Source organism: Candoia aspera, chromosome 5 (assembly GCF_035149785.1).
Source record: "Candoia aspera isolate rCanAsp1 chromosome 5, rCanAsp1.hap2, whole genome shotgun sequence".
In the NCBI taxonomy this organism is placed as follows: Eukaryota; Metazoa; Chordata; class Lepidosauria; order Squamata; family Boidae; genus Candoia; species Candoia aspera.
The window spans coordinates 59211912-59284000 of NC_086157.1; the positions used below are offsets into that span (position 1 = coordinate 59211912).

Below are 72089 nucleotides of genomic sequence, written 5' to 3' on the forward strand. Positions count from 1 at the left end.
CCCCTCCAGACACTGCTACCACCAATCCTATGGATAGTCACATTTAAATATTTAAGCATACTATGATGTCATGAAAGCTTCTTAACTAGGTGTGGGAATAGGATGGTAAAGTGGTAAGTTATTTTTTAAAAAACTAGCTTCATTCTTGATTTGATTGTTGATTGCTAAATTGGAGAAATGTCCTCTAAATGCACCTTAAAGATATTTCACTATTATTAAAGGTTATTTATTATTTATCACCCCTTACGATCCAGACTTTGTCTCATCCTTACCCCATCACTGAGGCCTCCTAGCTTCATATTCATCTGATCTGATGTTACAATGTTTTCCATCTTCTCCCAACACAAGCCTTGCTACAACCATGACTGCGGCACTTCAGCAGCAACCATGACATTGACACAGTCAGGCCTGGGATTTATCCCATTCCTACAAGCTGCTTGCTGCTGCAGTGTGCAAATCCATACTTTTCTGCCCTGGCAACTGCCTCTGAGATTTAATTTTCCAAAGAGAAAGTGGGGGCTCCCTCTGCAAAAGTTGGTAAATGATTCCTTCAAAATAATTGCTGTTTACTTGAATGTAGAGTAATGCAAATCCCATCACCGCTGTGATGTAAGCTCGACGCATTCTATACATGCACACCACGTCACAGTGCACATCAAAAGGGCAGAGCTTGCATTGCAATGGCACAATGCTGCTTTCATGATTTCCTCCCTTTGAGCTCCCCCCCACAGGTGCTTCTGCTGCTTCTGATGGAGCGCCAGAGAGACGAAGCATGAGAGAAACAGGGTGACTGAAAATGGAGAGAAAGAACAAGGCAGGAAGAAAGACGAGTGGGTGAGGGACTGCGTGCACACCGGGAAGAAAACCAGGACAGCAAAGAGTCTAAGGAACAGAGCAAGAGAGAGAAAGACAACTTGTGGGGCAGGGGTGGGGGGTGGGCGGTTCACTGCCTTATCGATGAAGCTAATAGTGGGTTTTGGGTAAATCAGGAAAGGCAGAAAGCCTCCACTTATCCCGCAGACCAGGTCCTGGCAGATGGCTAAACCCAGTGGCCCAACCATCTGTCAACACTCACCTCCTCTCCCAGACCCTGCTTGTGTTGGGAGAGCCGCTGGTGGACATTTTTCCCACCATCAGGAAATCCACTAATAACCTTCCTTAACTTGTCCCACAGGAAAGTTGTCAATTCCTGGTTTTGTTTCAAGGTAAAATAGAGATCCGGTATTTGGGACTGAGCAAATTACATCAGCGTACTTTTGTGCCATCCCACAGACTGGAGGCATATTAAACTGGGTGCATGGATGTGCCCCTTTCAGCTCTATTGAGCATTCTGGCACACACACGTACACACACACAAACACACACACACAAAGCAACTTTACAAACACACACTTGTCAGGCACTTCCTTGCTTCCAATATGTGATTCTTTTCTAAGTGACAGCATAAAACATCAAAGATGTTTTTCTGATTCACCTTTCCCAAGCCTGACCTATGTCAGATGTCTGAGACCATAATTTTCAAAATCCCAAACCAATTTGATTTATGGTGGCTGGAAATGATAGGTGTTACAGCCCAATACCCTGAAAGGAGAAAATGAAGCAGGTGCAGGGAGGCTTCTCCAATTATTTACTATTCATGATGAAAACCAATTCTGCAACTGAATCCAGCATTTCAAATTGATTTTATGTAGAGTATTATATTTGTCCACAGCTTTAGGCAGCCCATTTTAGGGCAGATAGTTCCGTATAAGGTAAGACGCAGTATACCACTTTGCCAATAGTTTTAGAATTCAGCTTGTTAGGTTTCTTGGAATACAGCCTTCAATCTGGATTTCAGCTGGCCAGCCATTGTATCGATTCTTACTATTGTCAGAATGAATTATCTGTTTGAAAAGATACATACAAATTGTAATTCAATGTATGACTTCGTAATACATTAAGAATGGAAATATTCTGTGATTTGCTAAACAAAGGATACAGAATGGCTTTAAAACACATCAGAAAATATATCTTTATGACAAATATATTAAATAAAACTCCCATACTGAGTGTTTCTGGGGAGACAGAGTTCCAGCACAGAACAGGGTTTTCCACACAGATTTTTAATTATTGATTTGTACAAAACAAAACAAAACAAAACAGCACGCCTGCTCTTCTAAGGAATATCATTGTTAATCCCAGCCACAGAGGAAAAAGGAGAATACTTTGGATGGGGAAATCTGGCCCTCATTGCTGGTGTGAGTTTGTCATTCTGTCTTAAAGCCTGATCTAAGTAAAACTCAATGGCAGTTAAGGGAACAGAAACAGATTATTTAAAAATCCTACTTTAATATTATTACCTCATCTATCACATGCTAAAATCACAGAATTACACTCTTTTGGAGTGATTAATTTAAATAATTCTTACCTTTTCCTTTTGTATGTTTTCTGGTAGTTTAAAACCTTTTGCAGCTAAAAAGACCCAGCCTGACCTAAACCTCAAATTCCATATTTCCTTACTTCCCAATTCTGCTATTGCCTTTTTCCCATCGTTCTGTAACCTGCAAGAGATAAGAGAATAACTTGATTGTGATCCCTCTGGGATTCAGACAGCACAAATCAGCAGCTACTGTGGACTATTCCTGTTTATATGCAATGGCAGAGCTGTCTTCTGATTATCTAGGGCCAGAAGCAAGTTTAGGCCAGCTTTCCCAAAACTGGCTCCCTCCGGACATGGCCATTATAGTTGAGAATTGTTAGAGTTGTGGTATCAACATGTATGCAGCGCGCCCAGCTTGGGAACATTGCTAAAATCAGTTCCAAATATTAGGATCTATAGTCCAGCATCAGATCTCAAGCGGACCTTCAGATTCAAGAAGGATGAATTCATGAAGGTCAAGAGCTTCACTCACCCTTAAAATTGTGCAAATGAGAAGAATTGCAAAGAATGCAACAAAAATATACAAGTTAAGAAATAATTTTTAATATTAAAACTTTTTACATAATGGAGTAGCAATATTAATAACACTGCCCAATTAAAATACTACAGTTGGTAAGCCTGTAGTGAATTGAGATGTAGTAGATGTATTAGTAAGTATCCATGTGGAATTTACTGATTATCAGTATTATTCAAAAATGGGAAGCCTTAGATATCCACTAATGCAATGGCTTTTGTCCTAACAACCAGGAAACACACTGAGACAAGGAACTGGTCTCTAATATTTATTGCTAGTACTTAACAGGAATCCTAACAAACTGAAGAAGCGTGGGGAAAACCCAGACATATAACCCCCAAGGGTTAAGGCGGTCCCGATCTGTGTCTCTTTGAATGGCTGAACAATTCATCAGTGCTACGCATGCGCTTGACAGTCTGGATGGGAGCCCCCTGCTCGCCATCCTTACTCATGACAGCTTTGTGGGAAAAAGGCAGTGTTCGAAGGATAAATTGTGACACATAAACAAGCTTCTAATTATGACAAAATATCCACAGCAATGCGTATTTGGCAAAACTGGTAAATTGAACTGATCATAAATTTATAATTTTTGTTATATGTATTTGTAAGTTTGTAAAGGCTGAGTAGAAGCCTAGATTTGCTTGCTTACTTTGTACTTCCATCATCAAGGGTGGCCATAAAGAGTAGAGATCCCAGGGGAGCCTTTTGAATAAAATCAGTCATTGGTCTAGAGAATTCTGTAGATGGAAATAAAGTTCCTTAAGGAAATCCCTTATAAATGAAGCATTTCCCACCAAAGCCTCGACTGTATTTCTTTCTGGGAAGAGGTGAGATCCAAGACATCTTGGATCAGCTTCCACAGATGGGAGGGCAATCTCCCCTTTCTCTTATACCCCCTCTAGTGCTCCAGATAATTTGGGGACTCTCTAAATTAGGGATGGGCGGGAGGCCTTGTTTTCATAGATTTTCAGTACAAACAGCAGTGACAAAAAAAGACAAAAGATGTGTGGCAATGTCTTAATGCAATCCCCAGCCTTTGGTACTTACTATACATCCCAAAGTAGGACCTAAGTCCATAACTCATAGGTTTGTGATATCACAATCCATGTTTTGTCATTTGCTTCTCCCTTTCCTCCCCCACAGATGCTTATGCTCATTTTATTATTTATTTATTTATTTATAAATCATATTTACATGGCTGCCCATCTCCCAGAACAAGACTCTGGGTGGTGTGCAATAAAACCATAAAATAAAAATATTAAAACACGATACTGTTAAAACCATTGAGGTTATAATTTAAAAAGGCTAGGTGAGGTCATTAGGTATTATGAACAGTGGAGCTACTTCAGCAGATCACCATTGAGACCCCCAGGCCTGTTGACCCAGCCAAGTTTTGTTGACCTTGGAGCCTTTTCTAGCTAGGATTACTTAAAAGTAGAGTTTCCTGCCACTGTGAGCTGATAAAAACATGAACACTGTACTGTAAGCTTTAAAACAGGCAGATCAGAGTTTTAAAAAATGCTGCTTCACTCACTTTGACATCTTCAGCCAACCCAGAATGTTAAATGTAATTTTACAGGGAGTAAAAATTCAAGATGATGGGCAGAATTGAAGCCTTGCTCTTTTTATCATGTTTGCACACATAAATGTCAAAGAGGGCAAACGTTTTGATCATGGGGTCATAGCCACCACCTTGACTTTTTTTTATCTCCCCCACCACCCATGGATACCCCAGCTTGGCCACCAAAATGTTGTGTGCTCCTGTTCTAAACAGTGGAAAGCTATGGGTAATTTAAAACAGCAACAACAACTTTATATTGATAGAGAAATCCCCTTCCATGAAGAAATAGGAACATTTTAGTCCAAGTCTTTTCCACTGAAGGTAAAGGAGCAATACAGAGGACATACTTTTTAAACACAGAATTTCAGTTGATTATCCAAACAACTGCCAGTTAAACTTAGAATGGTTTAAACTGTCTACTCAGAATCACTGCAATATTCTGTCCTTCCTCACTTTTGTCTCTTCCAACATTTTGAGACTGATATCTATCAGGGTAGAAAATAATGGTTATGCACTCCACTAAAAATGACATTTTTTTAATGACTAGTTGTGCTATACTATCATAAAATAGTTCTCACGTCTTTTTCACAAATAGACAGGCCAAACAACACAGGGCAAGTGGACAGTAGCTAGCATATTTACTGCAGACATGGTTACAAATTGGGCTGTCAAATCAATTTATTTCCACTGAGCATACCTGAACTCTGGCCAGTTTTACATCTGTATTGTAGGAGAGAATCCTATTTGGTCACTTTTATAATCTCATCTACTCATTTTTATAGTATGTAAAGAAAACTTGAGTGGGCTTGATTTCCACTGCTTTGTAAGCCCCATACTGGCATTTATTTGAACATGTGAAAAGAGCTCCTATCCAAATGTACAGTTACGAGAAAAGAATGGGCAGTGAATGCCCTTCTCTTTTTCCCCTCAGAGCTCCTCAATGGAGCTGACATTAGCTCTCAAAGTACACCCAGAAAGCTGGTTTAACATGTTTTCTTCTGGTCTGTGAGAAGGCAAAAAAGAATGCCAGGAAAATTTGCTTGGCCCAGTCATCTGTTCTACTTTGCCTCGGTAATGAGGCCAGCGTAGCAATTGGTCAATTTCTGTACGGTAGGCAAAAAAACATCAGCTAATCACTTTCCTATAGGGAAAACACAAACAGTTCACAAGTCAGTGAAGATGATGTCATTTGGATCCCCTGAGAAATCCCGCAGGTTAGTTACATGGTCAGGAAACACTCAGGAAATATCCATGACCGCGACCAAAGTGCATTGTTGCAGAGACAATACATGCTATGTGCGTTATGCGAATGTACTTGATCCAGAGATATTGTACTGATGCTGAACATGAGCTAGCTTCTTACCTCCTTCCCACATGTCAAAATATTGTGTCACAACAACTTTTCCAGTGTTATCTAAACAAAACAAAACAAAATATATATTCAAAACTGGTGAGAAATACATAGAATAGAAAACTATTTTGGTGTTACATTCAAAAAGCTGCCAACCAGATATTTATATGACCTATATGAGCTAGTAGGGAGCCTTAATGAGACGTTGTTCAATTCCTGTGATTGCAAAGTATTGATTTTGCTCATCTTCTCTCATGCCCCGCTTGGCCTCAATAATGAAAAGGTTCCACAGATCTATACAGTATGCCTAGAATGCACTTGGCACTGTTATTATTTATAAAATATAAATCCTGCCTTTGATCAACAGACTTCCAAGGGCAGCTCACAATAGTAGTACAATCACCAGAAAAAAGGTTTAATTTTTTTTATGTCCAATATTCATGCAGCATGATACATAAAACAATTTATAATAACATTTTGAGAATGAGAAAATCTGCTCAAACATCATTCCAATACACAACACAGGCACACATAAATGTATATACATATACATAGAGGAAGAGAAGCACCCGTATAGCTAGCACGATGACGACCCTAAAATGACAAAATATGCATCATGATGTCATAATGACCTATTCACCTTTTCGTACTTGTGTCATGATATCTCCGATAAGTATATAAGGGGTAGACTTTGCATTATGATATATCTTTTGTCACTTGTTCCCTGCCCCTTGTTCTTCCATGGATGCCCATGGATTTATATTATACAGCACAGTTTAGAAAGCTGGATGAGTCTCTATAAAGACAAATGGACACATAATTGCATAAGCAAGGTTTTGACTGGGACATCTTGATTGTTTTCTTGCACTTCTTTTACATTTACAGGTAGTCCCCGGTTAATGATGGTAATTGGAACTGGAATTTCCATCACCAAGTGATGTGGTCGTAAAGCGCAACATCACTTGATCACATCATTTAGCGACAGCAATCTCAGTGGTCCCTGTTACTGTCATTGAGGAAGGATCACAGGTCATTAAGCAAGGACCTCCTTGAAATTTTCTGCTGGCTTCCAACAACCGAAGTAAGTGGGGAAGCTAGCAGGAAGTTGCATGTTCCAGGCAGCTCACAAGCATGCCAGCAGGCAGGTAAGTGGCTGCTGCCAGGTGGGGGAGGTGCGCAAGGGTGCGTGGGTGGCCAGTAAGGTACAGCACAGGTGCGGCAGGGTTGGCTGTTGACAGGTGGGGGAGGGTGCATGAGAATGCATGGGTTGCCAGTGAGGGACAAGCGTGGTGGGGTTGGAGGTGGCTGCTGCCACATGGGAGAGACTTACCTTACCACTTGTGACCTTCCCTGCCAGCTTCCCCATTGACTTTGCTTGTGGGAAGCTGGCAGGGGAAGGTTGCAAATGGTGACCACATGATCATGGGGCGCTGCAAATAGTTGTAAGTGGCAGCTGGTTGCCAAGTACCCAGATCACAATCATGTACCGCGGGGGTGCTGGGACAGCCAGACCTTTGAGGACCGGTCATAAGTACCACTCGTTCAGTGCCATCGTAAATTTGAATGGTCGCTGAATGAGTTTTAACCAAGGACTATCTGTATTTAAAGTAGGGCCTAGCAGATAGATAGATAGATAGATAGATAGATAGATAGATAGATAGATAGATAGACAGACAGACAGACAGACAGACAGACAGACAGACAGACAGAGATAAATATATCTATTTATTTATCTTTCAAATTTTGCTACTGCCCATCGCCCCCAAAAGAGGGACTCTGAGCGGTTTACAATAAAACTAATACTATAATAATAAACAATTAAAATCCTATAAAAATAAGTCAGTTTACAAATATAAAATACAACATAAATAAATATAAAATCCAAGAGGCTATAAACATTCTAATCTGGTAGGAGGGGTTCTAAGGCATAAGCCACCCCCATGAATGGCTACCCACCTTCCCATCCCAAGCAAGACTATGTTGAGTTTTGTAAATACCAATACAGGATCTATTTTCCATGATAAGCTGTTTGTAGGTAAAGGTAAAGCTTTCCCTTGACATTAAGTCCAGTCGTGTCCGACTCTAGGGGGTGGTGCTCATCTCTGTTTCAAAGCCGAAGAGCCGGCGTTTGTCCATAGACACTTCCGTGGTCATGTGGCCGGCGTGACTAAAAGGAACACCATTACCTGCCTGCCGAAGCGGTACCTATTAATCTACTCACATTGGCATGTTTTTGAACTGCTAGGTTGGCAGGAGCTGGGACTAGCAACGGGAGCTCACCCCGTCACGCAGATTCGAGCCGCCGACCTTCCTATCGGCAAGCTCAGCAGCTCAGCGGTTTAACCCGCAGCGCCACCGTGTCCTGTTTGTACTTTATAATTAATTCCAAAATCTTATTCTAAAAGTTTCAATATTCCAATTTCATTTTGACCCTTAGTCCATTTATAACTTTCTAGGATAAAAATCTTATTTAGCTTTTTGCTGTCCATTTCAGGTTCCTTAAATTCTTAAGCTTACAATTAAAGTTTTCTTTCATTCAGGATTAAAGGCAGCCTCACCCAGCTTTTCAAACTTGTCATTCCAAAGGTCTCTAACAGCTTAGAAGTAGTTAATAAGCAATTTCCAAAAGTGATTAGAAAGTGAGGTTTGTGAATTTAGTGTCCTTTAAAGGTCTCTGTGACCAAGATGGCTAAACCCATTGTCTCCCAGTGCTCAAACCCACGGAAAACCACTGTCCTGCGGTCTCCTTGTGGGGAGCAGCTGTCTGGAGCACACGTGGGAATCTCCTGTCCTCTCCTTAGCTGGAGGGCTTCCAAGGAACTGGTCTACTCACTGATTCCTTGGTCTTTTCTGCAGTCATCAGCTCTACTTTCAGCAAGCCGGCTTCAGTTTGCCATACTTCTCTTGGAAGCCTTAGCAGTTTTTCCCCCCCCAAAATTAAAACATATACGTGTTTATTCAATGGTATCTGAGGGAAGGATATCTTTCTTCTTCACGAAATCCCTTTGTACCTCTCACATCTCCTCTAGAAGGCTGCGAGTTTGGGAGACGAAGAAAATGTGTGCTAGAGACAGCTTGCATGAAATTGGTTATACCTACAGGGTTATGGGTTTTTACTTACAGTCTAAAATGGCAATATTTATTCCTCTTCCAGCATTTCCTTGTTGTTGACTTATGAGTCTGAAATTGAAATAAATATAAAGTATCAATATAGGATAAGCCTTTTCCATGAAGTTAATTATTGTGTGCCTTAATATTTTAGGTGATTATTTTAATAGGAAGCTGGAAGCCTCAGAGCCACATGAATTTAAGGAATGGCTTTGTCATGAAGGGCTTGGCTAGATATAATCCTCGTAACTTTTTAAAGCTATGGTTTGATAATCAATGGTGAATTGTGGAATCACATAGTTCTACCTCCTATCTCCTTCTTTCTGGAGAGCTGGGATTTTATCTTCCAGATTTTATAGTGAGCATGGCTACTTTTGTAAGTCTCAGTGATACTGAATGTCAAAATATGCTCAAGTATGTTGAATGCCAACATGGCCTTAAATACTTACAGTTCATCTTCAAAACACATTTTGGGAAATCTCTCTTTCCCACCTCCACTGAGTATGCGATAAGCATAGCTCCCAGGCAAACATGGAGACCAGTGGTCACATTTCTGTCTTTTGGGGGATGGCACTATAATGGACAACAGAGTAGTCGTCTTTGAGACCACACACTGGTAATTAAATCTTAGTATCTATAAACAAGAGATTAATTTCTTTAAGCAATATCTGTTCATTTTATCATCATTATTGTAGATCTTTTTGAAAAGCCTCTTTGGTCAGGATCTTGACAAAATGATGATTATGTTTAATTTTTTATTGGTGAAATGTAACAAACAACTACAACAACAAATATATTGGTGATTGAGCAGTAAAAATCACATATATTATAAACATAAAGAAGAAATGGAAAAAAAAACTTTATTAATAAAAATAAATAGAAATATCATCATCCAAGATATCTGAGAAGATATTCCCTATACTAGGGAACCTCTAGTACGAGAAGATGAAATTAGGTCAGTTCTCCAGACATTGTTGGAAAGCTGTAGGAAATAATGAAATATCTACAGAAATATAGCAGAAATATAGCAAGCAATAGAAGAATCAGTAAGGGTTTGAACCAAACCGTGCCAGAAAATCTGGAAAACAACACAGTTGTCAACAGATTGGAAGAGGTCAGTCTACATACCAATACTAAAGAAAGAAAACTTAACAGAATGTGCAAACTATGACACAGTATTCTTAATTTCACATGCTAGCAAAATAATGCTTAGGATCATCCAACATGTATTAGAGTCCCACATGGAAAAGGAGAATCCAGATGTTCAAGCCAGCTTTAGAAAAGGCTGAGAAACGAGATACATAATTGTTGATGTACACTGGATAACTGAGAAAGCCAAAGAATATCAAAAAGAAGTCAATGTGTGCTTCTTTGATTGTGTCAGCCATGTCAAACCATGGAACATCCTTAGGAAAATGGGAATCCCAGAACCTCTCATTTCTCCTGATGAAAAACCTACACACAAGTCAAGAAGCCACTGTCAGGACAGAATATGGTGGAAAAGACTGGTTCCAGGTTGGCAAACAAATGAGACAAGGTTGTATATTCCCTCTTCCATTATTCAACCAATTTGCTGAATATATATTAAGGGAAGCTAGATTGGAAGTTGAGCATGTTTTTAAAACTGGAGGAAGAAACATCAATAACCTGTGTTATGTTGATGACTCTACTCTGAAAATGCAAATGATCTGGAAACTCTAGTAATTAAAGTCAGGGAGCACAGTGGAAAAAATAGGATTATGATTAAATATAAAAAAGACAAAACTAATAACAACAGGTACAGATGTCACCCTTGAAAAGATAATGAAGATACCTTCAGTGCCTCTTAGGATATACTATAAACATTAAAGGAACCAGTAGTCAAGAAATACACCACAGACTAGCACTGTATTAAGTAGTACTGAAAGTCTTGGAAAAGGTATTGCGATGCCATGGTATGTCTATATCGATAAAGACTGAATAACTTATTGACAAAGAACTGTGCAGGCAATGGTTTTCCCTGTGCTACTCTATGGAAGTGAACGTTGGATTTGAAGAAGCAAGACAGAAAAAGTATTAGTGCTTTGAACTTGGTATTGGAGAAGACTTTAAAGTTAGATAACTTTTATTCTTGTTTCAGACTGTGTTTCAGAGCACATCATTTCTCTGTGAAACTGTCCTGTTAGTCACAGTATTAATTCGGAATACCCAACATTGCCATCTTGTGGTGTGTGCCAAGCCTTTTATTTTTAGACTTTTCTTGTAAAATTTCTAGCTGCTCTTTTCTCATGATCTATCAGTATCTCTTTTGATTCTGAATAGTTGCATTTGTCTATTGACATTCTTAAAAATGATGTTTCAATTTAAACTTTTTGTATATAAATTGATTTATTTCATTTACTGTTATCCTTTTACCTTCCTTAGTAATCAATGTGTTTCAACTGCTATCTACTCTCCATTTCTTATGTATTCATGCTGTATCTCAGCTGCAAAAATCCAGATAGCCACTGGATGATACCGCAGAGATGGAGCTTTAACTGCACTGCTTCAGCTGTCATCTTGATTTTTTTTTTTTACTATACTTGAGGACATCCCTATTTTTTATTTATAAAGACAATATTAGTCAGTGGAATCCCCAGGCAGCCATGATTCAGCTGGTTGCTGGAACAATTGCATCAACTACTTATCTTTCTAAATGTTCTTAATAAATTCACTTGGTGATTCTAGAAATACAAGCTATTGGTGTATAGGTTAGTTTATGTACTTCACCTTTTAACACACTCAGTGTAGAACAAACATACACATAGCCACAGAAGTATCTTTTCTCAGTTTTTTAGACCATGACTACAATTCAGTCCACAGCTCACCGTACTGAAATCACGTAGTAGGGGTGTCCCAGGGGTTGTTAAAAATTCAATATGTACAATCAAAGCCCCATTACTTTTTTACAAATGTTGCACACACAATGCATGTAAAAAATGGGTGGGGCTTTGATTGCGTGGTCACAGTAATCAACTTGACTTTTTTTTACCACCACCACCCATGCCCCACGAATGCTCCTAATACAAAATCCAAACATACTGTATTTCATTCTTTGGATTTGGGTGGATATTTACATTGCAAGCTGTGTTTACTAAGAAGTGTAAGTTTTCCTTATACTCCTTAGTAAACACAGGTGGGTAAAGCTATGCACTATGTCAATAGATCTGCTTGCTTTAACTAAACTTGAACTGGATATGTGGGCAGACAATGGCCAGAGGCTTCAGAAACCAAAGGAGACAAAGTGCACGAGTCTACATTAACCCATAGTCCAGCCATCCACATGTGGGACAGCATACAAGCAGACAGACATTCTTCGGCAGATACAAAAATGAAGACTCCATGCATCTTAAACATACGTGTTGGAAATGCAATCACATACTAAAAATTTTTGGCTTTTCTGGAAAGTTCTGAAGTTGTTCAAATGTTGATGCCAGTGAGTCTTCAGGTATGAAATATGCCAATAATGACCCCAAATACCAAGCACAGAGAGATGCAATGATAAATCCTCCAAATTTCATAAAATCTGAAAAAATAGAACAAAGCACATAAGAAAATATAAATAGGACAAGAAGAAAAAAATGGCAAGTATTTAACTCACTGATGCATGAATGTATCAAATGATATGTAACTTAGATTATTATTGCTATACTGATCTGTAAGCAGAGAGAGCATAAAATAGCTTAAAATATTTAATTTTCTGGGGCCCTTTGGGAAAAAGCATGAGCTGTGCTGAGCCTTGGGGAAGTAGGGTGGGAAGTGTTTCTCCCTGGCTGCACCTGTTTTTCCCAAGCACAGATAGCAACCCGTTTCATTGCCTCACACCCACAGATGTGGAAATAACGGCACCAAGTGTGGGTAGGTCATATATTGGGTACATGTACATCTCAGCATGCCACATCTTTCTCTGATGTGGGTATGCTTGGACCAAATTAAGAGCACCTATGTTAAAACCCAAAGAGGTTATTTAGCAGCTTGAGAATTCAGGGCCGTTTTCTCCTTTGAACATGTCTCCCTAGCTTTCTATCTCCTATTCCTCTGAGGGGCCAAGATTGTTACACTGTCCACACTTCCCCCCCAACTATCCCTTGAAGATGACCCACTAACCATTCTTTAAAGACAGGGCTGTGTGTCACAGCCTTTGCCTCATCCCTAACACACAGCTTGGTCCACCTAACGTTTGCATTTATCTGATCCAATGTTAAAAGTTATTCTCCACCATGTCCCTACAGAAGTCTTGTTATAAGCATGATTTATGATGCTTCAGCCACTATGATATGGTCAGAAACAGATCTCCCCAATTCCTATTGGCTACTTTTGGCTACTATAAGCATCTATACCCCCGCCCCATCTCTGGTTGCTGGCAACTTCTCTGGGCTTGATCAGCAAGACTGATCAGACGAGATATCTGGCCACCTTTAATGCCAGACTGGCAATTCGCAAAGCACCACAACGGAATTACTGCAGGATCCTTATCCACATAAAACTGGGAGTCTCGTGTGGCAGAATGATGCTGGCTGAAGTTGGGGGGGGGGACCTATCTGTTGTTTGGAGACTACACGAGAGAGACTGTGTGTGTAAGAGAGAAAAGCAAAGCAGAAAAGAACAGGCTCAGTTGAGGCAGAAAGACAAGCAACTGAGAAAGGGGAGTGAACAATGAAGAGATAAGGATGAGTGTGAGAAACAACCAACAAGAGTGAACAAGAGAGGAACAGAGAAGGAAAGTGAGAAGACAGTGGGGAAGAGAGACAGGTGAACACAAGGCAGAGACTAGCAGGTGAGAGCCAGAGAGACCAATATGGGGAGTCAGAGACAAAAAGCCAGAGTAAGATCAAGGGAGAGACAGATGAGCCAGTGAAAAAGACTGAGGCAGGGAGAGAGCATGGGAGACGGAATGAGAGAGAAACTCTGCCTACTGTCTGTGAGCTGGTTGTGGCTGCAGGGCCAGATCCATGGGTGAGGTGGGGTTTCCTGATGTAGCAGGAGGAGTGGAAGGCCTCGCTTCCCCAGAGCAGTTTCTGACAGATAGCTAAATGCACAGGCCTAGCCACCTGTTAAAACTCGCCTACTTGCCTCAGCCCCAGTTCTACATTAGAGGCAGCAACTGCTGCTTGTTTTGTTCCACCAGCAGGAAATCCACCTATTCCTTTTCTTCATTTGTTCCACATTAAAGTATCAGAGCAACACCACTTACTAGACCCATTGCTGCATCAGAGTAGAGACAGAGAAAATGATGCAGGCATTCTTTTTTGCCACCTCATAGACTGTAGCAGTGTTTCTCAACCTTGGCAACTTTTCAGACGTGTGGACTTCAACTCCCAAAATTCCCCAGCCAGTCTCTCTCTTGTGGTCTCCAAACACTGGACTGGAGGGAAGCACATTAAAGCAATTGCATGGATGTGTGCTACGTGGTTGTGGTATTGCTTCAAAGTATTCTGGATATATGTAATCATTTGAAAATCTTTTGATCCACTTACTTGCCCAAGGGGGGGGGGGGAGTGAACCAGAACTAAAGTGTTTTGTACATGTTTCTTCCTGATGAAAGCTAAATTCCCTTCTATTTTCCCTTTTTAATTCACCATTTAAAACCATTTGCCATCAGAGGTGGCTTCAGCAGGAATTAGAGAACAGTGGGAATCATTGTAATATTTCTGAGAAATCTTCAATAACATTGTTAAAAGACAGAGTGGAGTTATTAATCCAGTATTTCACACTTTGGGGAGCAAGAGATTCATTCTGGAAAATGCAAGGGGGCAAACTATACATAAAATAGGGCTAGGAAAACTATGGATGGCACATGGCCCCTGAAGCATCAAAGGTTTGCCATCAACATTTTGCTGCAAGATGTGGGGCAGTGCAATTTTTGCCTGATTTGCAGATGGTGGTCCCTGTAACCATGATGATGTCTCACTTACATACATGTATCACAATGTGCTGCACCTACATACACATATCACAATGTCTGATACAAGAACCAACTTATATCATTTGCATGAGGATATAATCATACATGTATCCTCATTTGCTCCCCCTCCCCTTGCCTTGAAAGGGCTGGAATAAGATTAGAAATGGGAGTGTGATATCCCCATGAGGAAAATGGTCCTATTGCTACTCTTAAAAGCCACCACAATCCGGACAAAAAGACACCATTTTCAGCCCTACCCTTCTGATGAAGTTGAACCCTGAACTAGTAGGAAGTTGCCAATCCCTGCTGTCAGGATTATAACAGCTAGCAAACAAGGGAACTATTGAATGCTTTTAAGCCTCGGGAGGGAATACTGCAGCATAAATCAAAATCAACAGTTATACATTTATTCTGAAAACTAATAAGTCATTTTTTATCTATTGAGCATGACAAATTATATACATTGATGTGTAATACATGTCATTCTACAAAATAGCCATTCTGGCTGCACAGTATCTTATTAATATCTTAAAGCAAACAATAATCTGGACTTTGAACTCTAGCATTAAAAACCTGTAACCTTAGAAAGTTATATTGCAGGAGAGTATTATAATATTAAGTTCTATTTAACAGACCATGGACAACCTGCATACAGTATTACAAGCCCTACCCTTCCTTTCTCTCTCTCTGTTTTTTAGCTCTCGTTAAAACACACACATACTATCAATCCTATCACCTTTAATTTAGCATTCAACATTTTACAACAGCTTTCATGATCTAGTGCCCTCCTTGAACTATAGGTCCTATCATCCACAGTGAACATGCTCGATCCAGAATATATACTCAGCCTCCTCAAATGTGATTGTGTACTAGACACATCTCTACAGAGGGATTGCATTTATTTCCAATTTATTCTGCACTGCACAATTACTCTAAGGCCCTACCAAACAGGATTCATTGGCTTAAAATATTTTGTTCTGCGGTGGAGGAATAGTAGAAATTGACAATTAGGAGTTATTATGCAACCGGATGCCTGGATAAATTCTGGAATGTAAAATAAGGCACTGGTATGTACTTCTCTAGCCTTTCTTCTGTGCTATGTAACCAAGCTTATGAAGTAAAGTTACTATATTTTGTTAGACATAGGAGACATGGTGAAATAAGTAAGAAGTAATTTCTATACTACTGAAAAATACTATTTTGAGATGTGGAGTAAGGCCTATAAACTCCCCTTTCTTGATCTTACAAAAGTTGCCATGATAAAAATCAGAGAATCTCTTTTTGAAACAGAGGAACATCTTACAATCATAAACAAAAGCCATGACAGAATATATTAGAACTGTTTCTCTGTCACACACTCAATACTCACAGAGACAGGCTATCTTTTCTGAATCTGAGAAAAGACCAGGCTGCCCACCATAGGCCCTACTTCTAGGTCCTCAGCTGAGTGTAGCTGCTTTGAATTGAGAGAGAAAAGTTTTGTACCTACCCTGTCACATATCCAACATATTAACAAACATGGAGGGAAGGGCCCACTGAAGCCCTATTATCAAAAAAATCAAAACAGCAACCAAAGTCAGCTCGGTTAGGAATGCTGATTGGAAAAACAAGAAGAAAAGGAAAAAGCTAAGTTGGGAAACGGGACAGAATGGGATGTAAAGAATACTCACTCCTGCAGCTGATCCACATCAGCATCATTTCTGCAAATTTGTAGGACTCTCCAAAACTGCCCTCAGCCAGCTGCAAAGCTTGAGGGCAACTTCAGCCCACTACATAAATGTTTTTTTCTTCTAGCTGGAGGGAAAGAGCTGCATATGATTGCTCTACCTGCCTGTTGTGCCACACCCTAAGTGACAACAGGGTGAGCAAAGGGAGGGCAGGTCTTCTGGAGCAGTGAAGAAGGAAGTTGGTTGATGGAAAAGGAGCCACCTGAACATTAAGCAATCAGCTAGCTGGGGAGCTTTTAAACATTTCCTGCCAACCAAGTGTGAGGGGGTTGGGGGGGGCAGGTAAAGAAAAACCCTTGTACGTGCCTCAAACTCATGAGAGAAAAAAAAGGGAGTTAGCCACAGGTGGGTGACCGGACCCTGAACCCGTGGGGCTGAGGATATGCGTGTCAGATAGAGCCGTTTAGGTTAGGAATTTATAGCTGATTGTGTAGAGTAGCTGGCGTCTACAAAGAGGTGTTTGAGTGGGATTAGCCTTTGAAAGGAGGAAGAGATAAGGATGGCAGAATCATCCCGGACACATAAACACATAAACCTAGTAACTAACTCAAGAATGCTTGGGAAACAGGAAGATTGTGAGCTGAGCCCTCGAAAGAGGGGGAGGACAGTTAGGGTATAAAGGTTTTGAGCTAGCTTTGTTTTTGGTTCTTTCCTGCACCTGCATGGAGGGAACCTGCCTTTGCAAATGCGTTACAAATAAACTCTTTTCTCTGCATCATCGAACCTTGTGGATTGAAATTCTTTTGGGAGTGTTTTTCCCGCTGACACAAGTGTTCACCTGTCCTACCTGGGAAACAAGTTCTAAAGTAAACTTAGTAAATAAGGAGAGAAACTGTGGCACTTCAATTGTTTGTAAAGAAGTGCCAGCTGGTATGACAGGGCTTTTGGGCCTTCAGGTTGTTGGCTTCTGGCTTGCATCTTAGGAAGCTTTTTCTTAAGAAGCTTTTTCTTCCTCCTGCCAGCAAAAAACTACTATGTGTAAACCCATATAAAGTTAGGTCTGATGATGATGATGATGATTTCTCTGGCTTCTATGCCATTGCACTTTTTCTTTGAAGACATTGGACAATGTATTTTTCTTCTCTCTTAACAAGTAATTTTTAAAAACCCAGAGAAAAGCATAATTATAAGACAGGATTGTTAATGTAACATTTTCACAAAACTCAGCTAATTTATTATAGCATTTATGACATTTATTTATGCTATTTGTATCTTATTTTGAGACTAAACCCGCCTTTAGGACATGAAATCATTTCCTCAATTTCCAAAAAAAAAAAAGAAAACAGAAATGTAGCCATTAAATGAAATAAATATAACTTGTTAATAAAATAAACACCCTTTTCAATATTATACTTCTTGCATTGAATTCTCTGCCAGAATTCCAAAGAGCACTGTGGTTTTACTACTACATTCCTAAACTACTTATATAAATGATTATCCTGTGCTACAGATTTCTGATTTCTTCTTTAGCTACCATACTGGCATTCCCCACACCCCCTGCTTTTGAGCTACCAACCAACATGCTTCAATAAACCACAGTTTATTGAAGGCTATTTACAGTAAATGTGATAGATAAATAAGCAAGCAAGAATACTGTTTTTGTAGTTTTGCAACATATGCTTACCTAAAATAAAAATGATTAGTTTAATGGTAGTTAGGACCTCATAGTTTCCTCTATATTATTAATGTTTCAGTTCCAGCAGATTCATTTGAAAGTACTTTTTGTTTTCTTGTTTTTGTAGTTCTAAACTCCCTATGATTGGGGTGTGAGGATAAGTAAACTCTTAACTGAATACAGTAACAAAAATAATTTCTGTTTGGGAGAGTGTGTAAGATTGTCACCTCATGCACAGTAACTCAAATTCTGGTTTTAGTGTCACAGATTTTGATTAAGACAAATTTGGGGTTTATCCTGCTGTTATAATAGCTGTAGTATATTTTCAAGCATTTATGTGGAGGACAACAGTTCAACATGTGAAAATAAACATTTACAGGGCAAGGAAAGGAAATTTTGCTATCTGACACACACTGTTATGGCAACCAACGCTGATTCAGTTATTTTGGCTTCTGTGAGAAAATCCTAAGAGGGTTTTCCTCCACCCTGGCAATTAAACTACAACAAAACAAGTTCATTGGCCATATTGATATGACACCTCAGTTATGCCTGTTACCAATATCCTGTCTTATGGTAGGGCCAATCCCATTAATTGGGGTGGGGTGTCTCCTTTTTTCCCCCCAACACTGTCATCCTGTGTTGACTGAAGATCTCCCACTTTCTAAATTACTCTGTTCATTCAACCTTGCAGCCCTCTATTGGTAGAACTATTTCTTGAACAATGTGACCTGAGACACTTTCCTGCCCCGTTTTTTAAAAATATTTCCTATAATAAAAAACGTACAGTAAGAACCTGGCATGTTGCAAAGTGAAGCCCCAGTCTCTAGCAACATGTTTATTTGCAGCATTACATTTGGATCTCATAGGAATGGCACTGCAGACCCTTGCTATTTTCATCAACACGTCAAAAGCAGTACAGTGCCATTATACCACAAACTCTGTCCCTTTTGTACATGTGCATTACCTCATTATGCATGCACAAAAGGGGCAGGACCTGTGTCACAACAGTGCCATGCTACTTTTAACATTTGTCCTCCTTATGGATGCTGTTGCTGATGGGCTGTTTCTGTCATGAGTGAAGATGGCGAGCAGGGGGCTCCCATCCAGGCTGTAAAGCGCATGCGTAGTACTGAGGAATTAGGTGGCCATTCAAAGAGACACAGATCGGGCCCGCCTTAGTCTTTGGGGTTTGTATGTCTGGGTTTTCCAACGCTTCTTCAGTTTGTTAGGATTCTGTGTTATGTAGCAGTAATAAAACACTAGAGACCTGTTCCTTGTCTCAGCGTGGTTCCTGGCTGTTAGGACAGTTGAGTCTTTTTGTCAATGGCTGTTTTGTGACTGGTCTTAACCAATTTAGCAGCCATTTTATAAACAGCAAATTTCTCATGGCAGCTATATTGTATGTCCATCATATGCACATTCAGAATGTGCTTCTGGCCCAAAACTTTACCTACTTCTGTGTGCAGTATTGCCCTTTAACCAAGAGGGGCTATTTTCCTCTGATGTAAAAGTTGCCTATTCCAGATGTGATTAGGTGCCATCAAGTCATTTTTGACTCCTAGCTACCACATAGTTTTTCCTCCATGACGATCTATCCCTAACCTGGTCTTTCAGGTCTTCTAGTGGAGCTCTCATTGCCACTATCACTGAGTCTATCCACTTTGCTGCTGGTCATCCACTCCAGATATACGGCATCCCATTTCTTTTTTCTTTTTCCAAACTTCTCCTTTTACATGGCTTTTGGTAACCATGCAAAACTTCAGATGATCACTGGTGGGCAGGAAAGAGCTTTGGTTTCTGTGCAGCCCAAATCTGTTAGTTGTAGCAATCAGGCTCAGTAGAAGTATAAAAGTACACTCATACTTGGTTTACTCACATTTTGCTTTCAAATTCCCTATTTTCAATGGTAAGTTTTGGGGGAGTATGGACCTGCATATGTAATATGGTGCCATATTCACTTGGGCATAATATATATGGCATTATGATTAAGCACACGTACATACATTGAAAAGCTAGATCCACAAACCAGTTTAGAGAAAAATACTGTATTATATTGTGTACATCTGAGATTACCCTAGATAGATTTTTAAGGAAACTCCAACAGTTTAAAAATAACAATTGGCATGTATTCTTACAACTTACCTTACAAAACATGGTAGCTCACAATTTTGACAAGTTTTATGGTTTTATTTATCAGTTGTAACACACCTACATTATTCTTACTCTTGTACAAAGTAAAGTAAAGGCATTCCTGCTGGCATGTTCAACATATGAGAATCAATACCAGATGGAAACAAAATTAGGAGGGAAGATGAAAGCAAGCAAATACAGATACGAATTTTTGAAGTTACATGATCCCCGCATCTCACTGGATCTGTATAGGTGGGCCTCCCTGTTTTCAGCTATACATGCATAGGTAACCCCGATGGCTAATATCAGCACATCATCTGTCCAATTCTGCAGTCTCAGGGCAAAAGATGTATATCCCTCTTTGTATAGTCGTATAGCCACTGTACAAACTTCTCAAAAAAAAAAAAAAAACACCCTAAAGATCTTTGCATAGGATAATTGTCTAGGCGATGGCTGTGAGCAACTTTATATGCAGGATGCTCCCACAGAGAATGTCCTGCATTAGAATTTATCCCTATTCTACCATTAAACAACTGACTGCAGATTTGCTAAGATAAAAAGCCATTTGTTTAGGCTATTTCATAGTCAACATATCCAGCCCACCTCACTGCAGAAGCAACAATAACTGATTGTCATTGGATGGTCCTGTCAACAGACTTATCTTTGTTCAATCTGACTTTTAGAAAAGTTAGGCTTGTTTTCTGATTATTTTTACATTCTTTGCAGACTAAGTATTATTGACTCTTTTCTTTTAACCATGCTAATTTGATAATTTGCTTGGAGGAAGTAGAAATACTCATATGCACTTCCAAGGTCTATTTTTAATATGGTCTTTCTTCATTCTTCATGATGGTCAAGGAAAAGCATTCTTAAAAGGCTTGTGGTTTCTCCCTCTTATAGTCAGAATTTTATTTCAATAACTTGTCTTTTTTAGAACATTAATCCTGAAATTCTAAATTCTACTGCTTATATTCAGCTTTCTCCTCCTCCTCCTCCTCCTCCTGTGGATGAAAAGTTTTAACCATATATGGAGTTAACACACAATTAGTAATACAGTAGAAATCATACAGAACTGATAGTCACACATTCTTTAGAGTAGCCAATTTTGATCATAGAAATGCCACAACAAAAGGTGTAACAGGAACAAATGAGATAATAAATTCCAACCAGAATCACCGTGTATACCAGGTCAGAACAATCACATCTGTTCTTTATGCAAATCTTTTTAGAAGTTTGTGTATTTCCCATTAAATATGATTTTGTATACATCTCTTACCATCTGCCCAGATTTTTTAAAATTATTTTTAAATGTTGCTGATAGATTTTGTAGCATTCAGTTTACTTCTGACCATGTGAATGTGCACCATAAAAGCCTCACAGCAGATACTTTAATTTTCACATAAAAAATTCTCGTATTAGTCAGGAATGAGATCTAAAATAAATGTTTCAAACACTTCCTGCCAATATGCTAAAGTGGTGCTCATTTTATTTTTCATAGCCTAGCAAACTGTGTGTTCATTTTAAAGATATGAAGGAATTTCTGAAGATGAAATGAACATAGGAATTTCCAAATAAACAGAAGTTAACAGAAAGAGGATTGTAGGCATTAAGTTATTTTGGAGTTCAAGCAGGTCTTAGGAATATAAATGCTGGAATAAAATCAATAAGAAATAAAAAATAAAGATAAAAGATGGCAAGCATGATGAAGCGAGGGGTGAAGAGCATTTTTATAAATTGAAATATTTAAATTTTGTAACAAATTGTTCTGCACCGAAATTCAGATCTCCACAAACTGTTGATGGAATATAAATGCTTTGTGTCCTGTATCTAATATATCAGATCAGTCCATGGGATCTAGCTAGACTGAAACATGTCAGATAGCTCTAGGAGAACCATCCATCAAAACCAAATGAAGATTTTAGTCTCACCGGACAAGCTGGTGCTGAAAATGCAGTATTTTGAAAGGAACTCCTTGTTGCTTGCTCTTCCACCTGCAGTCTAAAGTACTGGTCTAGTAGTAATCTGTCCCTGCATGGGGCTTGCCAATCATCTTAACTCTTACAACAGATCCCATTTGTGCTTCGGTTTGAGCCTACTCCTTGTTTCCACTGAAGATGGATGGAAGATTAAGAACAGCTTCTTGTGGGAAGCATGACACTTTTTGTAAAAGTAGCATACAATTTATTGAACAAAACCAGTCCTCAACTATCAGTCAACCTGCTTATGGAAAGTTTTACACAAAAAATTATTTCATTTTAATTGCAGGTATAAATAACCTTTATGATAGTCAGTTGAAATGTTTGAGACCTTCACCTTCCATGTTACACTTGCACAATGTGTTTTGAGGTTAAAAAGGGAACTTGGCCCACTACTACCCAACATCTCCTGCTGCCCAAGCCACAGTGACACTCACCAAGCTACCACCCTTCATCTCAGTTTAGATGAATAGGTGGGGCTGCACTACAAGCAAATGTCAGATAGTAGAGTCTTGGTTAGCTGTATTTCAGCAACAAAAAAGCTCACACAGTGTCCCTCTTTCTTATTGATTATTGCTTATTGTTTTCAAGTACTTGCACTTATGGCATTCAAGCCCAAAATGACATTCCAAAAGAGAGTTAATAGGCACCAATAAAAGGACTGCAAAGTCATTCAAAAGTAATCTGAAAACAACACATTTGCCACTGCATTATTTTTTCCTTCATCATCAGCGTAGCTAGTCTGTAAACTGTCAGGGTTTTTGCTGTCCCTCGTGGACATAATGGCTTACTCCTTACCCAGTGATCAGATGCTGCAATTTAGTATATATATATTTTAAAGTAATTACAGAAGAACTGAATAAATTATTCTGATTTTGATCATAATATGATTGTATTATGAATCTTGTTTGTTTTTGCCATAATCACTATTTTGAGGAACAAAAATTAATTGTACTTCTTTGCAGTAAAAATAGTCAACTTTTGCAAAACTGGTTTCTTCATGAACAAGGAAAAGAATTTGGAGAAATGATAAACACTACTGACCTCAGTAAGTTTCTAGTGTGACAGTTTTTTAGTTAAGAATCCCACTCATACGCATTGTTTTAAATGCATGTTCATGTACTGTGAAGGCCTATTGGCACAGGTGCATATAACAATGCAAAGACAAAGGAGTGTTAACGTAGGCAAAAATATTTGAATAAGTTCTTGCTAGCATTGTATTTGCTATGTGCTGAAATGGTGGTCAATAAAAATTACCATTGTTAGGTAAACTAATTAATTGTCTGATCATTCATGGAAAGGGTCTTCATCTTTCCCAGCCTAGGTTACAGTTGAGTGAGTCATTTAACTGAAGAAATCCAGTTAAATTGCATTGTTGCTAGTTTGATTTCTAGTCATTAGCACCTCCACAAGATGCAAAAAAAGAGAGAGAGAGAGAGACACTTCGCTTTTTATCCACGCTGTTTTTGCAGGGTATGTGTACAAAGGCTCAAAGAACCCTTTCTAAGATCATTTATGCATGCATTCAGAAAAACCAGGACACTTGTGTGGGTGGTAAAGTTGTAAATGTTAAAATGTGATGAACTGGAGCTGGGAGGGGGGAGAGAAAAGCTTTAAAGGGCTATTCCAATTGTGCTGTATGTGGTTGGAAAGGGATCTGCATCTATGTCTAGCAGATCTACCTACATCTTACTGGTGAACTGAATCCCTGTAAAGAGGCAGTCTTGTTCCATATTAAAGTTGCACAGTGAGTTTGGTTTCTGTGTTTTCCCCTGCTTCATCTTTTCTAAGAAACACAGAGTAGATCATTGAAAGGAACAGATGCTCTATTTAAAAGAGGGGGAAAACACTTTTTTAAAGTCTGCCTTGCTTTCTTCCTGCTTAATGATTGATCTCCCTTTCTGCCAACTACTGATGAAGATATGGTCCACCAGGAACAGATATTTTAATTAAAAAAGAGAGATTAATCAAAAAACAAGAAATATTTCTGTTCTTTATGGCAAGTCTGAGCAATGGCTTATCAAAAGAGTACTTTTCATGTTTTTGTTTTGTGGAGATGACAGACTTTTTGGAACTATGAAATAAAGTTTTAGCTTTTTTTTAAAAAAAGTGTATTACTTGGCTCAACTGTATGCCAAGCAAACAACAGACTACCATTTGAAATGGTTATATATTAACATGGCTAAAAATAATTCATTGTTAAAGAATTAATTTTATGTTACAGGGGAATTGGAGATGATTTGGCGATTAACTGCATCACTTCTTATAAAGTGAAGCCTGGCTTTCACCTTTGGCTAAAATACCTTAATCTTGTGCCCTGCAGATGCATTCAACTACATCTCCTGTAATTCTCAGCTAATATAACCATGCTGATTTAGAGGCACTGGGCTGTAGTCCCAACCCATCTGAAGAATATCAGGGTGAAGAAAACAGAAATAATCATCTTTCATTTCCGTATCAGAATGCAAGGAGGATTCCTTGCGATTTGATCAAATTCTTCATTTCCACCTATGCCGTACTAAGGACGATTCGTCGTTTACAGTGTCGCTGTCAGCATAACGATGATGACACTGTGGAAGAAGCAGCAAGATAATGAGTATGAGAAGTACAAGTCCGCAGAAACTCATAAGAGCGTAAGACACAATCCACAAGATTGGTTCATTGAGGGATATTGTTGATACACAAGTGCTTGCTACATCTGCAGTGGTGAAAGGGCCTTCAATCTCAGATACTGGAGAACCATGCATTTCTATATATAAAAAAAGAAGAGAAAAGAAGATAAATACTGAAAGAGGAAACAAAAAGCTTGCATATGTTAATCACTATAAGCCTGTAAATGTTTAGAATTAAATACTATTATACCTCTCTGTTAAATTCAAGCTAAGGAGAATATGCTAAGGAAGAAACATATCAAAGGTTTAATGTATGAAGAAAGTGACTTGAGTCCCTTAATTCAGCCTATGAAATTCATGGGAGGCTTTCAGAAATCATAACTGCTCTGCCTGACCTATTTGGCAACATTGTTCCGAAGATAAATTTGCAAAAACACATAGTAGACTAGGGTCTCCAACACAGACTATCTAGGAAACATCTATTTGTGCCGCTCAGGTTTGAATTTTTTTAATGATTCTTTCAATTCACACACACAAATGAAAAATTGGCACAAAGCAATGCAAAGTATAAATCTTCAGCATTTCCTTTATTTACAAGAATATGTCTGGACTTAAACATGAGCCCTAAAAGCACTCATAAAGAGAGAAGCTGGTGATTGCAGGCTATTGTACCTTTGAAAAGGAGCCAGCCTAGGTGACAAAAAGACAAAGGTAAGGTGGAGTGGTAGGGAGGATCCAGGAAATGGGCTGAAATTAGTAGGATTGAGCAACCTCAATAGATTGCTATGGGTTATGGGTATTATTTTGACTGGCCAAAACTACCAGCTGTTTTGTGAATTGGGACACCACCCTCCCATCAGGGTAGCCATTTTATGAGACAGTATATGGCATATTCTCAAAACTCGAGATTCCTGCTCTAAGCATTTATACATACTGTACATACATACATCAATTGCCAGCTTGTAAATGCTTTTTGATACAATAAAGTAAGATGCTAATTTGAAAGAACGTGTTTTCTTTTTTAGAATCAGTCTCTTACCAGCACAAGTACTTAATGCAAATCCCACTCTCTTCTGGGCTCTATCAAAGATGACATAGAATCCTTCCATCACTGTGGCCCCAATAACCAAGGCACTGGATGAAGAAGAGATACCAAACCGATAGCAGGCTAGATTCTGCCCAATCTCTAGAACAGGCTGAATGTAAAGCTGTTTTTGGAAAGAAATAAAAGATGATTAAAGAATAGAAATATACATAGCTGAATACCCAATAAAGCCAAATGATTTTTTAAAACTGTAGAAAAAATACAAGGCTTTAAAGGTAAGAGCTATCACCAGATACCAGTCAAAATGGCCAGTTTATCTTTCACACAGACATTTGAATGCCTTCTGACTGGTATGCTTTATCCAGATTCACTTTAGCTTAAATACAGCTACTGTGGTGATAAAATGTAACAAGAATTTTACAGAACTGAGAGAAACACCATTTAAAAAAAGCTAAGTAGTCAACCTCGTTAATGGTTAGATGGGAGACTACCAGGAAATCCTACTGTTATAAGCTAGGTTAGAGTAAGCTAGAACTTGGAAAAAATATTCTGGAAGAAGGCAAAGACAGAGCATTTTCATATGATGCCAAATAAAACAGTAGAGGAGTTCAGTATGACTCAAAAGATCTTTGCCTTTTTAAAATTAAGCTGTTAGAAGGGATGTGCAAAGCTACAAGGATGCTTCATTTTGACAGAGGTTTGAATAAAACACTTCCAAATTGCTTCTGAAACACCACATGCTCTTCCACTCTATTAGAAAAGCAGACACGTTAGTGTCCAGAAGCCTCCTGCAGCTCCAATAACTGGAAAAGGCTGCTGCGCAATGCGGGCTTCTGTCCATGCACAATACAGGAGCAAGAGCTGCTGGGCTTCAGCATACCTGCCATTTCTTCCCTTTGATAGGCAGAATTGCATTGCCTCCGTGACATAAACACCGCATCAAGGCAAAGCTAAGCCTCCTTCTGCTGGCCTTGCTGTTATCAACTGACCCACCAAAAGCATCCCTGCATGGGAATAAGCAGCACTACTGGGGTCCTTAACAAGACACACAAGCAGTGATAGCTGTGATAGGATGCACATGAGTGGCCCCCAGTCCTGTCAGCATTTAGTTTAACACATGATTAATCCAGTTCTAATTTCCCTGTAATAATGATTGGTAATGGTAAAATAAGAGGACTTGACAGACCTGTGGAAGGATAGTGATTCGAAATGATTGGCTAGCATTTTCATCTCTCAGATAGATTGAGATCTTAGGAAAGAGAGTCCAAGGATATTCACTTTTATCCCAGCAAGCGAGCTGAGTGCCACTCCAAAACCCAGATGTGAATTCTTGGATCTACATGGAAAGAAGAAAAAGAAAAGAAAATCTGCCCCCACCCTCAATATGCTTAGCATTCAGCAGCTATACAATGTCTCTTTATTATCTGCCAGTCAGTGTTTGTTTCAGTTTAACAAGCTGGATAATAATGGTGCACTATTCTCTAAACTACAGCATTTATTCTCATATGAAAAAGGCCAGTTCTTTAAGATAGCATGCTAATTGTTTGGGGCAGTGTTTCTCAACCTTGGCCACTTGAAGATGTGTGGACTTCAACTTCCAGAATTCCCCAGCCAGCCATGCTGCTGGCTGGGGAATTCTGGGAGTTGAAGTCCACACATCTTCAAGTGGCCAAGGCTGGGAAACACTGGTTTGGGGGCATTACATACTTCCACATGAAGCCTTCAACAGTATAATTTCATATTGTTTAACTTTTGGTCTGGAATTGCTATATGTAGCAAAAGGTGGTTAAGACAGTAGATCTGAGATTTCTGCCATGGGAGATGCCAAAGAATCCCCTCCCTTTTGAACAGGGCACAGAAGAGAGATTTTATGTAACTATTTGGATAGTTCAGCATTGAAATCAAAAGGAAGTCTAGACGCTTATCACGATCCAGATTAACTGAAACCTGAGAGTATGTGAAACTTGGGGCATTGTGGAGGTTGTAATTTAGCTTTTAGTTTTCTAGCCTCTTTGCTGGAATACAAAGGAAGAGAAAACATTCCTGCTTATTTCTAGGAAACTTGCAATTCAATTGTTTCCTATATCTATAACAGGGATAGACAACAAACCAGCATCTGCCTGCAGTCTCTCACATTCCTTTCGCTGCCCACAAAGTATCCCTGGCAGGGATGGCACCAACGTTTCAACCTTTTGAGGAATTGGAGCGAAAACAAAAAGAACAAAAAATGCTGGCCTACTCAATATAGTAACATCATGACATTGGGGTCTATGCCCTGCAACCCCCAAAGATCAAAACCATTTTTTAAAAAGTGCAGTTCCAGACCACGAGAACACTGCCTACTTCTGATATGCCCCACGTAGATGATCACTCTTTAAAACAAACAAGGCTATGCCTTCAAAACAAATAATCAGATTAAATACTTATTGTGTTAATGGTTACCAACAACAAAATAAGATTTTAGCTCAAAGCCTGCAGCATACTGGAGGTTTTCAATACACTGGAACAACAGAAATGGTATAATACAGTTTTGATGGCACTGAAATTTAACTTACACATGCCTCCATCAAGCCTCCATCAAAACAGGAGAAAAAAGGCACATTTAGTTCCAACCTTTTGATTACAGAATAACTCTCATTGTGTTAAAACCATTGCAAAAGGTTGCTTAAAGAATAACTTATCTCAGAAGGCAAACTCATGAGTCATAGCTTACCAAAGAGGTCTGTATAATGGCTCCTACAACAGCACCGAAGACCTTTTCTGGCAGCCGCAAGAGAGTTGTGCCACTGTCTACAATTGCTTTGTCTGAATTGTACTGAACAGGGAACAAGGAAGAAAAAGATTGGCCTGTCATAACAATTAGCAAGTCAGTAATAACCCTTTTTTTGAGAGGGGGAGGTGAGTGAAAATCCATGCTATGAGGCAATAAAGTCTCTGAAGTATGTTGACTTTTCCCCTAGCACAGTAATCCAAAAAGAATCATAAGACCAGCCTTGTCCTCACTTTTCAAGTGTCCCTATAATGTAAATTAACTAAGGCCATCTTGATTGACCTCATCTTTTAAAGGACCTTCTTATTTGGAAATGAACCTGAAAGAGAGGACTTTCCATACCTAGTTCATTTTATAACAAAGTAAAGATATTGGAATAATGATCTCAAGCAACGATGGCCTATTTTCAATCCGTAGGACCTATTTTGGATTTTTCAGCAGAACCCCAAGTTCCTCCAACTTGGGACACACAAAAAGGAGGGTGTGATGGAATTATGTTTATAGAGCTTGTTAGTTCTGCTACCTAGTAACACTCCAGTTGTATTGGTCTTCAACTCCCTACTAGGTCAAACTACAATGAACTATCTGTTAGTATCATAGGAGCTGAACAAAACTATCAAAGGTATCCAATATTTTAGAGGCGGGGACCATGGAAACTGACCGAGAAGCAATTAGCACAAGGCTAACTGAATTCATGGCAAGTATTTTTTTAAACCATTTGAGAGAACAGGGCATCTGTTTGGTACTTTTAAACAACAAAAAAAATACTTTTACATTTGATTTGTCACACATTTAAATTTAAGGAACAGGTGAAACCTCATTGTCTATACAAATCTGTTCTCATTTTCCATTCCTCATTCTCTTTCCAATTCCTCTGGCACATCTTCATAACCATCCATGTAAGAACTATTTTTTCCCATAACTCTTCGGTCTTCATATACAATTAAAAAGTGTGGTGCCTTTGAGCACATAATCAAACCATGACTATTTTTTTCAGTTCCAATCCTTCTGACTTAGCACACAGAGAGCATGCATTATTTGTGTTTCCTCACCCCACTCCATATCCTATGCTCTCTTTTTCCATTGTCATTAAACAATTCACTAAATGGCAGAAAAAATAGTATTACACATATAATCATGGAGGCTGAAGCTACCAGAAGAGAATAGTTAAGGGAGGTAAAAGAGAAGCAAAAGCAATAAAAAACCTTAAGATAATCTAAAGGCTAACAAGTTTATGATGGGATAAATATGCATGACTGGTGTCACTTTAATCAGAAATATTAATTGATGTGTTTACACATTTTCCAGGTTCCACAAGATTCTTTGATGTTCTTGCAGCAAATAAAAAATACAATAAATGCAATATGTTTTCCTCTCCAGAGTAAAGGAACTTATTTCCTTTATTTATAAGTTTCAAGGTATTTATAATTTTTTAAAAAAAATTAAATTAAAACAAGTAATTTTTTAAAGAGAGAAACATCCAAACTACCACAAATAAACTAGTTACCAATCAGTAGATCTCAATCAGCATTCTACTCTTCTCTGAGTTAGAGCAATGGCTCCCAATGTAATCAGGAACACTAACTCAAATTTCAAAGAAAAAGGAGAAATGACTATTTCCCACTATTGCTCAAAGAAACATAGTGTCCCTGTGGTGAGAGAGTGCATTCTTTCATCTTCTTTTCTTCACTTCCCCTTTTCTTCCCAATTAGCACAGGTGAGGTCACCCATCAAAATATTTTCCTAGATGTTTCCCCAGAATGTGAGTACTTGTGCCACCACCATTTCTCCCTAATGCCTTACTTTGAGGAAGATTGTATTTCTGGTAAGTGCAAAAGCCTGTGCATTTTGGATTCAAACGTTTCCTCTTCACAGACATGTATACTGTATACACTTAAGAGTCATTGGTACCAGCAAAGTATCGCTCTCCTGCATGAGGAGATATATGCATGTGAAATATGCATACGTATAGGACTACAATGACTAGTTCATTCTGTTCAATGGAGGGTCTCATCTGGCAAAGTGCCTATAGCTGACAAAAGTCCCGCACACATTTTTCTTCAGTCTGAGCCTTCTGTGATGAAACTGGTCCTCAGATATTAATTCAAAGAGTCTTGCCACAAGCCATTGAAGGATATGAAAGAAATCTTTATTTAATACAAGTGATCAATTTCAATGTAAAGCTCAGACTGAAGAAAAACGTGTGCAACAACTAAACTAAAATCCTCCTCACAGTTCTCACCCCTCCCCAGAGCTGCAAACATTCCCATACATCAAACAGCAAAAAAAGCCCTTGCCTGCTTAACTAATGGTAAAATTCCATTCCACCTTCTGGCAGTTTCCCCCCCTTTCCACATTCCAGCCAAACAAGCACTGATAACCCCACACCGCTGATCTTGCAAATGCTCAGGTCATCTTTCTCCTTCTTCCCTTCCCAGACTTAATTGCAGGTGGCAGTATGGCACATCCTGACAGCCACCATGGCTGGACCTCCAGAATCAATGATAGATCCAAAATCAGCACTAGATCCAAGTACAAAACCAACCTGGCAACCTATGTTTCCAGAAGAAATGCAAGCTCACCAAACACAGTCTGCATGATCACACCAAGGTTAGATACAATCCCAAGTGTTAGTATTTCCCATTTACCTGCATTAAAATATGTGAGGAAAGGAACTTGAAACCAGAAAACAAACCTGTCACAAACTAAACTAGATTGACAGAGTAACTTGGCTTATAAGAAATCTAATCTAATATTAACAATGGTATTTGCTCTTGTGCAATTTCCTTTCATTTCAATAAATTTCTACTGGACATAGTCCCACTGAAATGGGCTCAGTATTGCTAAATCTGTACAGAATTTATAAACCTGCCAGGCAAGTTTCTATGTTATAGAAAGAAACAAGTACACTGCAAGACATATCCAGAGAGCTTTGGGAATTCAGTTAAAGTTTAGACATGTAAAAATGGTGTTACAGAGCAACCGGATAGAGTGTATCTGAGAAGCAAATATAAGCAATTTATTTGTTTGTCTGTTTGTTTGTTTGTATGTTTGTTTATTTAGGCCACCCAACTCCAGTGGACACTGGGCAGTGTACAAAACTAGAAAAAAAAATACAAAAACAGCTAAAAACATAAAATCAGACAGACAGTCCAGACTAAAATAATCTGATAAACAACAAAATCAACAAAACAAAACAGGGCCTTAAACAAATCATAAACATCAACCCTAGGCCTGGGATTTTTAATTTAATTGTCATTTATACCCTATATTCTACTTTGAAGAAACTTTGGTTTCTAAGAAGATGACTTTCATTCACATCTAAGATTATATATTTAATACTGTTCAAATGTTATTTGTCACTCAGATACTAATTAGCATTTATTTATTTATCAGAACTTTTATACCACCAAGTTTGGTTAGACTTGTACAATATAAGCAAGCATTAAACCCAACAATGACGTAACATTACAATAAAATGGTTGCTTGCTTCACACATCAATCTATTTCCCAAATGACCATTCAAACAAAACCATTTTCACCATTTGAGGAAGGATAATAAGAAGGCACTGTTGCAACCCCTGCCAACAAGAAGTTCCAAAATATGGTGGCAACCATACAGAATAACATTTTTCAAGCCCATGTTCCTTGGTATTCATGCAGGGACAGAACTCCAAACAGCCCCTTCCTGCATGTACACAGGGGCCAGGTGGAATCTCCTTGGAGCAGATCCCACACATCTGAATTTTTCATTAAATAGAGGAATGTTAAATTACAATTTTTAGTTATTAAAAATACCTCTTTGCAGTCCAAGTTAAGATTATTGCCTCCAACTTCAAATTTGAGTATTTCAACTTGATAATACCACTCTTTCTTAATAGGTGTATACCAAATTTTTTCCTTGTACAGGCTTGGTTCCATTCCACCTAATACCTGAAGAGATACATAGATTAAAATTACTTTATCACATACTCAAAATATAATTAAGTTACAAAGCAGGTCTACAAACCTAACAGATGGTCTTCAAAATGATTCAATGGCAGAAACAAGAATATATAAATACAATACGATAGCTGATTTTTCAGTGCAGTCAGTCAATCAAAACAGTTTTTAAAAACATTTGATCAGGAACAACTAGGCTTGTAAACAAACTTTTTATACACACACACATACATAAATACATACATTTAAGCAAGGAATATAAGACTCTAAATAAAAGCCATATCCTTACAATCTAAAATGGTTTTTCTAGTAATAGTAATTGAGTTGTACAAAGAATTTGAAAAGGGGACATTACAACATGCTTAGGTGTGAACAAAGCATTGAAAGCAACTGCATCTTCTGGAAGGCTACATACAATAAATCAAAGGCTTTCTCTGGTTGTCAGCACATATGCATGCACACTCAACACAGGTGCATAGAAAACAGGGGAAGTCCAAAGCAGCCACAGTAAACCTCTCAGAGGACAAAGATTCTTTAATGTTTCAAGGATAGGTGCTTTGTAAAGCACCCCTTGATAATACTTTGTACAGTCCTAGTTAGCAATGCTGATGCAAAAACAACTTTTGGCTTTTTAAGCCTATGTATTTAAAGTTATGGTTAAGAATCCAAACTGGGTTTTTTTCTATAAGCAGTATCAATTTCAGAAATTACTGGTTAAAACCCAAGCAGATCCAAATAATCCTTGTGTCAAAAAAGTTATTAAAATAATTTAAATAGTTCCTCCATCTTTGAACAATGAATTGCATGTCATTTTCAGCCATTATGAGAAATGGTCATTTCTGTGCATTCATTAGGCTGCTGTAGTATTTCTATTTATTTATTTATTATTTCTCAAATTTCATCGCCATCCATCTCCCCCAAAAGAGGGACTCTGGGCGGCTTACAATAAAGTTAAAATACCCTAAAACAGCATAATACATAAAATATAAACATAAACAATATAAATATAAAATGGGATCAAGATGGCAGTTCAAGGTTCTACTTCAATTCCTGCATGTATCAGACCACCTTAAGGCACTAGCCTTCCCCAGGAATGACTAGTCCCCCCACCCTCACCCCAAGTGAGGTGGCAGGGCCAGGTCTTTAACTTATTCCGGAAGTCCAGGAGAGAGGAGCCTGTCTCACCTCTGGGGGAAGTGTATTCCACTGGGCGGGCGCTACTGCAGAGAAGGCCCACTTCCTGGACCCCACCATTCAGCATTCTCTTACCGATGGGGTCCATAACATGCCCTCTCTGCATGACCGGGTGGTATGGGTTGATGTGATGGGGATGAGACAGTCCCTCAGGTAGCCTGGGCCCATGTCATGTAGGGCTTTAAAGGTAATAAAAGGGGTTTTACATGTGCTGATCTTAGGGCACCAAGACTTGCCTGCGTGGCTGCATTCTGGACCAGCTGAAGCTTCCAAATACTCTTCAAGGGTAGCCCCATGTAGAGCATGTTGTAGTATTCTATATGGGAAATGACCAGGGTGTGACTGACTGATCAGAGGGCCTTTTGATCCAGGAAAGGGCGTAACTGGCGCACAACATGAAGTTGAGCAAAGGCCCTCCTGGCCATAACTGCCACCTGCTCTTTGAGCAGGAGTCGTGAGTCCAGGAGGACCCCCAGATTACGCCCTGGGTCTGTCTGAGGCAGTGCAACCCTATCCAGAACTAAAGATGATAAATTCCCGGATCCAGAGGAAACCTTAACCCACAGCCACTCCTTCTTACTAGGGTTCAGTTGAAGCCTGTTGTTCCCCATCCAGATCCCAACAGCCCCCAGGCACCGAGAGAGGGTGGTCACAGCATCACTTACTTTACCTGGGATGGAGATGTATAATGGGGTATCAGTATATTGATGATACCTCATCCTGTGGTGATGGATGATCTCACCCAGTGGTTTCATGTAGATGTTGAAGAGGAGCAGAGAGAGTACTGAACCCTGTGGCACCCCACAAAGGAAGGTCCGTGGGCCGGATCTCTCACTCCGTATCAACACTGACTGGGACTGACCCTGGAGGAAGGAGGTGAACCAGGGGAAGACCACGCTGCCCACCCCCAACTCCCTGAGCCAACCCAAAAGGATACTATGGTTGATGGTATCAAAAGCCGCTGAGAGGTCAAGAAGAGCCAGGATGGATGCACTGCCCCCATCCCACTCCTGCCAGAGATCATCCCTAAGTGTGACCAATGCTGTTTCCATCCCATATCCAGGCCTGAAACCTGACTGAAAGGGGTCTAGATAATCCGTTTAATCCAAAATCCCCTGGAACTGCAACACCACCACTTTCTCAACCACCTTCCCTAAAAAGGGGAGGTGGGAGACTGGATGAAAATTGTCCAGTAAAGTAGTGTCCAGCGATGGTTTCTTGAGGATGGGGTGCACCAGCACTTCCTTGAAGGTAGCTGGGAATACCCCCTCTCTCAAGAATGGATTAACTGTCGTCTGGATCCACCACATGTCACCTCCCGAGCTGCCTTCACCAGCCAGGAGGGACATGGATCTAACCGGCATGTGGTGGCAGCTACTGTCCAGAGGATCCTGTCCACTTCCTCAGGCCCAACAGGATCAAACTGTTCCCAGATAACTGAGTAAGTACGTACCCCAGGCTCCTCCACAGACACTGTCTCACGCTTGGAGTCCAACTTAAAACGGATCCGAGCGATTTTATCCTGCAGATGCCCAGAAAACTCCTCAGCACGGCCCTTTCCCCTTTCCCTAAAAGGGATCAAGTGATCTTAAACAGGGCTGCCAGGTGGCATTCTGCAGATGCAATAAGAGCAGAGAAATATTGATGTTTCACCGCTCTTACCGCCGTAAGGTAGGCCTTAATAGCGGCTCTAGCTTGTATTCGGTCAGATTCAGTCTTTGTTTTCCTCTAGCGGCACTCTAGACATCTCTTAATGCTCTTCAGAAACCTCCGCTCCTCCGTAATATACAACTCTAGTTGTATATGAAGATATACAGGTATATCAGGTATTCCCTTCACAGCTGAAGAGGGAAATTTCAGTAGTTGGCATTCCTATGGAAAATGGGGCATTCTAGGGATCTGTTCATCAGAGGAAGATGAGGAATTAATGAGTATTAAACTCTTGCTGTTATGCAATTTCACATAGCTTGCACCATTTCTCCACACCTTCCCATTATTAAGATGAAGCATTTTATAGCTTTTAACTATATATTCCTGTAGTGTAATTCTATGATAGCAAGCACCACTGAACTTAATGGGACAGATTTTAGAAATCAAATATGAATAGGATTATTACTACTTCTCTTACAAAATACATAATATTTAAAATACCAAATTTTAAATAAAAATGAACAAACAAAATGAACAAGAAGAAAAATCAAAAGGGAAATTATGGTTCTTTCAGATGCACAGAATATATGTATTCTAAACTATGTTTCAATCTATATTCATTTGAAAACCATTAGGGCTCAAATCTTATTACTCAGTTTTCAATGTTACTAAAAGCAAAGTATTGGAAGATTGATAATTCAGTTGTGATTGTCCAGCTCATACTTTGACTCAATAGTTTATTAGATTTAACAAAACAAAACATATATTTAAACTTGAACTTTAATGGCACAGATATTTGATTCACTATTAAGATAATTCCATGTACCTGTAAGAATTAATAAAGAAAGCTATGACAAATTTATGTTTCTTCAATTTAATCATCAGTTAGGAGAATTTAGTAAAGCACTATAGGTATATTGTTTCTAAAGGATATGAAAAAAATGTCATTTTCAAGTGATTGAATTTAACTGCAATAAGTATCCTAAGAAAAGAGCATATTGCCCTAACATTCAGCCTGATAGATACCCACAAGACTACCTCCATTAGTACCAGTTCCAGAAACAGGCAAACTAGCTCCACACATCTGCAGGGAAAAAACATTGGGGATCTTGGCTTGATTCACAATAGAATCAAAAAAAGTCTCCGTAGAACTTGAAGGCTGTAAAAAAAGAGTTGCAAACTTCAGCTGTACACAAATTGAAGCACACTGAATAAATTGATGCAGAACCACCATGCAAATTACTTTTGCTGAATAAGAGGAATTTTAACAATGAATTACAAATGTAAAATTAACTAAATTATTAAAATATGAATTGTTATTAAAAGCTAAAACCTATGCTACACATTAAACATTAAAGATAATTGCTAGTATCTGTTTAAATCCTTTCATCTATTATTTTTGACTGGTCTCATAACTTTCTTCCTAAAAATCATATTCCAAATTTGCCCTGCTGTGCATTGTGTAGTATATATGGGAACCATTCTTGCTTAAATTTGGTTAGACTTCTATTATGGATATAAACTGTCAGTTTTGCCATTGCTGCATATTCTACCATTTTGGTCTTCCACTCTGATCTAGGTTGCGGCCAGCAATTGCAGAAATCATCTAGGTTTATTTTTCTAGGGGAAATTATCTAGGCCATCAGGGTGTGGTCATCTAGGAAAATAAATGGACGGGAAGAAGAGAATGTGTTACTAGAAAGTTTTCCCATACTGTTTTTATTTCTGTTTTATCTATGCTTTGTACTTGTTTCTTTGTGTGTTGTTCAACTATTACTATCCAATATAGTTTTTTTTCTCTCTTCGTATTTCATTATTCTAATCATAAAATAGCTTTTTTAAAAAAGCTAAAACTTCAGTACAGGACAGTAGTTCCTTTTTAGATTCATGTCAAATGTTATGCCACAATGGATTATGCTTTTTTCCCTGCCCTTCATGGGTTGGAAAATCCCTCATCACTTCCTCAATTGTAATGCCTTTATACCAACTTTCAGTCCCAACACTCTTGCATGGGGGGCTTACGTAGAGGCCTACATAACATTCAGTACATCATTTGTATCTAAATTATACCTAACATCTTGTGACTGACTGTAGGCTATATGCTGATTTAGGCCAGCATTCTATATTCACAGTGACCTTCCCAGATGCATTTGGGAAGCTCATAAGCTTAGATGGAAGGCGATGCCCTCTAAGCTGTTGCTTCCCAACAGCTACTATTTATGTTACGCTATCTAGGATTTAGGAGGTAGTAAACAGCCATCAATTTTAGTAGAAGTGGTAGTAGCAGTCCTCCCTGACCCCGTCCAATCTCTTTTTAAACCATCCAAATTGGATGCCATTTCTCTAACATGCTGGCACCAAATTTCACAGTTTAACCATGTACAGTATAAAAGAATTTCCTTTTCCCTATAATAATTCTTCCTGCATTTAGTTTCAATGCATGACCTCGAGTTCTAACATTTTGAGAGAGAGGAAAAAAACTCTGCCTACCCATATTACCTGGGCCATACATGATTTTACATACTTTATCATGTTCCTCTTACAGTAAAGAACCCAAATTACTGTAGTCTTTCCTTGCAGGGGACGAGCAAAGGCAGCCTAACTATTTGGCTGTTCTTTTTTTGCACCTTTTCTAGCACTACAATATCCCTTTTAAGGTGAGTGACCAGAATGGTATACATGTGGTCTCATGTACCTTGATTTAAGGTAAAGGTAAAGGTTTCCCTTGACATTAAGTCCAGTCGTGTCTGACTCTAGGGGGCAGTGCTCATCTCTGTTTCAAAGCCGAAGAGCCGGCGTTTGTCTGTAGACACTTCCGTGGTCATGTGGCCGGCATGACTACACGGAACGCCGTTACCTGCCCGCCGAAGCGGTACCTATTAATCTATTCACATTTGCATGTTTTCGAACTGCTAGGTTGGCAGGAGCTGGGACTAACAATGGGAGCTCACCCCGTCACGCGGATTCGAACCGCCGACCTTTCGATCGGCAAGCTCAGCAGCTCAGTGGTTTAACCCGCAGTGCCACTGGGCTACATTAATTTCATTTCATTTAGATTTAAGTACAAATAATATGATTATTTCCCATGCATTTAGTAATTTCTCCTTTGCACTGAAAATTATAGTTTAGGGGTAATTTTTAGAGGATGGGAACACATGTAGCCTCAGAGCTGCAGGTTCACCTCTGCCTCATAAGAATGAATTTAAAACTATTTAGAACATAAAGTATTTATCACAATTTAATAAGCATGTAGCAGACTTCAGCTGATTTTAAAAAGCTAAGTAGGGTTAAAACTGGTTAGTTCTTGGATGATAAACCATGTGGGAATATCAGGAATGTAGATTAGGCTACAAATTTGTGAAAATCCCACACGAAGCTTTGAAAATTTCATTTGTTCACAATACCCGCTTTTATTTTCATATAAAGGAACTGGTAAATAAGAAGTCCAGTTACCTTAGCCAATGTACTATATGCCAAACCAAGGATCCCTTGCCACTGAATGCCTTTTAAAAAGAAATTTTCAGATTGAAAAATGGTCGCAATGTTGATGACATAAGTGCCATTTATTCCTTTAGGCATTCTAATAACATCTGTTCCAAGCATTCCAATCCAACTTCCTTGGGTATATTTAACAGTCACCTCAACATCCAGTGATTTATATGTGCTTGACCTAAGAAAAGAAATAAAAAGTTATAAACCAAATTGTTCCATATTCTGTAATTTTATACACAGTAAACCTTCATTCTCTAGAATAAAAACAGTACCTATTATGTAAAATCAGCAAAACTGCACCTTTTTTCTCAGGAATATAATACAACCAACCAAGCATAATGTAGTACAACCGTCATTTTCCAGATACCACACGAGCCAGCAAATTCCCCCTCTGCACATATGCTTGCACACATTTCAGCCTTTTAATTTATATGAAATGAATTTGTTCTCCTACATAAAAGAAGACCTAACGAGGGCTAAGGACTTCCTTCAGATGTGGCTACACATTTTTTCTCTCCAAATCTCCCTTTTTGCAGGGAAAATATTATGCATGAACAGCTGTACAAAGTTTCCTGTACCAAGTTAGTTGTCATTTAGATTCCATCATACTTAAGCTTGTCCAGCTACTAGATGGTTTGCAATGTCAGAATATGAAATAGAAGAGTGCAACTATTTCATCTTCAAGACAATATGACTTTCAGCTGCATTATATAATAATATAACAATGTACTTATTACTGCAATTTTAACCTTCCTTGTGGCATTTTTGTATAAGACAGTTCTTTCCTGAATATTAGTCCTTTCTCTATCTAAATTTCAGTTCTGTAACCTATGAAATTCCTGCCCAAAAAACACATTTTCCTGTTCATCTATCAGTGTAGAGTTGAAGCATTAATTCATCATTTCAATAATGCTGCTTCATCGCATACACAGTACAGAAGCATTTTACATAAGTATGTATCCACATGCCTGTGTATAAGCATAAGTCTTATAGAGACCTGACTGACCCTGAGTTGCACTGTTACTGCAGTCGGAGTCACTACAGGTGCTATCAGAAAAAAGAAGAAGAATTCCATTGCATATTTACAGATTATAACAGTGACATGCCAAGCTTTTCCAACAATACGAGGATGGGCTAAGAATTCTTCTTCTGCTAAAGAGAGGACATTGCTGGGCTGGGGGGAATCATATCATGTGGATCAATTTAGCATTTCTAATACAGACACACAATCAGAAGTGTGTGGGAAAAATTAAACAAGAAATAGGGAGGTTGCATCCCATTCAATGTTCTGTAAAGAAAAGCTTCCATCTACCTTTATTATTTTTTTCCTGACATATCATAGGAACTTCAATACTCTTTCCTAAGGGGTGGGAGGCATAGACCAAAACTCTTACTTTTCTGTGTTGAAATATGAGGTCAGATCTGTATTTGATGCATCCGCAACTGCAAAATTGCTGCTTCCTGTGTCAACTAGAATATTTAGCTGTTGAAAAAAAAAGGGAGTTATTTTTTGTATTATATATAGAAAAATGGATTTTTTAAAAAAAAGCTTGTGACCTAACTGTGAAAATTAAAAATCATTACTTTTTCAACTTTTTAACCTTCTGGAGGGTTTAGGGTTTTGGTGGTTCTTGGCTAATGGAAACATTTTCAGATCTTTAAATTTTAAAGTTATATTTTGGCTTGAAAGCAAGATTGCACTGCAGATTCAGGACTTCATGACCCTCAGAGCTATATATGACACCAAGACCCAAGATTAACATTCTTTTTTCATATCTTTTTGCAAAAAGGAAGATGGAGCAGCTTCACAATGATATTTTTAAAAAAATTCATGGCACATATTTACCTGTTCAAGATAAAGCATACTGCATAGTAGGAAATGGAAATCCTAGTTACTTTGAGGGCTACTTTTGCTTGAGGATAATTTCTGAAAAGCCAAAGCACCATGCTGCTGAGAGATGAATTGGGAAAAGACCAAGGAAGCTGAATCAGAAGTAGTGGGGGCTTTAGATTTCTCATCCTTTCATATTGTATAGAGTAGCACCAAAGCAAGAAATTTGTGGGGAGAGTATAGAGTAGAGTAAAAAAGATGGAATGTGAAGAAAGCAACAGAATTGAGAATACAGACTTTATTCGATCTAAAAAAAAAAAAGATTTTCTTAAAAAAGAATCCTACACAATCCCAATAATACACTTTGCCCCCTTTTTTAATTCAAGTAAATATCATGTAAATTATTTAGTTCAGCAAACCGTATGTTTGTAGTTATTGCTACATTATTGCTATGTTTCACCAGGTAACTGCATAAAGTAGACACGCAGTGTAAGTTGCCTTTCCTTTCCTTCTTAAAACTTTACTTGCAGGGCCATTGCTTGACTAAAAACCATGGTGGGAATTATTTCTTTTCCCCTACCTTGAATCATTGATCATCAGGAAATAATTTTACATAGAATTAAACCTGGTCATGAATATAAAGCCACATTTATAACTAACTGAAAGCCAGAACTTAAAACTAATCAGAAATAATGTTTTTAGGAATAGGAACAAACCCTCAGGAAAGTTAAGGATATGTCTGCAATACTTCAAAACTTGGGAACTATAATTTATTACCTGGATACAGAGATTGCTAATAGAGAAGCACAATAGAAAGTTTAGACATATTCAGAGAAAGCTTAGAGTGGTTTTTAATTCTTTACTGCAACAGTTCTAGAGAAAGCATTTGTAAATTATTAGTCCCACACAATGGTTGGGTGAAACTGTTCTTTGACAAAGCACATAAACACACAGTAGCTAACTGAAACAGTGCTTCAGTTAAACATTACTAGCATCACAAAGACACCATTGAGTGATATCACTAAGGAATTCAAATAAATGTCTTTTAAAATAGGCAGCATATTTGAAATCTTGTTCATTTTGATGAAGGCATACTTTTTTCCACAAGCTATCATATAAACAAAAGTATCATCTACAATTCAGTTTAGTCAAATACCAAATCAGCAAACCCACTTTAGCATGAACAGAATTCAAAGATTAATTGCTATTCAGATTAACATTCCGCAACTACATGAAACTGGCACAGAACATAAAAAACACAAAAGAAAGTCAGTGATTATATGGTAAAAATTACTGATCTTGGAATACCAGCGTATATCACTAATAATACCAACAAGAATAGTATCGTCTTAATAAAAAATCTATGACAGCCTTCCTCAGCTGCAGTTGCGTTGGGACAATAAACCCCTGAATTCTTATCTGGAAGTCACACTGCTTAGGAATTTTGGGAGTTAACTGTTTGCCAAGCTGGGGAAGGGAACAGAATCTCTTCATCAGAAGTGCCAAAGAAGGATCTGTCTGATTGTTTCTCTATATTGAAACATTTCCCTACAAAGCATACTATATAGGTTGGAATGTTTTTGCATGCTATTTTCTAAAGGAATAGGCAGATATCACTCTTAACAAAATATGTTTTCCTTTCTTCAAAGATTGCAATAAAGGCAGTTAATAGCACCTTATTCCGGGTTCGCCAAAATAGACAATACCAACAGCAAAGGTCGATGGAACTATCCAACGGATGATGATGATTTTCTGTAGTACTATTAAAGTAGTATTTATTAAATCATTTTCATATAATAAATGTTTGAGGATCAATGACTAGTCTGCAATTTCATGAAGGGGTTGATAAGCTGAAGAGTTTGGGGACCCCTGACCGAAATGGTCATTAAATACTGTGACCAGCTGTATTTCTATCCTGACTTGTTTAGTGAAGAACTGGATGTAAGAACTTTACACCAACTAGTATGGATCAAATGCAAAAGGTAACGATGAACCCATACTGCTTTTCTGGTGATTCTGATCTTTTAGTGGAACTCACTGATCACAAGATCTTACAGAAGCCTGCCAAACATTCCTGTGCAAGATCCCAATGTTCTTGTGTGAGACCTCACAAGTTTGAGGGCAAGCCTGGCAAAATCTCATGAACATTGGTGAACCTATGAAATTTGGGGAGACCTTTGCCACCATATGGAGTTTTATGATGGTTTTAAAACAGAGTGGCAACAGAAACTATCTAAGGAAAGATCATCCCCTCAGTAAGCAGTAGTGGATTCCACAAAACATTAAGCAGTAGAGGAAAAGGAACTTTTATCTAAGGAATAAGGAAATGTCAGCCAGACTGAAATATGTATCCTGCATGCTGATTTTCTGGTGGCTGGAGCAGAGGATTCTTAATATTCTATAGTTAATAATCAGCTGCTGCTGGGAATTATTCTAGTACAGTGATTTTTGCAAAAGTGGGAGAAAAAAAGAAAGCTGGTTAATAGGTGGGAAAATTAGAAGCCAATTTAAATGCTGCCTCATTTAACACAACAATCTCTAATTACTCATCAACCATTCTGGAAGAGCCGCTTCCAACCAAAACAGAAGATAAAGCACTCAAGCTGCTATAATGTGTGCTGCTAGCCCAATGTTACTGTGCGTTGTTGCTTGCACTGAGTTTGAAAATATGATTCTTTCTCCCGTTCACGGTACTCATATTGGCTTGTGGAGAAACACAGAATTAGTGAATGCAATTTAGTGGCTGATGGTTTAATGTGAAATCAAACTAAAAGCAAAATGAGTGGGAATCTCATTTTTAGAAGGCAACACTCTTTTGCTTGTTTGTACTTCGGAATTCATATGTTCTTTCAAGATAACTAAGATCCAGAAATACAGGTTAGATTACTTTTAAGCAATTTTAGATGGGAACTAAAAAATAAAAGAATGCAGCTGAGGATGGCATTTATTAAAATTTATATCTATATAGTAAGAACAAGTTGGCTTTATAGAACAGCACAGACTAATTCACACCATGATTTATTATGGAAGAATGTTAGGTGCAAGCATGACCAGTGCATTTCAGGTCTCTCAAACTGTTCCAGTTTCGACTTTTGCACCGGCTTTACATGAGAATAATACTGATTCAAAATATTCAGATAAAATGTCCTGTGTCTAATTTAATGCGTGATCCTATGTACTGGTGTCTCAGAAATCATCCCATTGATTTAAAATAAGCTCTCTTTCAGCTTTATCTGCAACGTTGTTTCACTGTATTTTGGACATTCTGTTAAACTAACCGCAAAACACATTTATTTAGTCTGATTTGAGAAACAATAAAGGAAAACCCCAAAATCAAGGAATGTTGTCTTGACGGGGCACATTCCAGCACCAGCCAGCTTTTCCAGTTAATCCAGAGATATTCCACTATAGCAGAATTTGCTCACAACTTCTATGTAGCCATCATGGGCTCTTCAGGTCATCTTAGACCTCCAATCGATCAGCAGGCATTGAAGGAAGGTAACAACACAATTGTCTTTCCATTTAGAATGCCAGATAACAGGCTGATCATAGAGCAAGGCTCACACATATCCTGTTTAAACTGGTTGCAGTCTCTGCTCACATTTACTTAAAAGAAGTACTTTATTATTTTAAGAGCTTCATTTTACACACAGCATTGCTCCTGTGATTTATAGAGAGGCCAAAGTTAATCATCACTCTCCCACCCTTCATTGTTATGAAATTAAATTATGATCCTAATCTTGTTTACCCAGAACTAAATACCATTGATTTAAAAAGGACTTTTTTCTAGGGAACTGTGCTAACAATAGAGCCATAAGGCCAAAGAGATAAGATGGATAGGTAGGGGGTAGACCTGTCACCAAATCTCCTGATACTTTATCTCCTCCCTTGGAAGCTGCCTTGATAGGGGTGTTCTTATCATTTTTGGAACTAAGATTGTGAAGAAGTTTCAACTCCCCAGAAAAACTAATTCACACCCAATTTACACATACTCTGATGCTAGGAATAAGTAATGCACAAGAGCCACTTCACCTTCAGGTAAATCTTCACTCTCTTATAACACTGTGCAGCTGGGAATAGAATGATGCTTTTATGGTCTTCAACCTCATGGGTTAAGTTTACTAAACACGTTACCTGGTCAGCCACAACTCCAGTCACAGCTCCTTTATGTTGGATGCAGCAACTCATTGGGTTAAAGACTGCCATTCTGAGGAATTCAGGGTCCCTCTGACCCAAGACTATACTGGCAAGGCTTCAGTTGCCCGTTCTCCGTCAGTCAGGCAGCATTGTTTGGCTACTATAGCCAATCAGTGTTTATGAGGTATAGCTAGATATTCCCAGATCTCAGCAATTAATACTGCTCAGTACCACAATCGCTACTTCTTGAGGGACTGAATAGAAAGGGATTCTGGTCTGATGCATAGCTGAACAGGTTTTGGTATTCATACAACACATCTGACTAGATTAGGAGATTAACTTTCATTTGTCCCAATGCTGTTGTGACCTGAAACTTTCTTCTCATATCCCAGTTCTAACTGGGGTTTTATGTTTTGCACCACTGACACTGACCAGGCCAACCCCCCCGCCCCCGCCCCCCAGTATCCTATCAGCTTGGGAGGTGGTAGAGGTAGCCCATTTTATTTATTTATTACATTTCTTCACCGCCCAGCTCGACAAATGATTCTGATCGCCATCACCAAGGGAAAAGGCCAGGATTTCTCATATTCACCAAAACACAGTGGTATATTCACCTTGATAAGCAAAAAAAAAAAAAGTTACTTCTTGAATGACTAGATTTCCTGTATCTCTTGTATTTGACCCTCAAGATAGCAGACAGCTTTATCTGATACTATATAAAGTGTGAAAGAAACAATCATACTGCTATTTTTTTTTACAATGCCTCCTGATCTATTTTGGCTCTCAAAATAATTTCCAACAGGTTTGAGATACTCATGATAGATTTGTAAATGATAACTATACAAACTCCTTTTACTTACATCCAACTTCTTACTTTCATTTGGCAAAACTCACTCAAGGAATGAAGTTAACCAATTAATGAGTCTTTGGAGCAGTAAATGAAAATCTATTATTAATTATAATCTGTGCTGGAGTAGATGGTGTGGAAAGGACTTGTAAATGTTATCATTCTCCACAATTAACTCTAAATGTGCAAAGAGTTCTAAAATCATTAACCAAATTATCTTTAATCAGTCCTGCAATGTTTGTCTTGCCTAACCTTGAAGCCCTAGGCTACAACCTTCTCCTATATAATGACAGGCCACAAAAAAAATCACACTTTGACTCACTGCACTACTGAATGCTTGCCCAAGCAAAGATGAGCTGTAGCACATCGTATCATATCATAACAGCTCAAATGTTATTGTTTCTTTGGAGAAAAAACGAAGTAGAGGCAGGAAGATTGAACATTCTTATTAATTTGCAGATCCTTCTGTACTACTGCTGACTTGGCACAACAGTCCTGCCTGGAATTTAGCATGGAGGAGGATCTGTGTTTACCATTCTTTCTCCTTTGGGAGCTAGTACTGTAACAGGAGGAGAACCCATAAATGCAGGTGGAGTGAGAATCATGATCTCACTCTAATTCAAAAAAAAAAAATACTATTGCGATTGTTACCTTGGAAGCCATGGATGGCCTCTCTTTAGAACAACATTTTTATTTCTACAGAGTTGTATTTGTTGCTGTTATTGGTGCAGTAGCCTGCTACAACAGTCATCTACACGTCCCACTGGAAGACACGGACAAGTGAATTTCTTAGAAAATGGAAGAAAAATTAGGATACTCATTTGGAAGTTCATTTCGCTGTTAATTATATTATTTTTCTGGACCAAACCTATGAAAATTTGTCATTGCTTTTGGACAGCTGGCCTCCCAGAAAGGGGGGGGGGGACAGCATCACACAACATACAAGAGAATATAGTAAAGTCAGTCTTCTATTGACTTGTGGGAAAAAAATCCACCCAACAGTTCACATTTATTTACAATTTTCTATTCAGTACAAAATATTTTTTTCTTAGAGAAATATACAAAGTGAGGATGTTTCAAATTTTAGTCCATTTACACTTTGAACTTCTGAGGAAAAACTTAAAAGAGTGATTTGGATTTCTGTTCTCATCCTTACTCACACAATCAACCCTTACCTGCATGATGAAAATTGGATATTCAGACCTAATGTTTAGCAAGATTTACCAACTAGATATTAATCTTGAAGTGCATAAATTTCATTATGAATGAAGATCAAACCTTACAACTCACAATAGAATAAAAGTTACACACCTGTTCTATTCACATAATTTGGAATGTATAAACAAACTCATCTACCTGATGTCTTCCAGACAGTTTGACTTGAATTCCTATTGATTCTAGCAAATATGACTACTGGCAAATAATTCTGTGAGGTGTTGCTCAGTTGACATTTTAAGTTGTTTTTGAAAGCAATACCATGTAATTTATGAATGTTATTAAATATGATATAGAAAATTAGTAGACACACAGGATTGTCACAGAAGCAGTGTTCATTTGATTTATACAGGGGGAAAAAAACAAGCAACTTCAGGTATAGTTCTTGCATGCTTACTGTTAACAAGATCCTCTGAAATGATGCTTAGTTCTGACTAAGCATGCATGGAATTAGGCTAAATTTCTTACTCTGCTTCCTTATAGTTTTTATTGTCCGCCATTTTCACACAGTTTGACTCTAGGTATCTTCAGACACATCCCTAGTTTTCTATAATAGTTTAAGATGATTTAGCATTTCATTCTTTCAGGATGTTTTTTGACCCAGCAGCCAAGACTACAGCCCCAATATTCCCTGGTAGTCTCCTATTTGAGAATTAACCAAGTCTGACTTTGCTTCCAAGCCCATACAAGGTCATCCAAGTACTGCTACCTGCTAGGGTTTTAGAACATGACCCACAGCATAATTATATCCACATCTTAACCATATGTGTTTAAAACTTATATATATTACACATACATACTGATTATATCTCAAAGATACCTCTAAAATCATTTTAAAAAGCAAAGTGGCTTTGATACAAGATTTCTTTTCATGTATCTGTCACTGGCTAAAATAAGAAAAAAAACAAAAATAAAAAACAGAAGACTGATATTTGTACTTTGCAGCTGTCCCCAGGGACAACCCAGGGACTGTGAATCTTCTTGGATCTGAACTAATCCTATTCTTTTTAGCACATGTTAATTAATGGTAATGAGAAAGTGGTATGAAGTATGTACCATGTTTATTTAATGTTACACAAATTATTCAAAACAGCCACACATTAAATTTGACACACAGCCACAAAATTATCCAGGCTTAAAAAAGCTGCTCTTGTACATTAATTCTTGTGCATTATAGGGTTTTGTCCAAATTTAACAGCAGTTTATGCTGATGCAGACAGAACATTTTGCTGTAACACATTACCTTGATTTGTCAATGCCTATAAAGAGGTATGTTCTTGAAATTCTGTTGCACTGTATGTTTGAAATCAGAAAGGAAACCATTATAAAGCAAATCTACCTTCCTGACAAGACTCTTCACATTCAAAAATCTTTTGATCATATAGCATCATAAACCTGTAGAGTTGGAAGGTACCTAGTTATCTAGTCCAACCTTGTACAGCGTGCAGGAAAACCAATTAAACCGCTAACTGTCCAGCCACCTTTTAAACATTTCCAGGGATGAAGAACTCACCATCTCCATAGGTAGACTACTCCACTGTTGTACAGATCTTACCATCGGGAAGTTTATATTTAAATGTGATCTAGATAGATGTTAGTTCTGGTCCTAGGTTTTTTAGCCACAGAACAGGATTCCCAAACTGTGAGGTATACCTCCCTTGGGAAGGTGCAGACTGAGTCCAGGAGAAGTGTGAAGAACCTTTTAGTTGTACATTGTTACAATAAATCCAACTTTCCCAAAGTTTCATTGTATTGTTTTCATTGGTCATCTGTGTTCGTTTTGGTGTTTGGATTTTTAGGGGAGATGTATACATTAAGATTACACTAAAGGGAGGTGTGATGGCAAAAAGTTTAGGCTATAGAAAATAGTTCTGGCCACCTTCCCTGTAGCTTCACATCATTCTCAGATGCAATGTTTCCAAGCCATGACTCCCCAATATTATATGTATATCTCATATTGTCAGCGAGAATGTTGTGTGGAACATCATCAAAAGCTTCACTGGTAGATTATATCCACAACATTCCCTTTTTCATTACAACTTTGTTACTTTGTCACATCATTTCCTACTGATTTCAACACTGAATGACTGAAATACACCATTTTTTAATTTGCTTCTGAACATTTAACTACTTACAGCCAACTTTATTTTCTATCAGAAATATTTTTCTAAAGTAGCTGGAATTCAAGAGAAGAACACAGAACAGGAAACAAAGTTAATACAAGGATATCAAAGAAAGAAAAACAACACAAAAGCTGGGCCAGTTCTTTTTATTTCCCAAACATAAGGACATCCATGGTGAGTATTCAATTGATGTTCATGTTAAGTTCCAGAAATAGGAGGGAAAAAGTTATTGGCTCTTCAAGAGAAAAAGATCCTTCAGTTAAAATCACAGAAGACCTACTTTCTGAAATCCTGAATGTGTGTGCTAGAAAATATTAGATGAGTACTTATTTTCATTTTTAAAGGCTATTAACCCTTCTATTTTCTGTTAGAAACAATACTGAGCGGATAACCTGTGAAAGCAAAAGAAGTATGTTTTTAGAAACTGTTTGTTGAAAGGCATTAATATCTTAACTGTCCAGATGAACAGTAGGAAGATGTTAGGAAAATAGTTTAATGAAGTCCCATTTTATTATTAGTGCCAGCTTTTATTTTATTATTGTTTGAGTCAGCTGCCAACAAAGCAAGGTTATGAATTATTGTGATTATATCTGTAAATGGCTTCCACCTGAATCCATCAGATTACTTGGAAGTCACCATACTGGTATCACAGTTTTGCTTAGGAGAGACTGAACACAAAATTACTGTAGTCTGATCCATGTGGGAAACCAATTACAAAGAGGGCAAATGATTTCTAGCTCAGGGGAAGGAACTATGGCTCTCCAGCATCCCTCGGCATTAACGAAGTTGATTGGGCTGCTGAGAGTTGTAGTTTAAAGCATATAAAGGGCTGCAGATGCCCCTCCTCTTGCACTAAGTAGTTAGAAATATGTCAGTGATATCTTTGCATAAATTTTTAATCCTTTCAAATATTCAAACTATGGCTTCAAAATCCAAATCCAAAGCAGCACTCACAAAGGGGTTTTCTCCTGCTCTTCCCTCTCCATAATGGCCACCTCAGCCAAAAAGGAATGGAAAAGTAACATATTTGTTTAAAAAGAAAAACGAAAAACTGTCCCATTTGTTCATTGGTAGAAACAATCCCAAACAGTGGGTGCAATTTTAGAAAAAATATTTAACTAATTGAAGAATAGCTACAATCACATGCTAATAATTCAGTGAAAAACCTTTCCAATAGCCTGTTTAAAACCATAAAAAACAGAAAAACCCTATATGATAAAACAAAAGTACCAAATCAGATGAGAAGGAACACAAGCACAAGAACACAAGCACCACTTTAGTCAAAAGGATATTAAGAATTAAATGGAACAGGGAAAAACTGAAACAGAGGAAGAAGTTTCGCCATCTTTCCTTTACTTCCTATTTATATCAGCAAAGTCCTGTAATGATTGAAATATTACAAAGAACCATTATATTTGAAATAATGAAAGTTTGGAGCCCTGAAGGCTTTGGGGAACTAAGGCTCAGCTCTTCAAAATACTTCTTTAGAACCAACTTGACTGATTTTTATGCACTTTAGGACTGTGAACATTCTGAGGATTAAGCAGTTAATCATCTGACTAGTCATCCTGTCCAATGAGACATGATTTCTTCACATGCAATCTCATGACACAGAGAAAAAAAAATCCAAGTTTTGAAAACTTCAAAGAATTCAACACATATAGACAAACATAAAAAAACTGAGTTTTTCAGTTTAGCAGTACTCCAGTTTCTGATAAAACTTCTAAGGAAAAAAAAACTTATACAGAATAATGATTAAAGATGTCATCATCTTAAAAGCAGAGGTTGCACATTCCTGTTTGATGAGTAAGTCAGGTTACTTCTGACCTTATCGATCTGTTTAAACAATATTTAAATATATATTTATTTAGACATCTAGCTTACATATTATATGTCTCTGTGTGTGTGTGCACAATACATAGAAATAACTGAGCATTACTACTACTATTACAAAGTCATATGTTGCAGCTGTAATACACATTTACCCAGTGAGTAATCCTCACTGGACTTTGTAGGCCTTACTTTCAAACAGACCCACACAGAACTGTATTGCTAATGCATTCTTAAACTTTGATGCCCTATAGGAATGTTTTGATATGTCAAATCCAACATTTAAGACTGCATTAGCAATGCTGTTCTAAGTGGCTCTGTTTAAAAGTAAGGTCCACAGAGTCACGTAAGGCTTCTTTCCTGGTAGATGTGTATAGAACTATATCCCATGACTCTGTGAAAGTAGCAGTAGTAATGTTCAATAAACTATTTTTCTCTAGAAAAGTTGTTTTAATTCAGTGGTTCTACAGAACTGCAAGGGAACTTAAGACGAAAGTTATAATTTTCACTGAGTCACTCAATCCATTTGCAGCTATCTCTATTTTGTTTTAACATCCTGAATAGTTACGGATCATCCCTACCGGGTGCATTTCAATCCTGTAATAAACTCTGATCCCAGACATTTTGCAAACTAGCAGCAAATGATAAATATCTGAATCTGAAAAGACAAATGGTATCTGGAAAAAGCCTTTCTAAAAAAAAAAACCCATATATGAACTGCAGCAGGGGGCGGCCACCCATTCTTGCCCAAAGCCTGGGGAAACAGCCAGGTTTTAACGTCAATTTTGAACAGGTCGGGGTGAAGACCAAATTAACGGGGGGGGGGGGTGTTGTTCCAGAGGGCAGATGCTACACCAGATAAAAATAGGGCCCACGGCACTCAAAAGCTTAGAAGAAGTTGTATATGCGTGACTTAGAATGTGTAAACCACGTGAGTGTAGTTCATCCATCAAGCCATAATTAAAACAAACCTTGCCTTAACAATTATGAGATTTTCTCAATACTCTCATAATCACAATAAAGTGGAAAGATTTTATCCCACTGACTCACAGAAGTCAGTGAGCACAAAGGTCAGAATTGTGCGGGCTCCTATGCTGATGAATTAGAATTCAAACACCTGTAAGTGGGTTGATGTGGAATATAGACCAATCATACTCTCTACCTGCATAGATAGAGACTTGGGTCATACAGTGTCTAAGCCATAATCAGGTTTGTTTGGTTTTGCCTTAGCAGGATGTGCAACCCAGCCAGAATCCAACTTGGCAAAGGGTGGGGAAAAGGAGTGTCACAGACAAACATGAGCTGTCCTATCAACAGGAAAAGCTTACCTCACATTTTTGTGCTTATGCGCCAGCTGTAAGACTTACAATGCCAATAGAATGCCTACAGTTACAAAATCCAGAAGCTACACTGGAATCAGCATCTATATCAGGGTTTTGCTACCTAGTTACAGAAAGACCCTTTGTTCCCCATTTCAGAAGTAGCAAATGCTGTTGCAAAGGTCAGAACTTGTGATTCAAAATGTCATTCATGCAAACAAAACCACAATGAATCCAGAATTCAGGTTATTCTGAAGTATTACAGAGCTGTTCAAAACAGAAAAGTTCGAGAGACATTGATAAGCACATTCAGTACTGGGGAGGGGGAGGGGGAGGGGGAGGGGGAGGGGGAGAGAGAAAGGGGTTTTTTGGTGGCAAGGAAAGTAGTATTTTACTTTTCTGGGCACCAAAAACTCCCCCAGCTAGAAACTGCTCCCATCTGTGTTTCAGATGCATTAACAATATATTAATAAGTATACAGTGCAATCAGGTGTCACTCAAACAGACTTCTAATAAGAGATACAAAGATCACCCAAAAACTGGAAACATAGTTTTAAAGCCTCATCCCACCCGACACTATTAGGAGATAGACAGTGGTTGAACCTTCTGACCTTTTCTCTGCAAAATCTCATGCTTCAAAAAGGAAAAAAAATCAAAATATGGTTTGGTTACCAATTTTTTTTGAAAGACAACTAATGCTAGATATTAATTTAAAAATTACCTGTTATTTTAAAATACTGAATGATATCAACCAGTAAAGCTGAATGACAATAATATCAGGCTGAACAAAAGCATTCAAGGACACATAATGGAGTTATAAAACATGAAGATGCTGACAATTCACCAAACCCTCCAGAGTCAGAGAAAGGGTATTTCTAAACATCGATTGTTGGAGAAAGAAAAGGAAACGCAGAAAAGAACTACAGCCTTGGTCATCTGTGGGCTTCCTGGAAGCATCTGATTTAGCCATGACCGAGAGTAGGTAGCAGGATCGGTCGGATCTTAGGTACTTCTAAGTACATCTATTTCTCACAATCGGCTTCGTACGCCTTAAGCCAGTCTTCCCCACCGGGACCCCAGACGCGTCGGAACCGTAGCTCCTTCAATCCACAGTACGCCTGGAGAGCACCTGGTTGACGAAGGCTGCCTTAAGCGCTCTACCCCCGCGGTACCCCAGGTCCTTGAATCGCCCAGGGAAGGAAAGGGGAGAGATTCGCTCCCTGATGACAGGGTGCGGTGGTAGGAAGGAGACGCTTGCCGTCCCAAGCGCGAACCCACAAACGGGCCAATTCTGTAGGAACCTCCCTCGGTGGTCCACCAGCCCCGCTCCGGCGCCGCCCCTACCTTCTGCGGCGGGGTGCCGAGGAGCAGCTCGATATAGTAACCACGTCCGGCGTCTCCCTGCAGATTGTCCACCATCGCCAGAAAGTTGAGAGAGCCGCTGGGATCCGAGGCTAAGGCCAAGCCCGAGGCTTCTTGGAGCGCCGGCTGGCTGCCGGTTCCGCCGCTGCTCCGCGACTTGAGCACCACCGGCGTGGGGACCAGGGTGCCGTCGGGGGTCACCGGAGAAGACACTTGGAGGCGGAAGGCGAAGCGAGCCCGGCCGCGCTCGGCCACAGCCACCAGGAGCAGCAGCATGAGACAGCCGGCCGGCCGCGACATTCCGTCGCCGCAACCCGAGGCAATTAGAAAGGAGGGAGCCGCTGCCTGCCCCTGCGCTGCTTCTTAGGGCGGCCGCCGCGGCTGTGGGAGGAAAGGATAGAGCCTGGATGGCCCAGCTTCATGGCGCTCCTTCCCGCATGTCGGTCCTGCGAGGAACTACCTTGACCGCCTAGAGAAAGTTTCTTCTCGGAGGAAAAGCGTCTCAGAACTTTGCTCACCACTGCGCGGCGCGCCGTCGTCTTTTCCAGACACTCGCCAAGTAAGTTCCCAGCGGATGTGACGGGGTTGAAAGTTGTTCCGAAAAAAAGTGCCCCGCAGGGCAGTCAGCTTGGCAAACAGCACTCCCGGGCCGGTGGGCCAGGCAGCCCCCCACGTGGGCGGCGAACGCCTTGGAGGCGGAGAAGGCGCCTGTGAGGAAGAGGGAGGAATTTCTCCCGCAGCTTTCCTAATGGCTTGGCGGACGACCGTACAAGCCGGGCTGTTAGAAAGCGGGGGAGGGGAGTGGCTGTAAAAAGAAAGCTGCATGGAGTTGCGGCAGCCTGTGTGGAAGCCTTCCTGTTGCATCTAATCAGCTGATTGATGCGGCGATCTGTGTTTTTAAAAATCTACTTTCTCATTAGCTCGGAGGTCAATTTGCACGTTGTTCAGAGTTCTGTAACCTGTGGGAGAGGAGTGGATCGCTGACAACATCTTTCCTGACCAGAGTCTGCGGACCGTGACTATCACACGGGCAAGCAGGCAAAGATCTCCCATACATATTGATTGAAAACCCCAGTTTTAAGCACCACTTGATAAGTTCCAGCATTTCTTTTTCTAGATGTTAGACCTGGGTTATTGTGCCTATTTAGAGCATTTATTTGTGGAACCCACCTAAAACAACTCAACTAAGGTGTCATATGTAAACTGAGCTCAAATATTTGACTATGCCATAATGTGAATTGGTCTGTGTGAACTCTGCCTTGTTTGTAAATCATGATTTATTGCTTAGTGTAATGTGTGATCCCAAAAATTATGGCTCATTCAACAAACCATAAAGGTAAAGGGTTCCCCTTTAGTCATGTTCAACACTAGGGGGGGGGGGGGCTGCTCATCTCCATTTCATGGCCGAAGAGCCAGTGTTGTCCGAAGACACTTCCGCAGTCATGTGGCCAGCATGACAGTCAAGGAACTCTGTTACCTTCCCACCGAAGCAGTACCTATTTATCTACTCGCATAGTGAAGCCATAATTGTGGCTGTCATCGTATGAACAGGACATAGTGTGCTTAGTGCCAAAAGTAATGTTTGGATGCGTCTTGCAGTGAAACATTGCAAGGTTAGGTAAGAGTTTTGAAGCTTAGAAAATAATTATTAATTGCCTTAGAGGCAGTTTTGTCCATGCTTCTTCAACTGGAGAAGGCCATTGTGAAGGAGAGAGAAGGAAGAACTGATCACTACCCCGAGTGATCAATGCTGTATGCCAGCATAGGTGCAGTAAATGCCTCCATCCTGACTGTGTGCCTGTACACTACATTACTTCCTAGTTGGTGGATTGTGTGCTTCTAGGTCTGTAAATTAGATATCCTACCCTGCATAGAATTACAGAAGCAGGCTTGGGTTAAAACTGGGATTCAGTTGCAGTTGTAACACCTTATCCCAAATCTGCCAAAACTGACCATTAGCAGGGAGTGCTGCATATACAGTCAGTACCAGAAATATTGGAACAAGGGTAACTGTTTTGGCATTTGGCCTCTGTATACCACCACATTGAAGTTGAAAGGAAACACACCCAGATGGGAGCGAAGTCAGGACTTTCAGCTGTCATTCAAGGGGTTTGACAAAAGTGGGGCACTAACCATTCAGGAAGTACAGCCAGTGGCATACACACAATCCCATTGTTGGTGGCTCATAAGTAATGGAACAAACCAATATCATTACAAACATAAGGATCACCTTTAATACTTGGATGAAAATCCTTTGCAGGCAGTGACTGCCTGAAGTCTGGAACCCATGGACATGACCAAATGCTGAGTTTCCTCCCTCAAGATGCTTTGCCAGGCCTTTACTGCAGCTGCCTTCAGCTGCTGCTTGTTTGGGGGTCTTTCTACCTTCAATCTTGTCTTCAGTAAGTGAAAAGCATGCTCTATTGAGATCAGGTGACTGCTTTGGCCATTGAAGAACATCCCACTTCTTTGCCTTCAGAAACCCTTGGGTAGCTTTTGCTGTATGTTTTGGGTCATTATCCATCTGCAATATGAAGCGGCGTCCTATCAGTTTGGCAGCATTTGGCTGAATCTGAGCAGAAAGTATAGCCCTACACGCTTCAGAATTCATCCTGCTGCTTTTATCAGCAGTCAGGGCATCAATAAACCCCAGTGACCCGGTTCCATTGGCAGCCATACATGCCTATGCCATAACGCTGCCTCCACCATGTTTGGCAGATGATGTATACTTTGGATCATGAGCTGTTCCTTTCCGTCTCCATACTTTTCTCTTCCCATCATTCTGGTGCAAGTTAATCTTGGTTTCAACAGTCTAAAGAATCTTATTCCAGAACTGGGCAGGCTTTTTTAGGTGTTTGCTGGCAAAGTCTAATCTGGCCTTTCTGTTCTTGAGCATTACCAGTGGTTTGCACCTTGTTGTAAAGCATCTGTATTTACATTCATAAAGCCGTCTCTTGACTGTAGATGTTGACAATGATGTGCCTACCTCCTCAAGAGTGTTCTTGACCTGGCTAGATGTTGTGAAAGGGTTCCTCTTCACCATGAGCAGAATTCTGTGGTCATCCACTTTAGTTGACTTCCGTGGTCTTCCAGGCCTTTTGCTGTTGTTGAGCTTGCCAGTTAATTGTGACAGGCCAGGGATGTTATGACGGGAGCCAGAGGGCAGGCCATCTACGGGGAAGATGCCCCCGGTGCTTATTACTGGTGGCGTGTTTTGGCCCTCCATGCTCAAACCCAGACCCTGGTCAGCAGACCCATGGAGGCCCTGATCTGCGGCTGCTGCTTTGTAATGCCAGGTCTGTTAACAACAAGGCCCCCCTCATTTGCGATTTGATCACAGACAGGGTGGAACTGGCGTGCATTACTGAAACCTGGCTGGCCCCGGAAGGAGGTGTTCCTCTTTCAGAGATGTGCCCAGCTGGGTTTCGAGTATGGCACTAGCCGAGGGGAGGTGGGGTGGCTGTTGTCATCTGGGAATCTCTTGTGGCCTTCAGGGGCCATGCTCCACATGTGACTAGGTGTGAGACCCTGTTTTTTAAGTTGGGTTCTCGGGAACAGTTGGGGATGTTGCTAGTGTACCAGCCTCCCTGCTGCATAGTAACCTCCCTGCCTGAGCTGCTGGAGGCCGTCTCGGGGTTGGCGGTGGAGTTCCCCAAGCTTATGGTCCTGGGGGACTTCAACCTGCCGTCCCTGGGGTGGGCCTCTTAGGCAGCTCGGGAGTACATGACCACCATGGCGGCCATGGACCTGATTCAGATTATTCGAGACCCAACTCGGGACAGTGGCCTCATCCCAGACTTAGTTTTCTTGTTGGAGTAATGGCAACGTGATCTGAGGGGAGAGTTACAGCTATCCCCACTGTCATGGTCCGATCATGTCCTGGTGAACCTGAGATTCTCCTATGCCACCCCCTTCTGCAGGGAGGCAGGACCTATTCGATTGGTTGGCCCCCGGCGACTAATGGGGTTATACCCGGGGATCTGCTGCATGGTTCAGTGGAGGCCCTGGCTGCCGCCTGGAATAGACAGGCGGCCGGGGCCTTGGACAGGATTGCGCCTGTTAGAGGGCATTCTTTCTTGCATTCAAGAAATTTGCATTCTTTCTTGCATTCAAACATTTCTCAGTGATCTCCTGAAGAGCAGAAGTCTGGTCTATACCCTGCCTGACATAAAGTCAAACTGTTCTTCTAAATTTTGTTTGTTGTCATATTTTGACAGATTTCTGTCAGATTCCTTCCCAGGCACACTTACAAATTAACCCTCTTGCTGTTTTTGCATTTATTGTTACATTTTCCTTTGTAGAAAAGAAAAATAACAACACTCTTCCAAATGTCAAGCCCAGTTGCAGTTTTTACACAAACATTGAAGAAGTCCAACAGCTGCTCCATAAACAAACCACATCGATATTTTAATGCTTCTCACCTTCTAACACCTATAGTTGTGCCAGTTTTTAACATGTTCACGGCATTTGTAAGTTCTTTTTTACTTAGTTTTGGACCCTATTTGTTTCGGTTCCACTCTTCATCATATCCCTATCGTTCCCATACAAAATATTAAAATAAGTGTTCCAGCATTGCCTCACTTCGTTTCATCTCAAAGAATTTCATCATTTTTATTTACTTTTTATTTACTTTTTATTTACTTTCACTCTGCTGCAGGATTCTTGTCTTGCTGTCTCTGCTTCCAAAACCACTTTTATTCCCATCAAAATTTCTTTGCATTTTCTCTGCCTGTTTTAATCTTATCCATTTCTTGCTTTCTTTCACTGCATTCTTGGCAACTATTTTTCTCTCTTCAATATATTTATCTTATCCTAATTTTTGTAGCAATGATTCTCTTATATGCCTTTTTTCTTATCTGCAGTATCTTGCATTTCTTTTCACTAAGCTTCCTTTTAAATACTTCCTATTACTGTAACTCCACAAACTTCTGTGGTGCTTTGTAGCATAATTCCTCCTACTCCAAGCAGCTTCTTCATCATCTTAAATTCACTGTCATTCATTCTGCTGAGATATTAATTCAATTTCTAATACTTTGTCTTCCTGCAGCTCTGCCTTCGCTCTGGTTTCTTTCCCTTTTCTTCCATACTCATTTTCCCACAAGATCGACTCTTGCCACTGCCAAAATGGTGTCTCCCTGATTCAGATTCCATTTTTTCTTTGTTGTAAACAAATCAGTCATGCTTTTAGATTCGTTCCTGTGCATGTCTACAAAACAACAGACTTCTGCTTAAAACACAGTTATTTGAAAGAAACAGACTTTTTTCTAAGATGTGTCAGGTATGGAGTAGCCTAAGAAGATTTCAGACTTGATCGCATCAGCTTTTCCATATCCATGTCACATGTTTGCAGCAGCCACTGTGAAACTGGTGCCCTCCCGGTATGTTGGATTATGGACAGTTTAGCTTCTTGACAGCTTATTATTTTGGAGGGGAAAACCTGTTTTAATCAATTTTCCATCTGCCCACCAGATGTCAGTATAAATCTAAAAAAAAAGCTGTTACAAAAATGGCTTTAATTTGTCTAAGAAACGTTCAGAAAATAGAATTAAATTTAAGCACCTCTAACTTTTGTATTTTCCACTCTGAAACAATGGAAAACACCTCTTTTTTTGGACTATCCTCTCATGTATTTGAAGACTATAATCATATCTTGCTGAGCCTTCTCTTCTTAAGACTAAACATTCCCAATTCCTTCAATATCTCTCTTGACAGGATTTAGTATCTAGTTCCTTGTTCATCCTTGTTGCCTTTCTATGGCCCTGTTACAGTTTCTCCCAGTCCTTCTTAAAGTGAAGAATTATGTGTTTGTTTCTGTTAAATTTCATTCCTATTTACTCAGATGCTGGTCATATAATTTGATAAACCACAATGAACAAAATTAAAAATTGATACCGGAAATCATGCAATGCTCTCTCTTTTATTTATTAATTTTTAATGTGTGGGTTTGTTCTTTCTGTGTTTTCCAGGGTTGTACTTTGTACTGAACTACGCTAGTATAGGTGTCTGGAGCTAGCTGCAGTGATGAAACATTAATTATATGTGTGTGGTGAAAACATGATGCAACACACATGGACATACCTTGCCTTTCGGACATGCATCCTGACACTGGATGCAAGTATGTAAATCACAGGGTTTGCACCATGCACTGCAACATTGTGCTCATTCTTCTTCACTTGCCCCTTCCTTTGCCCATTCCCAGGAGCACCAGTGGTGCATGATGTTCAGTATGTAGGGATCTCTGCCATTGAAGGACTGCAGAGCATAACCTTGCTATGGAATCAATTACCATATGTATCTAATCAAAGATTGCCTAGCCAGCTCATGGCTTTATGTTACTTGTATATCACGCAGTACAGGAAAATATTCTAATGCCTACTCTTCTGGAATATTAGATATAAATGAAAGGTTTTTATAAATGAGCTAAGTATGTAAAAACAGATAATGCTATATCCTTCTCTGTTGTATCCTTCATCAATGCTGAGTGAGGATAAGTGGTTTAGGCTTTTTTTTACCTCAGCTCCTGCCTTTGAAAGAAAAAGAAAAAAATCTCACAATTTCAGCTCATCTTTCCCCTAAGTGAGGGCTTCAGATGTGCTGGAACTATAATTCCTAGAATTCCTTGCCAGCAGCACCAAAAATCTAAGAGCTGCAGATTTCAACACATCAGAAGTTTGCCACCTTGGGTAAAGCATCCTCTAGATTTAAATAAAAAGAACACTCCGTGTTTTGGCTGAGCCCTAAAGAACAGCACCACTAGAAGCTGGAGACAGGTGTCTAGGCCTGTCTAGGATGGAGAAACATTTCCCATTATATCAGTCTTAATTGAGATCATGAGCCCCTATTACTCATAGCAAACATTGGCTTTTTCACATATACACACATAAACATTCACGTAACACCCCCACCCTCCCACCCCCTTTTTTCACTAACTAATGATTAACGGTATTTCTATGTTTTAGCCCAGTTCAAAAATAAGAAATGGATTTTGGTTATATCTTCAGGTAATTACATTTTTGTGTACCACAATAGAAAATTAGTTATTTTTAATGAGTATTTCTTTGCTGGAAGGAGATAATTATTCTCCCCATAAATGTCCCACTTTTGGCTGTATGTGTCATTCTAATATTAGTTCTTCCTACCGGGCAGGCATAGGCAAACTGGTGGGTCTTACGTGGCTCTAGACTATTTATTTAATTGATGAATTTCTATAGCTGCTCATCTCAACAAGTGACTCTAGACTTATGGTTCTTGTAACCACACTACTGAGAGCCAGTGTCCTAACCAGAAGGAACCATGCAGAGATGAGAAATAGGTCTCTAGTGCTTTATTACTGCTACATTAGACAGAAAATCCTAACAAACTGAAGAAGCATGGGAAAAACCCATACAGATAAACCCCAAAAGTTAAGGTGGGTCTGTTCTGTGTCTCTTTGAATGACAGCTCAAATTCTCGCTATTATGCATGCATTTTCCCCCCTGGATAGGGGCCCCCTCTTGGTCACCAGCAGTGCTCATGACAGCCAGTTTGGTCTAGTGGCTAAGGTTATGGGCTAGAAACCAGGAGTCTGTGAGTTCTAGTCCCACCTTAGGCATGAAAGCCGGCTGGGTGACCTTGGGCCAGTCACTTTCTCTCAGCCCAACTCGGTGCAATGTAGACTAGCCTCCTCGTGGTGCACCCTGGGCAACATGACTTATCATGGCTAAATAGTCTATACATCTGGCTGCTGGTTCTCACAAGGATTTCCCAGCAAGAAAAGCAGCATAAGCACCGAACTGCTATGCTATATGATTAAAACACACACACAGAGACAGACAGACACACACACACTACTGAAACCACAATAGCATAAACAAGCAATCGAAAACAAGCAAGTGAAACAAAAACCAGTGTACTAAGCCTCAGGTAGGACTATTGCATGCAATTAAATGGAACTACCAAATCACAAATTCACAACATGAATTTGAATAAACTTCAGGAGACAGTGGAAGACAGGAAGGCCTGGCGTGCTATGGTCCATGGGGTCACAAAGAGTCAGGCATGACTTAACGACTGAACAACAACAACCAACTCAGAAAGAAGGATTGAGAGGTGCACCCTTGTACCTCTAGAAAAAGTATTACATCACTATCTTATCATTGCTATCTTAAGTCATAAAATAAATAATAAAGCATGGCTGCTGATCAGAGAAAAGTTGCCCAAAAGATGTTCATTCCAGGAGTTCTCAAAGCCAGTGGTTTTAAGATGACATCTTTCAATTCTTTTAGTGCCCTGTGATGTACTCCCTCTGGCCCCACTGACTTGAATTCATTCAAAACATCTACAGGTTCTCTCACCACTTCTTTGCCTATTTTGACCTACACTTCTCTTCTGCCTCTCATGGCAGTTTCTGACAGGTTGGACCACTTTTTCCTTTCGCAAAATGGTAGATGCAAAATAGGAATTAAGGAGGTCAGCCTTCTCCTTGTTGTCTGTCACCATCTTGCTATCTTCTTCAACCAGCAGACCGACCATTTCTTTGACATTTCTCTTGTTCTGCACATACTCAAAGGATTTTTGGCATTCATTCATTTTTTTGGCATTCATTGCAAGCCTCAGCCCATTCTGAGCCATCCTTACAGATTCGGGTTATTTCTTGATATTGTGCTTTTGTTACATGCCTCCCTTTCCATTTTTTAAACTTGTTCTTTTTGTGTCTCATTCTCTCAGCTCTATATGCAACCACACCAGGATCATCAGCTGTGTCACAATTTTTATTTCTTTCTAGCATCATTTGTGTTTGGGCCTCAGTCATCTCATTTTTAAGAATGAGAACTATTTTTCCCATCAGCATTTCTATCCACGGAATGGTCCTACTTTTTCTCTTAGCTTATTAAAATCAGTTCTCTTGAAATCTAAAACCCTAACCTAAACACCTTCAATTCTCCCTGCCTGCAGTATGGTAAATTTTAGGATCACATGGTCACATTTTCCCAAGGTTCATAAAACTTCCACTTCCTCAATCATTTCTTCCCTGTTACTAAGTATTAAGTTCAGTATAGCTGATCCCCTAGTTCTGTCCTCTACCTTTTGGATGATAAATTCACTGCAAGGCATGTCAAGAACCTGTTGGATCTTCCACTTGCTGCAAAGTTGATGTTGGGACAGTTGAAATCTCCCAATTAGATTAAATTAAATTTGGTGCAACTTGATTCCAGACAACTCTGAGCAGCTTACAGTGCAACAGAAAAGATAAAATGCAAGAACTGAAAACCCAAACCAACAAAACAAATAAGTAAAAAGGAGATAAAGAACAAGATGGCAAATCCAACCAATAACAGAACTCATGAGGGGCTCTAGCCATCCAAACCTAAGGGCTGGGAAAAGAGCCATTACCACAGTGGTGTGTTTACTGGACACCTCAATCATCTGGTATGAAAATCTGCAGATTGCCGAATCTGTTCCTGTCAGCAGGAAGTCATTCATCACCCTCACACACGTTTTCCTTTTTTTTTTTTTTGGCAGCTATTGGATTCCCCACTTCCAGGGAAGACCAAGCTTCTCTTCTTCCTGTCCCTGGAACACTGGGCAAAAACTCTTCTCCAGAGGTCTGTGAGTCACCTTGGTAGGGGAGATCTGAAAATGATTATGCAGGTCCAGCAATAGGACTGTCTCATAGTTTTCTTGGTCCTCTGAGTTAAATGCTGCCAGCTCTTCTCCCTGGCGCTCCTGTTTTCTTTATGTCTCTTCTTCCATGTGTTCATTTTGCCTTGTTTAGACACTCCGTATCTTCCCCAATGAGTCTCAGTACAAACAAAAAGACCTCCAGACCCTGTCTCCCAGCAACACAGTGGTGCAAGACTTGTTAGATGGAGCTGTATAAACTTGTACAGTTGAACAGAAAGTTGTGTCTGTTTGTGTAAGCAGTCTGGAATAGTTAGAATCCTCTTCAGGTAGAAACACAAACATGGCACATATTTTGCAAGTCACCACTGTACGTGCTTCCTTGTCCATGTCTATGTGTCTCCTGAGGACTGTGTAACTTCAAACAACTCCTTCTTTGTATACAGTCCCTCACTAAACTCTCCTGAAAAAATGGGGGAAGCCAATCAATTTGTTAAGTATCATATGCCAGATCTAACCTATTTAAACTATTAGAAGTTTCAATTAAATTTAAAATCTAAGCTGAAGTATCAGCAGAGTACAGATAGGTTGGCTGAAAGTAGGCATAATAATTCCTTTTGGAGTTAACCACTTTGATCTTTCTTAATGCTTCAAATCACAATCCTATGAGTACCTGCTCAGAAACTGGTATCACTATGCCCAATGAGACTGCAAGGTAGGTTAAGATTACAACCTAATTCTCCCATTAAAATTCACGAATAATAATGTCGATTATATTTTTTGCTTTTAATCTGATGTAATAATACATTTTTTACAGATGAGATCATTACTGTTCTCAGCTTGCCTCTGGCTGATTTTCTAGCACTCACTCCATCTGAAACTTTAGTAAGCCAACGCAGGCATCTGCAATCTGATCTCTATCTACTTCAAGGACAGACATCTGGATGGTCTTGCATTGGCCAAGTGCTATGGAAGACCTGTGTTCATTTGCTCAAAGATTGTTGGATACAATTTAATTTAAAAGCCATCCACAGTTTCCATAGGCATAGAGAAAAATGTTAAAAGCACAATTTCCTCTTGGCACTGTGAGTTACTGTGTAGAGACCCGTTCTATATATTTTCTTTAAATTCAGTGCATCCTACATAGATAAACATAGGCAGCATAGATTTGTGCCACATCTGATTGCACCATGTTAGTGTGCTGGTCTGTTGAAGAAGCTTTAGAAGAATTGGGGATGAAATAACACCAAGTGGCCTTTTATCGCCTTCTTCATTTGTTTCTCAATAGAAACTACAAAGGATGGGAAAATCCTAGGAAAACTTTGATGAGTCTTCCTAGAGCAAGTTTATCCATCTCTATGAATGGAGAGTATATATTTTTTACATTTCTTACATTTTAAGAAGTTGTCTTTTAAAAAAAGTTCTACAAGTTCATACAAATTTTCATGCATGTTTTCGTATTAATGAAAATTCATGCCAATTTTTCCCTAACCTACTTATTTGGGCAAATAATTTCCATAGTGTTGATCTTTTTTATATGCTATTTTATTCAATGCATGATATGGGGGTTCAAGCTTCCCACAAATATTCCTTGTTCCACAAAATTATTCCATAAAATTCCGAACAGTGCTTAACTGAAGGATAATTGTGTTCCAGCTAGCTTATTCAATTAGGAAATGTGAATTAAGTTGTTCTGCATTAAAATGGAAATAGACGTGGATGCTTCCTCAAAAGCCATGGTTTTGGCTTCATTTCTTGCATGCAGGATCACTTTGCCTAATTTTGAAATCAATCCAAAAATGACCCCAAGAAAGTGAGACATTGTACTAATGACAAAACATAATCACAGAAACTTCCCCATACTTTTGTCTTAGTTACAAATAAATATTTAAGATGAAAATAAGAAGTAAAACAAAAATAAAAAATAACCCCAGATTTACATTAAATAAGCCCCAGCTATTTTCTATAATGTGATGAGCGAAAGGTCCCCTGTGCAAGCACCGAGTCATGTCTGACCCTTTGGGGGAATGCCGCTTTTGTGACATTTTCTTGGCAGACAATATTATATTTCTATAAATTTATTTATTTATTTATTTATTTATTTATTTATTTATATTTCAAATTTCTATCACTGCCCATGTCTCCCAAAAAGGGGACTCTGGGCAGTGATAGTGTATATAATACATTATATAAATATATATTATATTTGTATAATTCAGAGAGCTTTTAAAATATTTTTATTTATTTCAAATAGTTGACAGGCTCTTTTATACCAATTGTTTAAAGATTAAAAAAGAATATTTTTGTCATTTTCTCTTTAAAATAAATTCTGCAAAAAATGCAGTTTGTGAACCATCATGCAAATAGGCATTATTTTTAAATGCCTAAAACAGGTTTCTTGGAAGAATGCCATTTTATCTCACTTTTATTTCATTTTAAAGACATGCTATTTAGTAGCTGTGGTTAAGTGTTTATTTAGATAGTTATTTATTTGCATTATGTATAGGTTGTCCCCTGACAAAAAAATTCATAGGATGGCTCTCAATCTAAACATTAAAAGAGATTAAATATATACAACCATACTGTATTAAAAAGTACATGCAGCTCTTTAGATATGAAGTGGGAAAGTGCTTCAGAGAAGATAGGCCTTCTTACTTCCAGCATTTCTGAGTTAGAGAAATTGAGATGGCAGCAATGACTCCTTATTCAAATGTGCATTTTCATGGGACTGCCAAGTTGCAGTGTGAGGCCAGGAAAAGGCATAGTACTGACAAAGGTAGCAAGCATACCCATGTTCACACACCCCAGCACCTTCTCTGTGTGCATGTTTGCATTCAAATAGCTGTACAGTTTCAGTTAAACATGTGCATTAAATGAAGCAATGTTTTGGGGTTGAGAGACTTTTGGAATTGTGAGAGCATGTGTTGGCCACCCACAAAAATGGCTGATATGTCGGTTCACAAAATGACTACTACTACTAACCTGTTTATGATCAAATTAAAAAGCGGAAGTTCCTATCTTTTGAATGTATTGTTTATTGTGGGAATTGTCCATTTAGACTTAGTCCACACTTTCTTGCAATCTGTAAGGAGATACCTCCTCTTATTCTGTAACATCTTAATGATGAACTTGTCTAAAGCTTTTTAAAGTCCAAGTAACCCAGGAGCGTAGTTTGACCGAGCTCATGATGATTTGGAGACCAATTTTCTCATCAAAATGCCAATTCTCAAATTTTTCTGCCCCTCCAATATCGCACCTGCAATATTATCACAGTTTTTAGTTTCTCTTCCTGAAGATTTCTATCCTGAGTTATGTAAGGATAGCAGTGCTCACGTCCAGAGCACTGAACAAGTTCCTGATTGACAATCCAAGCAATTGGCTGCAATGATTGCAAGCTCTCTAAAACCCCTATGCTTCATTGAATCATTTTCATATGAACTGCTAGACTGGACCAACATGCTTTTATTAAAAAATACAGTTCCCTTCACATAGTATCTCATACTAGAAATATACAAACCAGTTCTATGTTCATGTATCCACGGCTTTTCCTTGTCTTGCCTATTGGCTTAATAAATTACATTGCTAATCATTAACAAGAACAGAGAAATGGGAGTCTGATTTATGGAGAACTGTGTTGCACAGCAGGCAAGTTGAGAGCCTCAGGGTGCAGTGAGAATATACTGGTCTGTGATGTAATTTAACTTTTAAAAATTTATTCTCCATCCCACCTTTATTATTTTTATAAATAACTCAAGTTGGCAAACATACCTAACACTCCTTCCTCCTCCTATTTTCCCCACAACAGCAACCCTGTGATGTGAGTTGGGCTGAGAGAGTGTGACTGGCCCAAGGTCACCCAGCCGGCTTTCATGCCTCAGGCGGAACTAGAACTCTCAGTCTCCTGGTTTCTAGCCTGTTGATGCATACATTCCATCATGTTGGTAAAGCCTGACTGCCAGTTTGCTAATTTCACAGGTGCTCTAGTTAATGCAGTCTTTTTTTAACCAACAGGATAATCAGCATCCTTAAATCTGCTCAACCTCTGCTTGTCAAGATTCAGCTAGGTCACAGACCTTGAATCTGGCTTTGAGACCATGGAGACCCAGGGGTGTGTGTCAAAATCTGAAAGACAGCTAGTGCAGTGTTGTGATAGAAGCTCCATCCCTTTTATACATAGGCAATGTCACCACATGTACAAAATAGGTGGGGCTTCAGTCATGACTTGGACACCCACCTGCAGACACTGCTGCCATAGATTATGACTATGATTATGAAAACATTCTCAAACAGCATATATATGATATAGAGTGGCAGCATGAAATATGTATAGCTTCACATCTTACTGGAACTTTGGTTGTTTGCACTTTCCACCAAACCAATGGATTACTGTTACTCCCTATCAATACTTAAATATCACAGGCCATTTATACTGGTTTGTTGTGATAGCTTGCCTTCTGCGGTTTTAGATGTAGGAAGATTTATTTATTTAATTTATTTATCAAATTTTTATCACCGCCCATCTCCCCCAAGTGGGGGACCCTGGGCGGTTCACAATAACAACATTTAAAAATTCCATAAAATCATAAATACTGTCCTAACAGCCAGGAACCATGCTGAGACAAGGAACTGGTCTCTAATGTTTTATTGCTTGTACACAACAGGAATCCTAACAAACTGAAGAAGCGTGGGAAAAACCCAGACATATAAACCCCAAAGGTTAAGGCGGTCCCGATCTGTGTCTCTTTGAATGGCTGCCCAATTCCTCAGTGCTACGCATGCGCTTAACAGTCTGGATGGGAGCCCCCTGCTCGCCATCCTTACTCATGACAAATACAGCTATTAATCAATCAGAGTAAAATGCAGTAAAATCCAAGCCATGGTGGATCTAATTCAAATCATAAGGGCATAAAACTGGTCCTCGCAGTACTAGGAAATCAGCCAGCTCCAAGAATGGTTCTTCCCCTCCCTATTCCAGGCAAGGCAGCAAAACCAGGTCTTCAGCTGTTTTCTGAAGTCCAGGAGGGAGGGGGCTAACCTCACTTCTGGGGGAAGGGTGTTCCAAAGGGTGGGAGCTGTTGCAGAGAAGGCCCACCTCCGGACCACACCAGATGGAATTCTCTTGCAGACGGGGTCCGCAATATGCCCTCTCTGCACGATCAGGTGGGACAGGCTGATGTAATGGGGATAAGACGGTCCCTTAGGTAACCTGGACCCGTGCCATATAGGGCTTTAAAGGTGATAACGAACACCTTGAATTGGACCCGGAAGCGTACTGGCAACCAATGCAGCTCACGCAGTAGAGGTGTTACATGTGCTGATCTCGGAGCACTCATCACTGTTCACGTGGCCGCATTTTGAACCAACTGCAGCTTCTGGATACTCTTCAAGGGTAGCCCCATGTAGAGCACATTGCAGTAGTCTATCTGGGAGATGACCAGGGCATGAGTGACCATTCGAAGGGCCTCTTGCTCCAGGAAGGGGCATAACTGGCGCACAACATGAAGTTGTGCATAGGCCCTTCTGGCCATGACTGCCACCTGCTCTTTGAGCAGGAGTCGTGAGTCCAAGAGGACCCCCCAAGTTATGCACCAAGTCTGAATGTGGCAGTGCAACCCCATCCAGAACTAAAGATGGCAAGTTCCTAGGAGCTGAGGGGCTGTTAACCCACAGCCACTCCATCTTACTAGGGTTCAGCTGAAACCTGTTGTTCCCCATCCAGACCCCAACAGCCCCAAGACACTCGGAAAGGCCACAGCATCACTTACTTCCCCTGGGATTGAAATGTATAGCTCAATATCATCAGCATACTGATGATACCTCACCCCGTGGGGAGGGATGATCTCACCCAGCGGTTTCATGTAAATGTTAAATAGGAGGGGAGAGAGTACTGAACCCTGCGGCACCCCACAGAGGAGGGGTCATGGGCCCGACCTCTCCTCCCTGCTAACACCGACTGTGACTGGCCCTGGAGAAAGGAGGTGAACCAGCGTAAGACTACGCTGCCCACCCCCAGCTCCCTGATATACTGAATGTTATTGCTCTTGTGAGAAATGACAGGAAAGAACCTCACCCATGCAAATTTAGAAAAATCTAAAGGCCATTTAAGTTCCCCCATTAAGAAAAAGTTCCCAAAGACTTGAGGCATATATGATTTATTCACTGACTCCCATCCCAAGACTATATGCAAGTAACACCTATGTTGTGGGTGTCAGCCCTTCAAGGTAGACCAGACTAGGAAACCAAAGTCATGCAGGCCAATACTACTTTTACTGTAAAGGCATAGTAACAGAATCTTGCAAGTCTGGATGCACTTCCCCCCTCCCTCCCTTTATCTTCCTGAGAACTAGGGAGGTTCTTGTCCGAGACATTCTCTCAGGTTACACTTCTGCCCTGGGCTCAGCCCTCTTTTATTTGACCATTGTCTTAATAGCGGCTCTTTTTCCTGTCCCACAAGGCCATTCCCTCTTCCCTCCACATTACTGGGTGCAAGCTAAAGTTAGCTAAACCCTGTTCAGCTAGGATGCATGTTCAGCAAACTTCATTGCATGTTCCCCGATAAACATTATGGTTTATCTTTCTATATGTTTGTTTGTATATTATACTTATCAATTGCTATAAACAAATTTTAAACTAAATTATTATAGGTTTGTTATTTTGTCAGTAATAAGTTCAGTTCTCTAGGGCTAAAGGAAGTTCTGAAGCATATAGACTGCCAGCTCATATCTAGGCATCAAAAGCTGACTTGACTGAATATATTGTCATTCAGTAATTTTTTGAAATAAATGCGATTTATAAAATAGCAAAAATGCACAATCTAATCCTGTTAATTGTTCTGAAGTATGCATTTCACAAAAATGTATTACATAAACTCATTCACTCTTACAGATATATTCTTAGATAATGAGGTAATATGTTCAACAGTCACCTTTTCCAATATGTGACCCTTTTGTTCCCATATATTGTTACTTTCTAGAATAGAACATTTTGCTCTGTTAGGTGAAGAACAAGATGATGCCTCCTCATCTTCCATGGGCAAACTCAACTGAACAGGAAGTTAATTTTTCAACACCTAGTAATGTGATAGTATCTTTCACTGCACCAGAGTTCCTGGGGTTAAGGTAGCATATGGGCCTTGGGGACAAGTTGAAGATGTAAAAAAGAGACAGATTCCACTTGAATTAAAATGCAACCAGACTGCTGGTATATCAAATGCAAAAGGTGGCACAACAGCTTTTTAATGGCTCCCTAGGAGGCCAGCTGGTGCTGGACAGCATCTGCTTTGGAAGCATGTAGAAGTTTCAGATAATTTGTAAGAATAGGGCCAGTGTTGGAAGTGATTTAATGGGTGCATATGACAGTCAGGAGACAAAAAGGGAAACCTTCTAAAAAAGTGAGGGGACTGGTAAAAAAGCAAAAGTGAGTCAAATCTTTCCATAATGTCTGAAGATTACTATGTGGGAGCTTTTACTGAACTGAACAACTAAAGCAAACTGAGACAACAAAGACAATGAATATAAAAACGTAGAAGACAGCAATCAAAATAATTAGGGAGTTTGAATACCTTTCCTAAGACAAAGATTTTGGGAATCTTTAGTATGGAAAAAGATGACCGAGGGGAGACTTGATCAAGGTATGCAAAATCATGAATGGCATGGGATTGGAATACATTTTTCTCCAACTTCAGAACATGAGGACTGGGCTCAACTGATTGGGAGATTTACAACAAGCAAAATATTTCTAGCCACAAGAAATAATTAACCCATCAGACTCATTATGACAAAATGTGATAATGGCCACTTACTTGGATAACTTCAAAAGGGGGCAGGAGGACAGATCTATTGAACTCAATTAGTGTTAAAGAATCAACTTTACTTCCAGTTGGGGGCAGCATGCCTCCAAATACCAGTTGCAAGGATGCAGTGGTGGGAGATGGTAAACTCCATCTCCTGCTTGAGAACACCAAGATGGAACTGGTTGGCTGCTATGAGAAACAAAATGCTGTATTAATATGGGCCATTGAGCATATATAAAAACTGGACAACCAAGTTAAGAAAACTTTTTTGGTTAGAAAATGATCTAACCAAAAAAATGACAAATCATGAAAGATGGCATATGAAAAGCTGTGGACCTGCCCTTCCATATTTCTGTGGACATTCTAAAATATCTAAAACTGACATACCACTCTGCCCAACTGAATGACTGCCAGGTACCTCGAATATGTAATTTAGCCAAAGAACTCACCAAGAAACTCAGGAATAAATATTTTATCAATTCACCATGATGGTTCCTCAAGAAAGAAGTTATATTACTGGAAGTTGTGCACAAATAGTGTCTGTTATGTTTTCTGAATGATAATGTTCAAAGGAATTTGTGTTAAAAAGAATCTGCATTAGATTAATGTTTAAAACAAAATAAAAGCAGGGTGATTTCTGTTTGTGTGTGTGTGTGTTTTTAAAATGTTTCTTGGCTAATTCATGTTAACAATTACATGAATTTAAGGAGAGATGCATAAATCATCTCCAATAAAACTATGAAGGTATTTTATGACATTTTCTATGGATTTTTTTGTGGGGAAAATCCATAGGAAATTCCATTGACTGGCTAATACAAACAAGAAAGTAAATAGGATTTTTACTGATTTGTACATTCTTATTTTCAAATAGCATTCTTTACTCTTTCATTTTGCCTAACACTGTAAATATTTTCTTCTTCCCATTGATACACTTATTTTGCTATTATTCTAGTTATACTATTACCCTGCCTGCCCTGTGGCCTTTTCTCTGTCTCCCTCTGTTC

General features: G+C 39.3%; 2 protein-coding genes across 3 annotated transcripts; both read right to left on the reverse strand.

The window, feature by feature from the left end:
* Window positions 1-1723: 1723 nt before the first annotated feature.
* On the reverse strand, window positions 1724-16674 carry FAM3B (FAM3 metabolism regulating signaling molecule B). 2 transcript variants are annotated; one of them, XM_063305333.1, is made up of 8 exons: window positions 16547-16674; window positions 12354-12497; window positions 9403-9526; window positions 8967-9025; window positions 5858-5908; window positions 3583-3670; window positions 2408-2540; window positions 1724-1883 (listed from the first exon to the last, which is right to left on the reverse strand). In XM_063305333.1, the coding sequence occupies exons 1-8, from the start codon at window positions 16572-16574 to the stop codon at window positions 1791-1793; spliced, it is 720 nt and encodes a 239-aa protein (XP_063161403.1). In that variant the 5' UTR covers window positions 16575-16674; the 3' UTR covers window positions 1724-1790. The 2 variants fall into 2 exon arrangements, with proteins under 2 accessions (XP_063161403.1, XP_063161404.1); XM_063305334.1 differs by lacking the exon at window positions 12354-12497 and having other exon boundaries at window positions 16547-16666.
* Window positions 16675-23157: 6483 nt separating this feature from the next.
* On the reverse strand, window positions 23158-54395 carry BACE2 (beta-secretase 2). The gene is made up of 9 exons (XM_063305335.1): window positions 53676-54395; window positions 40424-40512; window positions 38991-39207; window positions 36568-36696; window positions 32550-32684; window positions 28695-28796; window positions 27168-27317; window positions 25976-26144; window positions 23158-25073 (listed from the first exon to the last, which is right to left on the reverse strand). Exons 1-9 carry the CDS (start codon window positions 53991-53993, stop codon window positions 24823-24825), a joined length of 1560 nt encoding a protein of 519 aa, XP_063161405.1. The 5' UTR covers window positions 53994-54395; the 3' UTR covers window positions 23158-24822.
* Between the last annotated feature and the right edge of the window lie 17694 nt (window positions 54396-72089).

Bases quoted from the DNA above. Each gene is read 5' to 3' on its own strand.
- FAM3B (XM_063305333.1), bottom strand. From the start codon at position 16,574: ATGATGCTGATGTGGATCAGCTGCAGGA. The intron at 9,026-9,402 runs GTAAGTATTTAA...TTTCAATTTCAG, and splicing joins ATGTGTTTTGAAGATGAACT to ACTCATAAGTCAACAACAAG. The intron at 5,909-8,966 runs GTAAGTAAAAAC...TGTTTTGTTTAG, and splicing joins AAATATTGCCATTTTAGACT to ATAACACTGGAAAAGTTGTT.
- BACE2 (XM_063305335.1), bottom strand. From the start codon at position 53,993: ATGTCGCGGCCGGCCGGCTGTCTCATGCTGCTGCTCCTGGTGGCTGTG. The intron at 32,685-36,567 runs GTGGGTATCTAT...GTATCTCTTCAG, and splicing joins GTACTAATGGAGGTAGTCTT to GTATTAGGTGGAATGGAACC. The intron at 28,797-32,549 runs GTATTTTTAATA...TTCCCTGTTCAG, and splicing joins TTAACTTGGACTGCAAAGAG to TACAATTCAGACAAAGCAAT.